The 72,089-nt window shown below is 37.7% G+C and overlaps 2 protein-coding genes and 1 pseudogene across 2 annotated transcripts; all 3 read right to left on the bottom strand.

Moving 5' to 3' along the window:
• Window positions 1-7,262: 7,262 nt before the first annotated feature.
• On the bottom strand, window positions 7,263-9,713 carry LOC121434662 (annotated as a pseudogene).
• A 4,966-nt stretch (window positions 9,714-14,679) lies between these two features.
• Window positions 14,680-20,877, bottom strand: LOC121434640 (zinc finger protein 431-like). The gene is made up of 3 exons (XM_041633581.1): window positions 20,844-20,877; window positions 20,586-20,646; window positions 14,680-16,714 (listed from the first exon to the last, which is right to left on the bottom strand). The coding sequence occupies exons 1-3, from the start codon at window positions 20,875-20,877 to the stop codon at window positions 14,680-14,682; spliced, it is 2,130 nt and encodes a 709-aa protein (XP_041489515.1).
• A 24,020-nt stretch (window positions 20,878-44,897) lies between these two features.
• LOC121434661 (40S ribosomal protein S26-like) lies at window positions 44,898-45,215 on the bottom strand. Its single transcript, XM_041633592.1, has one exon. It carries the CDS (start codon window positions 45,213-45,215, stop codon window positions 44,898-44,900), a length of 318 nt encoding a protein of 105 aa, XP_041489526.1.
• Window positions 45,216-72,089: the final 26,874 nt, after the last annotated feature.

The following is a 72,089-nucleotide window of genomic DNA, read 5'->3' as shown; positions in this document are numbered from 1 at the left end:
CCCCATTCAATTTAGCTTTCCAAACTAGCTATAGTCTGCCCTGCCATAAGCCAAAAAAGATTCTTTATTAAACAGTGGTAATAAAGCATGTTCTTACCATACAGAAGGGAATCCCAAATCAATAATGCCTACCATTGAGGCTTGTGTGCATGGGGAGTGCAGACCCTCAGTGTCTCTGAAGCTCCAACTGCTCATAAGGTCTCAGAAAGGGACCCTAGGGAGGTTGGGCAGCTACCTAGGATAGAGCACAATGATAACATGTTGACAGGTAGAGCAAGCCCCCTCAGATGAATCAGGAATACTGAAAGATGCAGTTGTTGGGTGGGGTTGAAGAGGAACCCCAGCTTAATGTTGTTCAGGGTGTTTGGTGTCCTCTGACCAGACAGGTCTGGGTTCTTGTGATTTTTGACAGACCTAACTTCAACCTCTGGCGACATCTCCCGGAGGTCTAAGTCTTGCCTAAACTGTAAGAAATTCATCCAGCTCTGTTCATACTCGGGGAGAACACCATGCTGCCATGAATGTGTCTACATAATCATGTTCATATATGTACTACATAAAGGTATAAAAGGACTGGAATTGAGCCAGACTAGATATTAGAAAAGTAGGATTATTGTTCCCTGATCTTGGTATAATATTACAAACCAATGGGTAGAACAGAGACAGCAAACTCCATTGGAACAGGTACAGGGGAGTAACTGAAGAGTGAGTGAACCAGGGCCAGAGCCCACTGAGGGTCCGGACATAAATCTGGGACCTTCAAGGGAGTAGACCTAAGCCAGACCAGGACCCCTGTTTGTCTGGGTGTGAGTCTATGACCTCCAAGGAAATGGTTCTGAGCCAGGACCTCTGCCACTCTGAGACTGAATCTGGGACCTCTGAGGGATTAAGCAGAACCAGAGATCTCTGCAGAGCCAAGTGTCAGTCATGGACCTTAGAGGGAAAAATGCTGATCCAGGACCTCTGTTGCTCAGGGCCTTGGTCAGGGACATCAAAGGGAATAGACAGGAAACTGAAACCTCTGCAGGTCCAAGTGTGAATCTGAGAACTCTGAGGGAGTAAGACTGAGCCAGGTCTTCTACTGTTCTGGGCGCACTTGAGCCTGGGAATTCTGAAGCAATAGACCAAAGGCAAAGATATTTGCAAGACCAACTCCAAGCCAGGGACTTCTGCAGGAGGAAATCCAGACCAAAATTTACAGAAACAGGTCAAAGCTGGTAACCTAGGCCAAAGTAGTCCTGAGACAGCAAACTCCAAGTGAGCAGAGCAAAGCCCAGGAATGTTGAGCTATCTCTAGGAACACAGGATAACCAATGGGGTAACTAGAACTATAGTACTGATAGTACCACAAAACAATCATCTGAGCTTTGGATTCATGGACACCTAGAATATTAATCAATAGAATCTCAGACAGCTGCAACATGCACCTAAGAGTGGAATAAAAGAGTACAAAAGGTAAAACCATATGCAACACCACAAAGAGCAATAAAACACCAGGAAAACCTAAAGAACCTTCAACAGCAAGACTTGAACAACAAAATATAGATGAAGCAGAGGAAAGTGACCTAAAAAATAAATTCAAGAGTTTGTAACTCATAAAGAGGAAATGAGAAATTCCCCCAAAGAATTGGAGGGAAAGGCAAAAAAAAATTGGAAGACATAATCAAATCCCTTAAAGAATCCAAGAAAAAGCAATCAACCATATGAAAGAAACTATTCAAGACTTGAAAACTAAAATAGAGACAATAAAAAAAAAACAGACTGAGGGGATTATAGAAAAAAAAATAATGAGAAAATGATCAGGAACCACAAACACAATCATGAATAACAGTATATAAGACATGGAAGAGAGAAGCTCAAGCACTGAAGATATAATACAGGAAAAAAACTCATCAGTTAAATAAAATATTAAATGTATCAAAAGCTTAACCCAAAATATCCAGGAAATATGAGACACCATGAAAAGGCCAAATCAAAGAATAATAAAAATAGAAAAAGAAGCTCAACTCAAAAACACACAAAATATATTTAACAAAATCATAGAAGAAAACTTTCTCAACTTAAAGAAATATATACCTATGAAGATAAAAGAAGTTTACAGAACACCAAATAGACTGGATCCATAAAAAGTCCCTTCAACACATAATAATCAAAACATTAACATATAGAGTCAAGAAGGAATATTAAGAGCTGCAAAAAAAATGGCCAAGTACCATATAATGGTAGACCTATCAGAATTATACCTGACTCCTCATTGGAGACAGTGAAAGCCAGAAGGTCATGATCAAACATTATACAGACATTAAGAGACCACAAATGCCAGCCCAGAATACTATACCTAATAAAACTTTCAATTACCATAGAAGGAAAAAAACAAGACATTCCATGAAAAAACTAGATTTAACCAGTACCTAGCTACAAACTCAGCCCTACAAAAAATACTAAAAGGAAAACTCCAACTGAAGAAAATTGGCTTAACCAACAAAAACATAGACAATTGATGGTCACATAGTAGCAAATTCCAAAGAAGGGGAAAATGCACAAGTTAACATCACCAACAATGAATACTAAATTAACAGGAGATAGCAATCACTGGTCATTAATATCCCTTAATGTAAATGGACTCACTCACCTATAAAAAGACACAGGCTAACAGATTGCATGTGAATACACAATCCATTTTTCTTCTGCATACAAAAAAAAAAACCACATCTCAACCTCAAAGACAGACACTGTCTCAGAGGAAAGGTTAGGAAAAAGGATTCCAATCAAATGGAAATAAGAAACATCAGGTGTAGCTATCCTAATATCTAACAAAATAGAATTCAAGCTAAAATCAATCAAAAGAGACAAAGAAGGTCATTTCATACTAGTCACAGGAAAAATCCATCAAGAGAAATCTCATTACTGAACATCTATGCCCCAAATGCAAGGGCACCCTGATATGTAAAAGAAACACTTCTAAAGCTTAAAACATACATTAAACTCCACACACTAATAGTGGAAAACTTCGATTTTCCCCTCTCATCACTGGCCTGGTCAATCAGACAAAAAATGAACAGAGAAATAAGAGAACTAACAGATATTATGACCCAAATGGACTTAACATACATCTACATAATATTCCATTCAAAACAAAAGAAAATACTTTCTTCTCAGCACCTGATGGAACCTATAGAAAAACTGACCACATACTCAAACCGAACCTCAACAAATACAAAAAAAAAATTGGAATACTACAATGTACTTTCTCATACTATCATGGTTTAAACTAGAAGTAAACAGCAATACTAATTTCAGATAACCTACAAACACAGGGAAATTAAGCAATGTTAACCTGAATCATCAATGAGTCAGGGAAATTAAAACTTCCTAAAATTCAATGAAAATGACCACACAACATACCCAAATTTATGGGACGCAATGAAAGCAGTGTTAACAGGAAAGTTCATAGAATTAAATGCCTACATAAAGAAGCTGGAAAAATCCCACACTAGTGAATTAACAGAAAATTTAAAGTTTTGGAACAAAAAGAAGCAAACTCACCTAAGAGATCTAGATGGCAGGACATAATCAAATTAAGAGCTGAAATCAACAAAATTGAAACAAAGAAAAAATACAAAGAATCAATGAAATAAAGAGTAGGTTCTTCAAGAAAAAAATAAAATAGACAAACCTTTATCCAAATTAACAAAAGGTAGAGAGAGAATATCTAATTAACAAAAACAGAAATGAAAGGGGGACATAGCTGCAGACACAGAGGAAATACAGAGAATCACCAGGTCATATTTTGAAAACTTGTACTCCACAAAATTGGAAAACTTAAAGAAAATGGGCAACTTTCTGGATACATATCACTTACCAAAATTAAATCAAGACCAGATAAGCAAATTAAACACACCTATAATTGCTGAATAAATAGATATAGTCAAATAAAGTCCCCCAACAAAAAAAACCCAGGACCAGAGGGTTTCAGCTTAGAATTCTACAAGTCTTTCAAAGAACTAATACCAATATTCCTCACATTATTCCACACAATAGAAAAGTAAGGAAAATTGCCAAACTCTTTTTATGAGGCTACAATTACACTGATACTCCAACTACAGAAAGACATTATAAAGAAAGAGAATTAAAGACCAATCTCACTAGTGAACATTGATGCAAAAACACCAAATAAAATACTGGCAAACCAAATCCAAGAACACATGAGAACCATTAGGCAGCATTCTCATGTTGGCTTCATAACAGAGATGCAAGGATGGTTCAACATATGAAAATCTGTCAAAATAATCCACCATATAAAAAAACTGAAAAATAAAAACCACATGATCATCTCATTAGATGTCAAAAAAAGGTTTAGACAAAATACAACATCTCTTAATGATAACAATCTTGGAGAGAACAGGGACACAAGGAATATGCTAAACATAATAAAGGCAATATACAGCAAGACAACAGCCAACAACACACTATAATGGAGAGAAACTCTCAGTGATTCCACAGAAATCAAGAATGAGAAAAGATTGTCCACTCTCTCCATATCTATTCATCATATTTCTTAAGGTCCTAGCCAGAACAATAAGATACAAATGGGAAATCAAGGGAATACAATTTAGAAAAGAAGAAGTCAAACTCTCACTGTTTGTTGATGACATGATAGTTTACATAAGCAATCCCAAAAATTATGCCAAGGAACTTCTACAACTCATAAAGACTTTCATTCAGTAATGTAGCAGGAAACAAGATCAACTAAAAAAAATAATCAGTATCCCTCCTATACACAGACAATAAAATGTCTGGGGAAGAAATCAGAGGAATAACACCCTTCAAAATAACCACAAGTAGCATAAAATATCAGAATAACTCTAACCAAACAAGTGGAAGACTTGTATGACAGGAACTTTGAATCCTTGATGAAAGCAATTGAAGAAGACACCAGAAAGTGGAAAGATCTCCTATACTCTTGGGTAGGCAGAATTAACATAGTAAAAATGGCAACTTTACTAAGAGCAATCTACAGATTCAATGAGATGCTCATCAAAGTCTCAGCAAAATTCTTCACAGACCTCAAAAGAATGGTACTCAACATCATATAGAAAAGCAAAAATCCCAGGACAGCCAAAATAATCCTGTACAATAAAAGAACTTCTGGAGGAATCACAATCCCTGACTTCAAACTTTACTAAGGAGCTACAGTACTGAAAACTGTCTGGCACTGGCATAAGAACAGATAGGAAGACCAATGGAACTGAATCGAAGACCCAGATATTAATCCACACATATTCAAACACCTGATTTTTGACAAAGAAACAAAAAATATCAAATGGAAAAAAGAAAGCATATTTAAGAAATGGTGCTAACATAACTGGATATCAACATGTAGAAGAAGGAAAATAGACCATATCTATCACCATGCACAAAACTCGAGTCCAAAATGGATCCAAGACCTCAACATAAAGCCAGCCATACTGAACCTTATAGAAAAGAGAGTGGGAAGTACACTTGAAAGCAATGGCACAGGAGACCAGTTTTTAAATATAACCCCAGCAGCACAGACAATGAGAGAAACAATTAATAAATTGGACCTCTTGAAACTGAAAATCTTCTGTAAATCAAAGAACATGGTTAATAAGACAAAATGACAGCCTGCAGAATGGGAAAATATCTTCGCTAATCCCACATCATACAGTCTCCAGAATATACAAAGAACTCAAGAAATTGCTCATCAAAAGAACAAATGATCCAATAAAAAACTGAGCACAGAACTAAACAGAGAACTCTCAGTAGAGGAATGTAAAGTGACTGAAAGACACTTAAGGAAATGGTCAACATCCTTAGTTGTCAGAGAAATGCAAATCAAAACAACTCTGAGATTCCATCTTACACCAGTAAGAATGGCCAAGATCAAAAACACTGATGACAACTTATGCTGGAGAAGTTGTGGGGTAAAGGCAACACTCCTGCATTGCTGGTGGGAATGCAAGATAGTACAGCCCCTTTGGATGTCAGTACAGTGGTTTCTCAAAAAATTAGGAAACAACCTTCCTCAAGACCCAGTAATACCACTTTTGGCTATATAACCAAGGGATCCTCAAACATGCACAAGGACAAGTGCTCAACTATGTTCATAGCAGCATTGTTGGTCATAGCCAGAACATGGAAAGAACCTAAATGCCCTTTGACCAATGAATAGATAAGGAAAATGTGGTACATTTACATAATGGAGTACTACACAGCAGAAAAATAATAATGACAGCTTAAATTTTGGAGGAAAATGGATAGAGCTGGAAAACATTATTTCGTGTGAGGTAAGCCAGACACAGAAAGACAATTATCACAGGGATTCACTCACAGGTAGTTTTTAAACATAAACCCAAGAAAACTAGCCTACAAACCACAATCCCAAAGAAATTACCCAAAAATGAGGACACTAAAAGAGACTTACACAGATCTAATCTACAGGAGAAGTAGAGAAAGACAGAATCTCCTGACCAAATTTAGATCAAGGTCCCATTGTGGACCTTGTGGGAAGGCTAAAGGGGGTAGGGAAGAGGCAGGGAGGAGAATAGAGAGAAATGTTGAATTCAATAAAAATCAATAAAAAATACATTCCTAAAAATGCCATCTGGCCATAAACAATATTAGAAACCAAGGATACAGGAGGGAGATAATGAGAGGAGAAAACAGCTTTGAGCCTAAAGGGAAAGAAAGTTCAAGTGTTCTTGAATGAGTGCTGATAATAACTGCCTCACAAGAAGAACACAAGAGTTTGTGGGGTAGGGAGTTTAGGGAAGATCGAAACTCACATTTGTCAATTGTGTGTGACTGAAAGTCTGGGAGAAGGCTAGGAACTAGGCAGGCAGTCAGGCAGGCAGCTGTGAGGTCCTGCTGATGAACATCTTTTTAAGAGCAGTGAGGAGCCCTTTGTGACTGTCAGTCAGGAAATGATGCACTCTTAAGTAGTACTTAAAATGGTACTCCCAGTGCCCACTGAGGACACATTAAGAAGGAAATACTAATGTCTAGTATCTATTTATTTTCTTGGTACTGGTCACACTATGTAGCACAGGATGACATTAATTTAACCATCAATCTGCTTTAGCCACACATGCTGGTATTATAGTTGTGAATGAAGGAACCTAGCGAAGGCTGAAGTCTTGAGATTAGATCACATTAAAATGCTGGACACTAGCTCAGACAAGTTCAGGACAGGAGAAAACTGGGGAGTCAGACTGACAGACTTAGTGAGACAGACTGTGTCTCTACAGTGGAGGTCCCCATAGTTCTATAATCTGCTCTGCATTGGTATTGGCATTTGATGACACAAACAGAAAGTCAAGATCCCTATCTTTGCAGATCACTTCCTGCTTGATGGGTGTGAAGTCCACAATGAAGAGGACTGTAAAGACCATGTTAGAGATATAACCATTTGTGTTCATAGGTTTCATGTACATGAAACATGATGATACTATAGAAAAATAGGACCACAGCAAGGTGCTCCAAGCAGGTGGAAAAGCATTTGCAGGGCCTGCTGGCTGAGAGCACCTTTAGGAAGGTGACCAGGATTGGCATGTCAGAAAGGCTAATGAGGTACTTGAGTAGAGGTAACAGAAGGATGGCATCCACAAGGACAAAGTCATTTTTAACTGATATGTCACCACAGGCCAGCTTCAGCACACCCAGGACCTTGCAGGTGAACTTTCTAAATACTTGGTGGCCATACAATGACAGTCTCATGGCAATGACTGTTTCTGTCAACTACCTGATGACATAGAATACCCAGACGGCTCTTGGAGGCATTGAGAAAAAGCTGTGGCTCATGTGCACAGGTACCTGAGTTGCTGACAAATAGCAAGGTAGTAATCACAGGCTGTGATGACAAGCAGCAGGCATTCTGTGGAGCCTGTGGAAAGTCTCAGATGCATCTGGATGTCACAGCCATCAGAGAGATGGTCTTCTGGGATGAGAGTAGGTGGAACAGCATCAGAGGCACAAAAGTAGATGTGTAGCAGATTGTCTAAATGGAAATATTACTCAGAAATTGTATATGGTGTGTGTAGGCAGGGATCAAACATACACACAGTCATGAAGGCAGTGTTCGGAGCAGGGTCACCAGGTTCATAACTGAGCACAGAGGAAAGAATAGATCTTCCAGGGATGAGTAGTCAGAAAATTCCTTCAAGATAAATGCAGAGACTTTTGTCCTGCTTCTGGTCTACATAATGCAGAGTTATGCCTGGATACACAGTAGAGTGGAAGGAGAGAGCATGCAGTGTTTTGAGAACACAAAAAATTTTAAGGTCTTTTCCAACATGGATACACATTCTGTGACTTGAAGACAGTCTCCTCATCTTCTGTAGGTTACATCGCATCCATGTGACTAGTGAGGATAACATCCCTAAGAGGGGGGCTGGAGAGATGGCTCAGCGGTTAAGAGCATTGCCTGCTCTTCCAAAGGTCCTGAGTTCAATTCCCAGCAACCACATGGTGGCTCACAACCATCTGGAATGAGGTCTGGTGCCCTCTTCTGGCCTGCAGGCATACACACAGACAGAATATTGGATACATAATAAATAAATAAATAAATTAAAAAAAAACATCCCTAAGAGGGTATTTATGGAAGTATCAATAGGCAGAATCACAGAGAGCCAAAGCTGAATGAGAAATAAAGGTCTTTACTGTAGGATTCTTAAAACGTTTCAATGGCTAATGTTTATTGGAAGCTCTCCAAAAGCAATGTAGACTATGCACTTCCAAACTTACCTGAAGTTACATCCACTTCACCTCTTATCCTATCACAGAGAAGTGACCTGAAAACAGCATTTGAGAGCTGGTAGCCTGGATAAGAGGTCCTAAAACTTACACACATACTGGAATTATTTGGAAGACTGTCAAAACACAGTGTGTGTTCCTTCCAGAGTTTCTGGCTTAGGGCAGATGTGTGCTGTTGCTGCTTTGATGGCATAGGAATGAATGTCTCTAAAGGTCCTGCTGACTTTGCTGCAGCCTCTAAGCCATGGCTTGCACTGTTCTCACTATCTGGAATATTTTCATTTTTTCCTCACCTGTAGTAGCTGATCTGTCTCTTCTGGTTCTGTTTGTCACACTGTATGCTTTATATCTCAGGAAGGGGGCAGATACTGACCTGTAAACCTGTGAGGAGGAACACCCCCAGAGAGATAATCTGTTAGGTGCTTTGTATGGGCTACAGCTTTATAAGATGTCCTTTTGTGTTTCCATCTCTACTTAAGAATCAGAAATGGTTTTAGAATTAGACAATGTCTATCCTTCTCTAAATCCAAGCATGATGTTAAAAGAAAAATTCAAAACTCTGTCTCATGTCAACAGTCTTCTGGTATGGAACAGAAAGAAGATCAATTTTGAAGGAATATTTTACTTTCCTTCATGCCCATTTTGTCTTTATCTTATCTTTCAATGAATATATGTCTACATGAATAATGCTTACATTTTCATCAAAGAACAGCTTCCAAGAAGAAGACATTGGGGACCCACAATGTCTCTACCTGGTTGATATGACGGCATGATGCTGATAGCACTACGAGACCAATTTATGGGTACAAGCTGCAGATATGGTGCACCTTCTTACATTGTTCTGGCCAGAATTCCAAATAAGAAATTCAGAAAAACCCTATCAAATACTCAGAAACCATTTGCAATTATCCAAAACAGCCATCTTGAAATTTAACCATCATTTTGCGTTTATAATATCCCATAGAAATAACATCGTCCCTGGAAGCAATTCTAGAAGATGCCATTCTCTCTCCCAACAAAGTTTGTCGTCACAGTCAGGAACAACATTTACGAGTTGATTATTACTAATATAGGATTGTCAGGAGCCATTTCAGGCTTCTCCTTTCTCACAGGGCATTGAAGTAAAAATCTTGAGACAGAAAACTTAAAGTTAGCCAAATCATTATGTGCTGATCGTGGAGACTCAAGCTCTGGAAAGTACCACAAAGTGTCTTCAGGGCTTGCTGCTATCACTAACAGCAGGTGTTCTAGCCACTGACCTTGCAACTGCCCTGCTTAGCTCTCAAACTGCCCCACTTAGTTGCCTAGCTACCAAGCCCCTCCTTCCCTTCCCCCTTTCCTGAGTTCCCCCTGCCCGAGTACCTTTCTGAGGAGTATTTAAGGCATGAAACTTGCTTCAATAAACGGATGCCTTGACAAAATACTGCTTGGCATCCGTTTCTCTTTCCTCCCAAGTCTTTCAGATAGTGCCTCTTCAAGACCCTGGAGTAACTTAGGACCTGCTGGGTGGGTCATAGGATTGGGTGAAATGATGTACACCCAGAGATCTCAAAATGAGCGAAAATGGAATTGGATAATAGGTAGATTACTTACTCCTACTAATAAGTTTGTAATAGAAGGAATACTTGTGAAATATTTTTTATGGATTTACATTGGTATACTTTTGTATATTGACACAAATTCGAATTATATTTATTATATAGACTGTTTTGATTTTTGTTTAGAATATTTGTAACAACTATATAAGGTTATTATGTCAGATTGTATAAATGTATGATTCTACCTGTTTAAAACATATTTTTATTGATGCAATTTTATGATATATTTATCATATTGCATTATATTACTCTACCTCTGATCAAGATTTTTATACATTGTTTACATTTTGAAGTCATTGTCCTGCTTTACTGCATAGTTCTTTAAAGATTGTTTTATATTCTGATATGAAGTCTTATTCTTCAACACTGTGATGAGACTTTGGTTGATTGGTCAGTCAGTTGTCTGTCAACTACTACACTTTTTGGAAGCTGCTAGACTGCACTACCTGCCTACTCAAGTAATATTATTGCTCTTCTCAGGTCTTTGATGGGGTTGAAGATGAGATAATCATACTTACCATCCTCTTATGATCTAGTTAAGCCATTTCTACTACAACCTGGACTCCTTAGGATAAAATGCTTATCAAACCATTAGGATGTATTCCTTCCTTAATATTGATTATGCTTATTGTAATTCTAACTTTAATTTTGACATCTTGTGTACAGAGTTTTGTATAGGGTTTGGAATTTCGTATTAAGTTAAATGGGTAGGTGCTGTGAGAGCTCCTTCAGTCAACAGCTTTAAAATATCAATGCACTTGGGCATGGTCTCTTACAGTATGAATGAATCTATAAAGGGTATAGTTGCTCTCTTGAATCCAGTTCTTGATTCTGGATGCTAGCTATATTGTATATGAGATCCATTGCTCTGTAGGTGCTCATCTGACCTATAAAAGCCCAAGGTATTCTTACACTCTAACTTGGTGTTTTCAGAAGTCAAAGATTCAATTAGTACTCACATAGTTCAGGGTCTGTCACTCTGACTTGTACAGCCTTCAAAATTCATCATTAAAACATGAACTCAGTGTTACATGATGAACTTAGAATGAATGCAGCTACATTAGGTAAAATCAAGCACTTCCGTCTCAAATGTTTCATGTGTGATTATTGGTTTGGGAAGATTGGGAGATATGGTATAAATCTTTAATTTTCTGTTGGAAAATGTGTGGATTGTTTTTAATTAAATATCATAAATCAGTCTGCCTTAGCAAGAGGAAGTATTTCATTCAGCTACAAAACTAAGAAAAGTTCCATATTTCAGCTATTCATTTTATACTATCACTTTGTTTAATTCACCCACAAACGGCTGTGAATCAAGGATTTTTTAAATTGTTTTTTATTCAACTATATTTATCCACTATTCACCCTTCCTCCCCCATCCCATTGTCCCATGATTCACATGTTCCAAATTTACTAAGATCTTGTCTTTCTCTATGTCCTATATAGAATAGATTTATGTATGTCTCTGTTTGTTTCCTCTTTGTTGTATATGTTCTGGGCATTGTGAATTGTAGGCTGACTGTCCCCTGTTTTATATTGAAAAGCCTCTTAGGAGTGAGTACATATATTTTTTCTTTCTGGTTCTGGGTTAACTCACTCTTTTATGATGTTTTCTAGGTCCATAAATTTGCACATAAATTTCAAGATGTAATTGTTTTTATCCACTCTGTAGTACTCTACTGTGTAAGTATACCACAATTTCTTTTTCCATTCTTCTGAGGAGGGGTTGTTTTCAGGTTCTGGCTCTGACAATATTGCTGTGAACACAGTTGAGCATTTGTCCTTGTGGTATGATTAAGCATCCATTGAGTACATATCCAAAGGGCATGACTGGGTTTTATGATAAGTTGTTTCCTAATTTTCTTTCATTTTTTTTTTTAATTTTTGGTTTTCTAAGACACGGTTTCTCTTGAGCTTTGGAGCCTGTCCTGGAACTAGCTCTTGTAGACCTGGTTGGCCTTGAAGTCACAGAGATCTATCTCTGGCTCCCAATGTGCAGGGATTAAAGCCATGCCTCACAACCCGGCAGGTGACTTTCTAATTTACGGAATAACCATACTGATATCCAAAGTAGCTGACTCAGTTTGTAACCCCATCAAAAATGCAGGAGTGTTCCCTTAACTCCACATCCTCTCCAGCTTAAGTTGTCATCAGTGTTTTGATCATGCCTATTGTTACAGATGTAAGAGGGAATCTCAAATTTGTTTAGATTTTCATTTCTCTAATGACTAAGGAGTATGGAAATTTCCTTAAGTGTCTCTCAGTCATTTTAGATTCATATGTTAAAAGATTTTTTTTTAGGTCTGTACTCCATTTTTATTGGAGTACTCCATTTTTTATTTGATGATCAATTATTTAAGTTCTTTGTATGTTCTAAAGATCAGTCTTCTATCCAATGTGGTTTAGGTGAATATCTTTTCCCATACTACAGGCTGCCTTTTTTTGTATTGTTGATCATGTCCTTTGTTTTACAGAAACTTTTGCTTCAGGAAATCTCATTTATAATTTTTCTCAGTGTCTGTGATGCCTGGGGTTATAATTTGAAAGTGGTCCTCTTTACCAATGTGTTCAAGTGTACTTCCAACATTCTGTTTTATGTAGTTCAGTGTGTTTGTCTTTATGTTGTAGTCTTTGATCCATTGGGACTTGAGTTTTGTTCATGAAGATAGATGTGGATCTACTTTCATTCTTCCCCACATTGATATTCAGTGATGCCATCACCATTTGTTAAATATGTTTTCTCCATTTTATATTTTTTGGTGTTTTGCCAAAAATCAGGTGTAGTAGGTGAGTGGAGTGATGTCTGGGTCCTAAAATCAGTTCCATTAGTCCTCCTATCTGTTTTTGTGCCAACACCAGGCTCTCTTCAGTACTGCAGCTCTGCAGTCATCTAAAGAAGTCAGGGAATGTGATGCCTGCAGAAATTATTTTTTATGTAGGATTGTTTTGGTTATCCCGCATTTTTTGGCTTTTATATATGAAGTTGGGTGTTTTTATTTTGAGATCTGTGAAGAATTTTTCTGATATTTACATGGGAATGGTAGTGAGCCTGTAGATTGCTATGTTGATTTCTACCTAACAAGGGCAAAGGACATCTTCCCATTTTCTGGTGTCTTCTTCAAAGATTTAATGTTCTTTTCCAACAGTTCTTTCACTTCTTTAGTTGGTAATTCCATAATATTTTATATTATTTGTGGCTACTGTTAAGAGTGATGTTTCCATCATTTATTACTTCAAACCATCTTTCCTTTTCAGAAAATATTCCTTGTAACCACCTTCTATCTACCTTCCTGATGACCACTCCCAATCTTCTGATAACTATAATTATATTCCCAACTTCTAAGGATACTTTTATACAAAACCTACAAGTAAGCGTATGAGTGATTTGACTCTTGATGCCTCTCATATTTCAGTTAATGATATCCTTTGTGCTTAAAAACATTGTTGAAACTTTTAGGATTTTATGGTTCTGGTTTGAGAGCCAAGTTGTGTTTCTTTCACTGGGCCTTTTAATGTTTTGGCTGTTCTCCGGGAGATGTTGTTTCATTATCTAGTTCTGGATTCAGAGACAAAGTTCTTTCCTTTGGCTCTGGTTTGAAGACCAAAGTTGGAATACCCTTCCTGTAACTGAAAAGGATTTATCCATTACTTTGCTGGTTCAAACTAAAATAAAGAGAGTTATAATGATGCATGAACAAATTGTTGACATTTTCAAACTTTTTTCTACACAATAACTGATTTTTGTTAACTGACTGTAAGTGGCTTGACAGCTAAAAGAACAATTTAAAAGAAGCACCCAGCTTTTTCATCAGGTCCAAAAGATTATGATAATATGCACAAGCTTTCTCAGATGACTACACACTAAGTCTTACTCTTATATAAAACACAAAACATTATGACACTGAATTCATTTATAGTTTCACTACAGTATGATTTTTTTCTCATATTTTTGAAAAGTATCCAAATTATCTTCAGGGTTTCTCTACAGAAGGGCTCATATTATGTATTTGGAGATAATTGTGAAAAAGAATTTACCACATTCCATTCACAGGTATCTCTAGAGTATGTTACATTTTAAGCCTTTGAAGAGTACAGGGGTCTGCAAAGGCCTTATCACACTGATATCATTCATAGGGTTTCTCTCCAGTATATGTCCTTCTATACATTTGAGAGCACCATGTTGAGCAAAGGCCTTAACACACTGATTACATTCATAGAGTTTCTATCCAGTATGTGCTCTTTTATGCCTTTGAAGATGACTGAGAAGGGCAAAGGCCTTACCACACTGGGTATATTCATAGGGTTCCTCTCAAGTATGTGTTCTTTTATGGCTTTGAAAATTACTGTGGTGTGCAAAGGCCTTACCACACTGATTACATTCATGAGGTTTCTCTCCAGTATGTGTTCTTTTATGCCTTTTAAGATCACTGTGACATGCAAAGGCCTTATAACAGTGATTACATTCATAGGGTTTCTCTCCAGTATGTGTTCTTTTATGCACTTGAAGATTACTGTGTCGTGCAAAGGCCTTACCACACTGATTACATTCATAGGGTTTCTCTCCAGTATGTGTTCTTTTATGCCTTTGAAGATGACTGAGACGTGCAAAGGCCTTACCACACTGATTACAATCATAGGGTTTCTCTCCAGTATGTGTTCTTTTATGTGTTTGAAGAACACTGTTTTGAGAAAAGGCCTTACTACACTGATTACATTCATAGGGTTTCTCTCCAGTATGTGTTCTTGTATGTGTTTGAAGAACACTGTTTTGAGAAAAGGCCTTACCACACTGATTACATTCATAGGGTTTCTCTCCAGTATGTGTTCTTTTATGCACTTGAAGATTACTGTGTCTTGTAAAGGCCTTACCACACTGATTACAATCATAAGGTTTCTCTCCAGTATGTGTTCTTTTATGTCTTTGAAGATCACTGTGCCATGCAAAGGCCTTACCACACTGATTACATTCATAGGGTTTCTCTCCAGTATGTGTTCTTTTATGGCTTTGAAGGTGACTGTGTTGTGCAAAGGCCTTACCACACTGGTTACATTCATAGCGTTTCTCTCCAGTATGTGTTCTTTTATGTGTTTGAAGAACACTGTTTTGAGAAAAGGCCTTACCACACTGATTACATTCATAGGGTTTCTCTCCAGTATGTGTTCTTTTATGGCTTTGAAGGTGACTGTGTTGTGCAAACGCCTTACCACACTGGTTACATTCATAGCGTTTCTCTCCAGTATGTGTTCTTTTATGGCTTTGAAGATTACTGTAGTGTGCAAAGGCCTTACCACACCGATTATATTCAAATGTTTTCTCTCCAGTTCGTGTTCTTCTACGCAATTGAAGATGAATATGACGTGCAAAGGCCTTACCACACTGAGTACATTCATAGGGCTTTTCACCAGTATGCATTCTTTGATGGTGTTGAAGAGTTCCCTGAAATGAAAAGGCCTTACCACACTGATTACATTCATAGGGTTTCTCTCCAGTATGTGTTCTTTTATGTGTTTGAAGAACACTGTTTTGAGAAAAGGCCTTACCACACTGATTACATTCATAGGGTTTCTCTCCAGTATGTGTTCTTTTATGGCTTTGAAGGTGACTGTGTTGTGCAAAGGCCTTACCACACTGATTACAATCATAGGGTTTCTCTCCAGTATGTGTTCTTTTATGCATTTGAAGATGATTATGTCGTGTAAAGGCCTTACCACACTGATTACAATCATAAGGTTTCTCTCCATTATGTGTTCTTTTATGTCTTTGAAGACCACTGTGCCATGCAAAGGCCTTACCACACTGATTACATTCATAGCGTTTCTCTCCAGTATGTGTTCTTTTATGGCTTTGAATATTACTGTAGTGTGCAAAGGCCTTACCACACCGATTATATTCAAATGTTTTCTCTCCAGTTCGTGTTCTTCTACGCAATTGAAGATGAATATGACGTGCAAAGGCCTTACCACACTGATTATATTCATATGGTTTTTCTCCAGTTTGTATTCTTTTATGTGTTTGAAAAACAGTACATTGAGTAATGTCTTTACCACACTGATTATATTCATAGGGTGTCTCTCTAGTATATATTCTTTTAATCTTTTGAAGATGGCTCTGATCAGCAAAGACCTTACCATGCAGATTACATTCATATGTTTTCTCTCCAGTATGTTTTTGTTTATGACTTTGATGAGTTACATACAGAAAGTCTTTATTATCTTGACCATATTCATAGGGTTTCTCTCCACTGTGTGTTCTCTTATGCATTTCACAATGATTGTGACAAGAAAAGACTTCATCACATTGCTTAATTTCACAGCATTTTTCTCCGCTATGTGTTTTTTCATTCCTTAGAAGATGAGTGTTATAAGACAAGACTTTACCACAGTGAGAATATACTGAAAACTTTTCTCCAGTTTGATTTCTTTCATTCCTGCAAGCAAAATTTACACATGTAAAAGCTTTACCACATTCAATGCAGTTGAACCTTATACCTATATGAATTAACTTCATATTTTTTTTCAAATTGTAAAAAGGAATCTAATATCAAGGTTTTATAGCTTTGTTTAAAATCATGTTTTGTTCTCTCATTGGGGGTCATTTTACATCTAGAAAAAATTTTTGTGATGATAAATTCCATTGTGTCATGGTTTATCTTTTCATCTATAACACTACCTATATTTTTTAGGGTATTTTTTACATTTTTGAAGAGAACTGCATATACTGAGTGCTTTACCTGTTGTAATAAGAGCGTCCTGCTATGTTCCTGGCACCCATGCACTCATATTATGACAGAGTGGCTCTCTAACGTGATGGACTACATCCACTTAAAAACCTGAGAGGTCTTTAGAAAAGGGAGAGAGTTTAATACAGCTTTGGCTTTTTGTGGGTGGCTTGCCACAAAGAAGTTTTCCTGACTCAGCAGCAGGAAAAAACTGGCTGTTTTAAAATGCCGGCTTTCTGGGCTGTGCCGCCATCACCATCTCTGTCTGGCTCCTGCTGGAGACAGAGCTTTTGAATGGAGCATTTGGAGTAAAGTGGTACATCTCACTTGATGGCGATGTGGACTGCCGTGTGCCTGGAACTGTGAGGGCTCAGGGGCACCAAATGGCTCTGAGGCAGGAGAGGCTCAGCTCAACCATGCTGAACTATGCTGGTCTCAGCAGGAACTACCGTAATTACCATAATAATAGCATGGTTAAGGTTTAGACTAGGCAGGACTCAGGTGGTACCATATTACCTGTACATGGTGCAACTTAAGTTTTTAAGAACTGCTTAACATTTTAAGAAATGCTCCTGGATAGTAAAAAAAATTACAGATTCACAATAAAACAGATTCAGACATAAAAGACCACTAAATGAGTCACAGTGTTGGATGAATGTACGTAGGCTTGGGAGAGAGAAGAAAAAGAATATAAAGAATAAAGTTAATGTCTTTAAAAAAAGGGTAAAGTCTTTAAAGAGACAGAATAAAGTAAACTGATAGAGTAAAAATAAGACACATAAAAATGGAAAATTCACAGCGAGTCTGGATTCTTTGTATTATTGTGCTTTCTTTAAAATTTTTGACTGTACAGGAGCTAAGTACAGAGAGACATTTTATTACATGGGCTACCAAGCTGAACCAGAATGGATTTCATAAGGGTATTATGACTTCAGAATTTTGGTTTAAGGATATGATGCTTTGGAATGGAGTTTCTTCTTTTGTTTTCACAGAGGATGAGACCCTGTGGATTGTGTCTATCCCAATATGGTATGATCATGCCCTCCTGAGAGGTTGCTGTGAACACCTTCAGAAAATTACTTCACTCAACTGCCGACTGAGATGAACCTAGCAGACAGGTTATCCCATTAAAGACCTGAATAACAGCACCCCCATTCAGCAGGAAGCAGTTTGGAGAGAAAAAAACTGTGCCCATGTTCCCAAATATTGTTTATAAATGTTCTTTTACATTTAAAGGGGGATATGATATAGGTATGAATAATTTGCATTGGTGTGGATTTTAAGGTCAATTTTGTTATACGTATATGTATTTCAGTATCTTGATTAAGGTATTGTGATTGTGTAGTTCATTTTTAAAATGTAATGTATAATTAGGAAATACAGGTTGTTGATGGATAATCATAAATATTAGTCAAGCTTGTAGTCATGTTAGTTAGATATTCAGGTTATATATAGAGATATATTTCAGTTAGATAGGTATTCTTTATATCTTTTAAAGACTGCAGAATAAGAATATGGCATTTAAATGTTTTAATCCCTTAGGGCTTTTCATGACAATGAGACACATCTGATCCTGGCAGCATCAAGCTACTTCAAGAGGAAGATGGGCATCGAAGAGGCTCCTTATGGAGTTTGATAGCCATTTGGGCAAGAAACTGCTCTTGCCTGGACTGTTGAATAAACTGGACACAGAGAACCTGCAGAGAAAGGACAGCTGAACTTGCCTAAAGGCAAGATGTTCTTTCGGGGTTCCTGATTCATGAAAGAGTCTGCAAGACATTCTGCAGGACACAGCAGAAAGTGACTGAACTGTCTTTGAAATTTCCTGCTTCATGGAAATGTCTGCTGAACACTATGGGTCTGAAGGCCGAAGACGGATGCCCCAACGATACAAAAGAACTTTGGGTGACTGTACAGGGAGCAAGATGTCTCTGTCATTTCTAGAGTTTTGGATTTCTTGTTTACTTAGGTAATATTATATCACTCTGGAGTCTTGATGGAGTTGAAGAATAAATAAATAGTTATAGTTTTCCTTAGTTATGATAAAAGATAAAATAGATATAAATATTGTAACTGTAATTCTTGCTTGATAACTGTTTTGCTATATGTAATTGTACTATGTTAAAGTTAAAGCCTTTCTTTTTTGTTTAAACAGAAAAAGGGGAAATGATGGAGGTGGGTCTTGTATCTTATCTGTTGCTTTCATTGGTTAATTAATAAAGAAACTGCCTAGGCCCATTTGATAGGCCAACCCTTAGGTGGGTGGAGTAAAGAAAACAGAATGCTGAGAGAAAGAAGCCCAGTCAGGGAGTCGCCATGATTCTCCCATCAGACATAAACACAGGTTAAGATCCTCCCTGGTAAGCCAGCAGCCCAAGGTGCTACACAGAATATTAGAAATGGGTTAGATCAATATGTATGAGTTAGCAAATAAGAGGCTGGAACTAATGGGCCAGACAGTGTTTAAAAGAATACAATTTCCCTGTAATTATTTCGGATAATGCTAGCCATGCGGGTGGCTGGGTGCCAGGAACGTAGCCCGCCACTCTTATTACAACATTTACAAACATTACTCCATTCATAATTTTACTATATTGTGAATCATTATACATTTGGTAAGTGAACTAAGACACCCAGAAGTATTTGCATAGACCTAGAGCTCATGTTTGTTTGTTTGTTTTTGTTGTAATGTGAGTTTGTATTTATGTATTAACCATGATGATAGAAAATAAATTAACTTTGTATTTGTGGATCAAATTAAACATGTATACTCTACATAGGAACTACAGTTTATCTTCTTAATTGTTCTTAAGGAGAGGTAAGCTAAATATTTCCATATTCCTATTCCATATTCCTATGCTCATACACTTGTGTCAAGAGTGACATATCATATATATATATATATATATATATATATATATATATATGAAAAAATCATATATATATATATATATATGAAAAAAAGAATAGTGTATAAAAGATTTCCAAAATGAATCCACAAGGTTCAACTTTCAGAGACTTGAGGTATAGATATTAAGGTTTTTCCACATCACTGCCCCTTGACCCTTGACTAATCTGATTTCACTAAACTTAGCACAGTCACAAAAAGTATATGAGTGATACAAGGCTTACCATGGGCTATTGAATTAGTAGAAAGTTTTGCAGCTATACTCATCATCACTGAAATATGTATACATTTTCTGTCATGAATAGCAAGAAGCAAATGAAGCAGCAGTTCTACAACATAGCTCTCATGATGCTATGAATCAAATGGTGATATCTGTTTAGGCATTGCTACCTAGACTTTTTCTTAAATGAAGGCTTTGCAGATGCAATTCATATACAAGAAATTGAGGTATATGGATTTGTGAGAACTTAAAAACCATCAATATATTTAAAGCTGTGCTTATTTACACTTTTGCTTTTGTTTTAAAGTTCCAGAACACATTACAAACTATTTAAGGGAAATTGTTATGAACTTGCACAAGAAAATTACCTTGCATGTCTTCTAGAACATTTACAATGCTCTTTGGTGTTAAGGTCTTCCCAAAAGTATCCTAAAATACAGTACCAGAATAGAAGTTATATTATTTAAGAATGTGCAACAATTAGCTTATTATCTTAAGTGCACCTAAAAACTGTGACTGTGTTATTCACCCCATTATTCTTTCTCTAAAACAAATTACAGAACAAAATTATAAACCAAGGAAAAGTTGTCTCCATATTTTGAAACATGAAAGAAATTCATTTTCACCTATAGTAGTTAGGTTCCAGTAGGTCTCCAGCATCACATCTTTGTAGAGATTCTTCTGGGAAGGATTCAGTAAATCCCACTCTTCCTTAGTGAAGTTGATGTGCACATCATCATAGGTCACTTCCTTCAAAAATATACCATACATGAGTACAGTGTAAGTATGAGAGTGAAATGCATACTTCTTTGACAGTATAGTTTTACAATTCTGGTGTTCCCCATTCTTGTTCCATGACATCGACAGTCACTTTAGAAGGAAATTGAAAAGGAGAATCAATTCTGTTATTTCTGTGTCATTTGTATAGGATACCTCCTTATATGAGCAGTATCTATTCATGGGGAAAGAAAAAGAGAAAAGATCAACAGTATGTTGTATGCATGAGAAAATTAATGCCTACAGAAAGGAAAAAAAAGATGGGCAAACTGGGCTTATTGGTGTATTTTGCCTTTACCACAATGCTCAGCAAACAGAGGTAGGTATATTTGTTTCTGAGATGAATGCCAGTCAAGATTTAACAGAACTGCTTATCCATTTTTGGATACCATGTATTTTGTCAGAGGTTGAGGCATGAGCATGTCTTTGACCAAAGGCCAGTTTTGACAACAAGAAAACAAGCTTTGAGTGTCTCCGGTGCTCAACATTCTCTGGAAATAGACAATGCTACCAGTAGTAATTGTGTCTCACTTCAACAGTACCCTAGGTTATGTAAAATCCATATTTTACAGCTGTTTGAAATGGCTGATTTACCTATCTATTCAACATTTATTCTTCATGTGTGTGAAAAACCTGATTATTCTAACTATAAGTAAGACAAACATAGATGACTATTGATCTATAATTCTAATACCTATATAACTTAAAGACTAAGACTTCATATTAGAATATTGTACAATAAACAACTGTACAACAAATGAGGACAATGGGCTCAAAATGTAACCAATGAATAGGTATCTTGATCAGTGGAAGAAATGTACATTGCAATTTGATAAATATATTTATTAATATATAAAATGTTTTAAGCATTGGTAGAGCATGAATGCATACAATATTCAATATTTAACATTATATCAACATACAAAAATCTATATCAAAGCAATTGCCTATAAATTATAACTCACAAGAATTCACTCTATTACTTACTTATTATTAATGTATGTAAACTCACACTATCTTATTCCATCCAATTTTCCCTTTTTTTTCAAAGAAATCCCTGAGCCCATAAAATTTCCCTTCCAACCCACAACCCTATACCAATTATAACCAACCCCTAAATGATGTCCCTAACCTTAGGACAAACTTTGTTGGGAGAGGGGATGTAGTCTTTTAGAATTACTTCCAGCTGTCATGGGGGCGATGTTCTTTCTATGGGATCCTGCGAAACTAAAATGATGGTTAAGTTCCAAGATTACTGTCTGGTATAACTGCAAATAGTCTCTGAGTATTATGTAAAGTTTTTCTGATCTTCTTCTTATAAGGTCTGTCCAGAACATTGTAAAAAGTGGACCATTTCAGCTAACCAGGTTGGAACCATCTTGAGCAGCTGGTATGTAAAACACGTCTGGTAGTAGCACTATCATCATCATGCCATTGTATCAACCAGGTTGAGTTGTTGTTGTGGGGCCCCAACTTCTTCCTGAAACTTCAGAAATTACTGCAGGAAAATTCATTGTGCATTGTGGAAAACTGAAACATTATTTATAGTCATATACAGACATATATATTCAATGACATGTACAATAGACTTGAAAGTAGAAATGTAGAAAAGTGAAAATTTTTCTAAATTCTTCTTTCTGTCCTATGATCCTGACATTGAGAGAGAAACTCTGAATTTTTATTTTAATGACATGCTTGGATTTATAGAGGGACAGAGCCAGTGTCCATCTCCAAAACCAGCTCTATATATTCATAAATATACATCCACTTACAAAAGGCACCCAATGAAATGATAGGATAAAAGTGTACATTACTGAATCTAAAAAAAAATAAAGAGGCATATATGTGTATGATGTAAAAGTATAGATCATTAAAATTAATTTAAAAAGGCAACTACTTATTTATATATTTTATATTGATATAGATATGGATGCTCCCTTTTGATATAAACTTGACATTTTTATCAAAACATACTGTCTATGATTTTTATATTCTTACTCAAACCATTTTATCTAATTTAACTCACTTAAACATGTAATGAAAATTTCTAGTCCTTGAAAGTTATTATTATAAACCAATTAGGATATAAAGTACTGGATGTTAGTACTTTGTTATTTATTACAATGGAAATTATACTCAAGTTAGGTATGTTTTCAACATTATATGGAATGTCATTAGCTGATTCAAATGTAAATAAATACTTTAGAGAAAATGGTTGGTGAAGTAAAGCAAACTTTGTCTCCTTGGGAATTACTTCTGAAAATATACAAAAAGGTGATTGTATTAATTATTCAGCATATAAAATAGTGTTATAAAAATTTGAGCCCAAAAGTTAAAAATTAGGAGAGGTTATATGTGGAATCTTAATAAATTTCAGAAATTGTTGCAAGACATTGACCATCTATATCCCATTATTGGAGTAAAAAATTGAAAATAGTAATTAGAACCAAACCATAAAAGGTGACAAGTCAAAGAGAATTATCATCTAAAGCAGAAAAAAATGGTTTAGTAGAAATAAAATTATAAAAGGTACTTATGGATTGTTTGGATCTGGAGTTTGGTTACATTCAAGACTTTTTTTTTTGATACAGGTTTCTATGTAGCTTTGGAATGTGTCCTGGAACTACCTCTTATAGTCCAGACTGGCCTTGACCTCCACCTGCCTCTGCCTCCCAAGTGCTGGGATTAAAGGCTTGAGCCACCACCTCCTGGCCGTCATTCTAGACATTTTATGCTCTATGCATTCCCTATAGGTATTTTACTGCAGAGGAAAGATATTATCTTATAATCGATATTTTAAACATATAAACATACTGAAAGACTAAAAAGTTATGTGGAAAAGAAACTGAGTTGTTTTTAAAAAGAAAACTGAAACTTCGTCTATTAGCAAGAATTTACCAAGGTTAAATTTTAGCATGTTTAGTCCAGTGCTCAAGTGTGGGTCTCTGTCTCTATCTCCATCCATCACCAGATGAAGATTCTATGATGATATGCAAGATATTCGTCATTATTGCACTGGAGCACTGGACTGAGCTCCCAAGGTCCCAATGAGGAGCAGAAGGAGGGAGAACATGAGCAAAGAAGTTGGGACCACAAGGGGTGCACCCACCCACTGAGACAGTGGAGCTGATCTATTGGGAGCTCACCAAGGCCAGCTGGACTGTGACTGAAAAAGCATGGGATAAAACTGGACTCTCTGAACATGGCGAACAATGAGGGCTGATGAGACGCAAAGGACAATGGCACGGGGTTTTGATCCTGCTAAATGTGCTGGCTTTGTGGGAGCATAGCCAGTTTGGATGTTCACCTCCTGGATATGGACGGAGGGGGGAGGACCTAGGACTTACCACAGGGCAGAAAACCCTGACTGCTCTTTGGACTGGACAGGGAGGGGGAAAGGAGTGGGGGGAGGGGGAAAAGGGTGGGAGGAGGGCGAGGGAAATGGGAGGCTGGGAGGAGGTGGAAACTTGTTTTTTTTTCCTCCTTTTCTCAATAAAAAAAATTTAGCATGTTTTACTAATGTTGAAATTGAATCATTATGGACAGGAAGTGAACATTGGCAAAGAGCTTACAGTAATTTCTTGGGAGAAATTAACAACAAATATCTCTTTAGCCATAATATTAGTGATCATATAGGGAAATAACTATTTCTAGGGAAAGGTTTCATCTAGCTTCCTGTATTTAATTTTGGGTTTGAGTCTCTCTCTGATATCTACACATACATAACAAATACTCATCTTTAACCTCTTACAGATCTGCTGCATATGACAATTAAAATGATTAAGTTTTTTTGCAATGAAATATGAGCATGCATTACAGTGACTCTGAAGTCTCCAAAAGAAGTGTGAGTCACACAAGGAAGATTTCAACTGCACTATGTAATTGTTTCACCATCTAAACACCAGGTTTGGACTACACACTGCTCGGGACAGTATCAAAATGGTACACTGAGATGATTGAGACACCTGGGAACATATGTTTTAATTAAGCAAACAGTTCATTTTGGAGGTTTGAGGAAGAGATGATGGGCAAAAACACAGACAGATTGAATGACAGAATTGAATCAAAGACCCAGATATTAATCCTCACACCTATGAACACCTGATTTTTGACAAATAAGCTAAAATTATACAATGAAAAAAGAAAGCATCTGCAACAAATGGTTATGGCATAACTGGATATCAACATGTAAGGAATGCAAATAGATCCATATCTATCACCATGCTCAAGTCCAAAGGGGATAAAGACATTAATATAAATCTGATCACACTGCAACTGAAAAGAGAGAAAGTGAGGGCTGGAGAGAAGGCTCAGCCGTTAAAGGCTAGGCTCACAACGATAAATATGAAGAGAAAGTGAAAAGTAGCTTAACAAGCATGGAACAGAAGACCACTTCCTAAATATAACACCTGAAACGCAGAGTCTGAGAGGAAAAATAAATAAATTGGACCTTCTGAAACTGAGAAACTTCTGCAAAGCAAAGGGCACAGTCAGTAACACAATAAGGCTGCTTATTGGATGGGAAAATAAATTTCCAATCCCATATAAGATAGAAGACTGATCTCCAAAATATATAAAGAACTCAAGAAATTAAACATCAAAATTTCAAATAATTCAATTAAAAATGGGGTACAGAACTAAACAGAGAATTTTCTATAGAATAATCTCAAATGGCCAAAAGACACTTAAGGAAATGTTCAACATCCTTAGCCATCAGGGAAATGCAAATCAAAATGACTCTGCAATACCACCTTACACCTGTCAGAATGGCTAAGAACAAAAACACCAGTGACTGCTTATGCTGGAGAGGATGTGGGAGTAAGGGGAAGACTCTTCCATTGCTGGTGGAAATGCAAATTGTACAACCACTCTGGAAAACAGTATGTCAGTTTCTCTGAAAATTAGGATTCAACGTAACTCAAGACCCAACAATACAAATGACAATAGTGTAAACTCCTTTATACATTAATATTGGTTTTCAAGTAGAGGATATTCATGCTATAATCCACAGACACAGCGTTAGTTAACAACAAAGGATCAAGGGAGGGATACATCAATCTCCCTGAAAGGGGCACTAGAATAGGTCTTCTGAATTGAATGGCGGTAGTTGGGTATGGAAATAGGAGAAATCAGGATCAGGGTGGTTGGATGTAGGGAGAATAAGGAAAGACTACAGGAATTGGGGAACATTTAGGAGTTGGTATGGTACCTAGTAGAGTAAATACTCATTAGGTTGTATAAAAATGCCACTAGCAAGGACTTTTAGGAAAGAGGGATAAAAAGCCTGTGGAGTCTTTTCTAACCAGGCGAAGTATTCAATGTTGGGACTGAAACACCAACCCAGCAACAGTCACATCTACATCTAGTCCTGATTGTAACATGTGTTGAGTTATTTGTTCCCCATAACTTGTAGGAGTAAACAGCAAATAACTTGTGAAACTTCAGGCCCATTCCATTAGAAGGAGACAATGCCCATCCTAATTGGATGTCCAAGAACTGAAGCTCACTTCACTACAGGTCTGTGATAGAACCAAACAAGATAGGAAAAAAGTCCAAGAAATGACTTCTCATGATATTCTGCTATTCTTATAGAATGGTGCCTCAGCCAATTGTTATCAAACTGGCCTAATCCAGGAACTCAAAGCAGCAGGAGCAGACACAGGCAGTCAAACAATAAGAGGAGATAAGAAGACCCTGCTGGCAATGGGGAGGAAGTACCATAGCAACTGCCTCCCACCTTGGTTGAGGACACTAGGTTAACACAACCCACAGAATCAACTAAGCAGGAGTTATTGGTGCTCACAGAGACTCTAAAGGTAAACAATGAAGAGAGATTTGGGGGAAATATGAGACTGAGATGAATGGTGGAAGGAAGCACTGCAGTCAAGGTAAAAAAGAAGAAGAAACAAAAGACTAATGAAAGAGAGGAATGAGGACAAATGAGGGAAGATTGTGTCAAGGAAAGATGAAAATTCAGCAGAGTAAATGCCAAACCCCGTGGTTCTCTCTCAGGTACATGGGGCTACATATTTTGTTTGACTGGTTTTTTTTTTTTTTTGGTTTTTTCGAGTCAGGGTTTCTGGTTTTGTGTTTTTGTTTTGTGTTTCTTGAGACAGGGTTTCTCTGTAGCTTTGGAGCCTTTCTTGGAACTAGCTCTTGTAGACCAGACTGGCCTTGAACTCACAGAAATGCACCACCAGTGACTGGTGAGGCTTCACTTTCCAAGGGCTTACTTAATTAGCTCTATCCCTACTGAAGCAGTAATCTAATTGATATTTAAAATTAAAACTGCCTTGACCAGGCAGTTGTGGCACACACCTTTAATTCCAGCACTCAAGAGGCAGACACAGGCAGATCTCTGTGTGTACAAGACCAGTCTGGTCTACAAAATGAGTTCTAGGACAGGCTCCAAAGCTACAGATAAACTCTGTCTCAGAAAAACTAAACCAAACTAAACTAAACTAAAATGAAATAAAACTCAGGAGTCAGATAGCAGGGTAAGAACTTGAAAGATCAGAAAATCAATTGATCAGCCACTGGTGACTACTACCTCTTCAATTTATCCATGCAAGAAAAGAGCCCATATCTTCTCTCAAGCCTGCCTTAATAATCCTGATTCCTACCTGGTCAACAACATCCAAACCTCTAGGGTAATTTACAGTGAGGTTGTTGTTAGCTCTGTCCTGACTCCAAGCAAACTGTATTATGAGAACATCATCAAAATGTCATAATTTCCCCTTTCTTACTAAATAAAAAGTGAAGGATTCAACCAACACAGTAAAGCTATATACAAAATATACAACAACTATGTACAAATATATATAGGAAACAGTGACCAATTCATTTGTATTTGGTAAATTTAGATGTAGAGAGCTGTGTGGAGCCGCACCTGATGGTGCTGGCTTCTGCCCTCCGTGATCCCGAAAGTGAGTGCTCTCTGTGATAATCAACTTCTAATATGGCTAAGGCCTGACTCATGCTATTATCACACAATTATTGTCAGCTGCTTGCATATGTGTGGACCTATGGGCACTGCCCATGTGGCAATCCAGGGTTGGCAGCTTGTGCCTTTTTAAGGGCTAGGAGAGGTTTGCCCGGGGTGAGAGAGAGAGAGAAAGAGAGAGAGATCACGATTCTGTAAGAAAGTCCTGAATAAAACTGCCTGCAAGAAGAGTTCGGGTGTTGTGTCTTCCTTGATGGTCAAGGTGGGCGTGACATTTAGAGAAAATACTATATTATCTATCCTATCTAGGTAAGTCCAAAGTGTTGTACCTAAATCATTATTTATCCCATCCTAAAATAAACTTTTTATATCTCTTAACCTTATATATTTCATTCTAGTTTCTGAGGTGTTTCAATTTGGTAACAGAGAAAGCTACAATTATCTAGTATTTAAGTCCTTTAGAGACCTGTGAAGGTTATAGTACTCCCTGAGTAAACAGAAAATATAGTGTTTATTTATCTCCATGCAGAAATCTCAAGTCCAAATAGATCAAAACAGAAAACCAACCACATTGAACTTCATAGAAGTGAAAGTGGGAAATACACTTGAACACATTGGTACAGGAGACCACTTTTTAAATATAACCCCAGCAGCACGAACACTAATAGCAATATTTAATAGATGGGACCACCTAAAACTGAGAACTTTCTGAAAAGCAGAGGAAATGTTCAATAAAACGGCAGCCTACAGGATGGAAAAGGTCTTCTTCAACCCCACATCATACAGAGGGATGATATCCAAAATATATAAAGAGCTCAAGTAACTGGTCATCAGAAGAACAAATAAGCCAATAGAAAAATAATTGTACAGAATTAAACACAGAACTCTCAAGAGATGACTATAAAATGACTGAAAGACACTTCAGGAACATCCTTAGCCATTAAGAAATGTAAAAACAACTCTGAGATCCCACCTTACACCTGTAAGAATAGCCAAGATCAAAAACACTGAAGATAGTTTATGCTGGAGAGGATGTAGGGTGATGGGAAAACTTCTCCATTGCTGGTGGGCATGCAAACTGGCACAATCACTTTAGAAATCAGGAAGGGAGGATGGCAGAGAAAAATATATACCTCAATGAAAACAATTTTAAAAATCCAAGAAATGACATAAACTACTGACTGCCTGGACAGTCACCCAAGATTCCACTGTACTGTTGGAATTTTAACTTTAGCCTATACACCTAGAAAATCTGACCAAGTTTCTGTGAAGCAGGAATTTTGAAGGATTGTCCTTCTTTGCCATGGCAATGCTCAGCTGTCACTTTCTTTCATGTCCTGCCTATCTAATTTAGACAGTATACTGTCAGTAGTCAACTCAAAGGGCAGTTTCTTGCCAGTGCCTAAGTCTTGACAGCAAGAAAGTTAACTACATTTAGTCATTTCTATGATATCCATAATTTCTCTGAAGTAGATTGGTGTTGTCAGAAACAGACATGCCTTATATAATCATAACATCTTAAGTGCCATATTTTGAATAGGAAATATTTGATGACTTATTGAAAATGTATTTTTGGCCAGAGAGTGATGGGGCATGTCTTTAATCCCAGTACTTGTGTGGCAAAAGCAGGTTGATCTCAGTGTGCTCAAGGCCAGTATGTTCTACAAAGTGATTTCCAGAACAACCAGAGTAATTCAAAGGAATCCTATCATGAAAAAAATGAAAATGAAATATCTTTTGGCTTCACCTTGAAAGTCTACCTAACAGGACTATAAGTATGATTATAACATGTAACATTAACTTGTAATTTTATTAATTTAAATAGCTTGTAATAGTAATTTTCAGGACTAGAGATTTATTTTATATCATAAAGTTCGGCAGAAAACCTTACATAAGAGTAGATATGTATGTACAGTATCTTTTATCAAAAATAACCTTAAATTTCCATGAATATACAAAAATATGTTAAATAAGATTAGAAACATCTACAATATAACAAAAATAATCTCAAATATGTATTAATATAAAAAATCCATACTAATATAAAATATTTAATAAAAATAGTTTTTTATTTAAGGTCAAATTAGTAATCTATCATTTATCCTATGATTTCTATATCTTCCCTGTTTCTTTTCAGAACAAGATAACTAAGTATTTTCTCCTTTGTTTATATATTTTACCATTACCCATAGTAACTTGTTACCTCCTCCACCTCAATGATGGCATAATTCATGACCTAATGAATGACCAAACCCCAACTCTTAGGAATATGGGAACCATGCTTTTGAAATTATATTTTGATGTCTGTGAGCAACGGCATCTATAAGGGTCCCTGAAATAAACCTAAGAAAATTTCAATTTATGGGAGAATTACCTGTATTATTTCTTGTCCAGTCTTTGTGTAATGGGAAAGTATAGGAATTATCTCAAGTTCTGTCTAGTGTAGTGCATGAGGACCATATTAGATAGTAATCTTGGAATCATCCTGAATAATTTATAGCCCAAAGCTGACCTTTGGAGGAGGGTAGTCAGTTTAGTGGCATTACCACACTCTAGGAGGAATCAATGTAAAATCATTAAGATTTTAATGGTCACTGCTAAGAATGATCGTGGTTTACTGTAGAAAACCTTTTAAGTGCTATATGTAGTAAAGCTCAAAGAGGTTAAAGGAGCATAGTTTTTTATTTATATACAGAATCGAAAAACTTACTTTTAAGTTACTTGATAGAGATTTAGACCCAAAATCATGAACAGGAATTAAAAAGAAGCCTTTTATTTAAATTAGATTTTAGATGTAGTGCAAACTGATGTTGTTCATAAATCCTGTAATCAGTTAGTAGGGCGGGAAGCTGAAAGATCAATGAAGCACAGCATCCATCCACTAGATCTTAGCTCTATAAAGTTCCCAGTCCAATGTGGGAGCCCACATGTGACTCAGTTTCCATCTGGAGTCATTTCAGACTTAAAGATTCTATTTGAGTCCAAGCATACCTGCTGTTCTAGTAACCTTGAGGGCTGTGAATAACATCTGCGTTAGCCAACAGAAAAAGCATTTTGCCCAGCTATAAGAGTCCATTTTTTTCTATTAATATTTGGGCTAGTGGAGGCCAGCCAGGGGCACCCCTAGTTAATGATTAGAAGCTGCTTAGCTGAATCAGATAATGCACAGGTTTGAGCTGCCTCCAAGCACAGTGCAGGAAGGTGGAGAGCTGACTGTACTGCTTTTTGATCTGCATTTTGACTGTGTTTAGTACATATGCTGGCTGAGAAATAAACTCAGGCTGTTTTCTATTGACCTTTCATCCTTTCAGTCTAACCTATGTTTCTGTCTTCATTTCTCTTAATCTAACTTTTCCTTAGCCTCAGCATTCCCTCCAAGGGAAGCCCTAGATAAATGTTGTTAAGACTCACCAAATGGGGTATCCCGTCTCTATAAATCCTCAAAGTGAATGCTGTTTCTACAAAACACTCAATCCTCAGCTCTTCTCTCATACCACCTTATATTCCTCTCTCTTCCCAAGCATGCCACTTCCTATCTGCAACTCCTTAGTGATAGGATTAAAGATATGAGACACCAGCATTGACTCTACAACAAACTAGTGTGACTACTGGGATTAAAGGTGTGTGTCAGTATTGCCTGGGGTGTAAGGCGGGCCATGGCATCTGTTTTACTTTATGATCTTCAGGCAAGCTTTATTATTAAAATATAAATGAAAAAATAAAATAAAATACTTAGAAGCAAGCATCTGAGATCAAGAAGAGAAAAGTAAAACTGTTTATCACCAAAAAATATAAAAAATATTCTGAGTACAAACTGGGGAAGGTCCATCGTTTTCACAAACAATGAATGATATAATTAAATTATGGTTCACAAAATCAACAATATGGATGACACCATTGACAAAACAAGGCACAAACACAAATCTACATACACACACATGCACAAACACACACACACACACACATACACACACACACACATATATATATAATTGTTTCTTAAAGAAGAACAACAAGGTTCTAATCTAATTCACTGAATCACTGGCCATCACACATGCTGTACACTCCTGTTCTCTCCTTTACCAATAATAGAAAATGGGTTCGGTGAGAAGGGCTCTTTCACCAAAATTTACAATATTCACTTGAAGTCTTCTGATGTTTTTCCTTTACAGAAAATAGATTTGACTACTGAAAGCATCTCATTCTCTTGTGATAAAGAAAATTATGTCTGTTAGGATCACTTACCATGTTTCCTACAATTGGTGATGGAATCCAAGTCTGCATCACAGTGAGGAAATGAAATCTTTTTAAATGGAATTTCAAGAGAACAGATTTTTAAAGAATCAGTTTACATGTAAATCAACTTGATTTACTCTAACTACTTGGAGTTCCAACCACTTCTGAAATTAAGGTTACTGCTATTTTTTGTGTATGTTTGTATATATTTTTGTGTATGATACTCTCTATATGATTGCTAGAAGTGATCAAAGCTTCACCCAACGCTCACCACGATATAGCTTGTGATCTTCCTGCCTACACCTACTGCAGAGGCAGAATAGAATCATGGAAAGAACCCACAAACTGTCTGCTACTTGTATTCCCAATTGCTAACTCTTCCCGTAATTCCACATTGGCTAGGGCTCACAATATTAGCAGTTCCTCTATAGGAGGATCAGAGATTAAATGACTCAGACTGCACAGTCCTTCCAGTTCTGCCCTCCCAGCCCAGCAGACAGGGCCCCTGTTTAAAAAGATTGTATTTAGTATACATTATTCCACTACCCTAGAGCACATCCTGTTCCACATCCAAAGTACAGGGTCCTCTGTGTGCACATTGCATTGCACACTCACTTTCCGGTGCAGCCATCCCATTGCCTCAGAGAAGGAAAATCCTGAAGACAAACACAGGTCACATTCATAAAGGAATCACTGTTCCTGTGTAACTGTGGTTACTTTGTAACTGTTGTTAAACAAAAACAGACCATGAATTAGAAAACAATCAGGATCATGTTATGGCTCGGAGGGAGCAAAGACAATGAGAATATGATGCAGTTTTAAGCTCAAAAATTATTTTGAAAACTTGAAATAGACTTTATGGCCATGTGCTCGAGAGACTAAGGATTTTTATTAGAGCACAATAAATATTTCTCATGTATTTTCCCTAAAGATGAACACCTTATTCCAGAAAAGTAACAGTCCTGTTAAGCAGGGCCACAACATTTTACCCAGATTATCTGTTTTTGATGAACTATTGTAAATATCACAACTAGATTTCAAGATAAGGTAAGTGCCATACCTAGATTACCATTGTCTGTGGACTGCAAACAATGGTCAATCAGGATAATCATACAGCATCACAATTGACCTCCTGATTCCACATAAGTAATCTCAGTTGAAGGAGGAAAGCTCTTACCCTCAGGCCAACCTCTCAATTCCTGCACTGTGTCTCCACCAGCTTCAAAGTTGGTCAATAAGTTCAATTCTTATACCAATCCCTCTTCATTTCTAAGTCCCCAATAAAAGCCAGAATGATTAGCAGACACTCATTAACTGCTCTATTTTTCTTTCTCACTGACTAGAGAAGGACAAACCTGGAAGGAGTTGCAGGACTGTCTTCCCAGAACTGGCAACAGAGGCAGGATTAGGCGTGTAAAATAATTCTCAATTATGTAGCATGAGGCAAGCCTAAAGTATAGGAGACATTGCTCTACATAGAAATCAACATAACTTGAAAGAAATGAAATGAAACTATCAATGACTTAGAAACCTTGGAAAACAGAAACAAATAGAGATAACAGCAGCAATTCACTTAAAGAAAGTATTTGAAACTGATACCAAAAAGTGATTTTTAAAGTGATGATAATAATGCACTTTTAACTGTGCAGTAGTGGCTCAGGCCTTTATTCCCAGCACTCAGGAGGCAGAAGAAAGTGGATCTTTGTGAGTTTGAGGCCAGCCTGGTCTACAAGAGCTTGTTCCAGGGCAGGCTCCAAAGCTACAGAGAAGCCTTGTCTCAACACACCAAAAAAAAATGCACTTTTAAGATTAAATAAAATTTTCTATATTGATTTTAAAAAGGAGTAGGCCATTCCCTAGGAGAAAGAATGTCATTAACAAGAGGTAGATTGATGGTACAAATATACATATGTTCACGCTGAGATTTGTAACCGAATACATAGATTTAGTCCATGGACTGTTTTTCAAATCTCTGAGCCGACATAACTCTGTCAAGCAAGATCGATCATATTTCTTACCAAAAGCAATCTACAGATTGAATACAATGCCCATCAAAATCCCAGCAAAATTCTTCAAAGATTCCAAAAGAACAGCACTCAAATTCATTTGAAAAACAAAAAACTCAGGATAGCCAAACAATCCTATACAATAAAAGAACTTCTGGAAGCATCACAATCCCTGTCTTCAATCTTTACTACAGAGATACATTACTGAAAACAGCCTGGTATTGTCATTAGAACAGACAGGAGGACCAATTGAGCTAAATAGAAGACCCAGATATCAACTCACATATCTTTAAACACCTGATATTTGAGAAGGAATGAAAAAATATCAAATGGAAAAAAGAAAACACATTTAACTAGTGGCGCTGGCATAACTGGATATCAACATGTAGAAAAATTAAAATAGACCCATATCTATCAGCATGCACAAAACTCAAGTCCAAATGGATCAAAGACCTCAACATAAAGCCAGCCACACTGAAAATTACAGAAGAAAAATTGGGAAGTACACTTGAATGCATTGGCACAGGGAACCAATTCCTAAACATAACCGCAGTAGCACAGACACTAAAAGAAAAATTAAATGGGACATCCTGAAACTAAAAAGCTTCTGTAAAGCAAAGGACAGGTTAACAAGGCAAAATGACAGCCTACAGAATGGGAAAAGATCAAAATCCCACATCAGACAGAGGTCCGATCTTCAAAATATACAAAGAACTTAAGATATTGGACACCAGAAGAACTCATAATCCAATAAAAAATAGAGTACAGACCTAAACAGAGAACTCTCAACAGAGCAATCTAAAATAGCTGAAAGACAATTAAGGAAATGTTCAATATCATTAATCAGAGAAATGCAAATCAAAACATCTCTGACATTCCATCTAACACCTGAAAGAATGTCCAGGATTAAAAACACTGATGACAACTTATGCTGGAGAGCTTTTGGGGAAATAGAAACACTTTTGCATTGCTTGTGGGAATGCAAGCTGATACAGTCCCTTTGGATGTCAGTGTGGCAATTTCTCAGAAAATTAGGAAATGACCTTTCTCAAGACCCAGTAATACCACTTTTGGGTATATAATCAAAAGATGCTTAATCGTGCCTCAAGGACATGTGCTCAACTATGTTCATAGCAACTTTGTTTGTCATAGCCAGAATGTGGAAACAACCTAAATGCTCCTCCATAGAAGAATGAATAAGAAAAGTGTGGTACATTTACACTATGGAGTTCTACACAGCAGAAAAAAAATAACAACATCTTGAATTTTGCAGGAAAATTGATGGATCTAGAAAACATTATTTTGAGTGAGGTAACCCAGACACAGAAAGACAATTATCACATGTACTAACTTATAGGTGGTTTTTAAGCATAAAGCAAAGAAAGCCAGCCTACAAACCACAATCCCAGAACTTAGACAAAAATGAGGATGCTAAGAGAGACTGACAAACATCTAATCTACATGGGAAGAATAAAGGATAAAGAGACAAGATTTCCTGAGTAAATTGGGTGCATGGGGACCTTGGGAGAGTGTTGAAGCGGGAGTGGAGAGGCGGGGAATGAAGCAAAGAAATTGTAGAGCTCAGTAAATATCAATAAACAAAGATCAATCATATCTGCAGAGGATAGTTGCCTAATTGCAAATTAAATGTTACTTGACTCAAGATAACCTTCCTAATCTGGACACCCACACAATCACACAACATTAATTTACACATGCTGGGCAATTACAAACCTCTCCTGCTACCACAATCAGGCCCTTTCTCATAGTGGTGGCTGCAACAGCTGATTGCCTATGCTGTGCCCCCTGCAGTGCACACAATAATCTATTCTTCCTCTTGTGGTCTGAGGACAGAAGAAATGCTCCATGTGCAAATCCTTTTCCTGTGACTGTGTTGGACAGTCAACTACATGGCTCAAATGCATTTTTATTTTATTTTATTGGTTTTGTTTGAGACATGGTATCTCTGAGCTTTGGTGCCTGTCCAGGAACTAGTTCTTGTAGACTACACTGGATTCAAACTCACAGAGACCTGCATGCTTCTGCCTCCCGAGTGCACCATCACTGCCAGGCAAATACATAATTTTAAAACTGTGAATGGGTACAGTCACTTAAGAACTTTGAGGGTGTAATATAGAGGACACTCAAGATTGTCCAGGAAAGCAACAGACAGGGACCAAAGCCATCTGAGTCAAAATAACAGAAGTTGTCTCAGAAACAATATTTTTATCTGGACAGAAATGCAGCTCTTCTACAATTAATATGCCTTTCTACAGAGAAATCACAATACACACTTAGAAGATTAATAAAGAAAAATTTCTTAAATGATGTTATGCATTGATCTCTGTCCAATGCTCAAGGGGAGCTAGGATAGACAGATTTTGCATTCAATATATGCTGTTATCCATAAGCATCCCTTATGATAATGGTCCAGATTAAACTTTGAACAATTGAAATAGAAACAGGAAACTTGCCAGTCTAAATATTTAGGCAAAAGTATTCTCAGAATATTCTCTTAAGTATGCCAGTTACCAGTTACAGACAGGGTTCTAAGGTGACGATCACAAGGGAAAAGAAAGACTGGACTGGACAAGTAAAAGATAAAAAAGATAAGGTGAGGAGGTGTTGCAGAAGATCCAGGCAAGTCTAGTAAGCTTCTTAAGAATAACATCTTAGGCGGGCAGTGGTGCAGCACGCCTTTAATCCCTGTACTCGGGGATTTTTCGAGGTGTTTCTCAGTAGCTTTGGAGCCTGTCCTGGAACTCTTGTAGATCAGGTTTGCCTTGAACTCAAAGAAATCCATCAGATTCTGCCTCCAGAGTGTGGGAATTAAAGGCACGCACCACTACTACCTGGCAGTGAGTTTTTATTTTTAAATCAGTGATGGCTTCTTTGAAATGGTTTGGAGTCAAATATCTGCACAATCCTGGTAAACAATGTGTACCAGGGCATTCTAATCTCTTCCAGTTCTGATTAGCATATATTTAAAGTCTGGGTGTTTTACATGAAGTTCTCCCTCTGCTAAATTCTACTTTGTGAGACTAATTATTTTTTAAGCATTGGTCAATCTATTGTATCACCAATTCTACTCTTCAACATTATGGTACAGTAGTGGAAAGCTACACAACACATGAGATGCCTTTGATAACCTCTACAAATTTAAATCTCAATTCAGATCATATTTAAAGCTTAAATGCAAAGTGCTCGATACCGAGAAGATATTGGAGAATCTAGGCTTCTCTGAGTTTGGCAACTTGTTTCCATGAGTGCAAGAACACTGTTGAAGTTGACTAGGAAAGTGTTTTTACACACAACTTCCTGCTCCCAGTACTCTAAGGAGATGAAGCCACAGAACAAAGTTATTCAGAGGCCTGCTCCTAGGTTCAGGAGATAGCAGGGACCATGAGGGACTTCACATACAGGGAGAATGATGGCAGGTTCCCACCCAGACCCATGGAGGTAACACCATAGTGTTTTCTGCACCTCACCCTCTGCTCCTCCCCATCAGGAGACAGCATTTCCTCACTTACCATGTTGGGCTTCTCCATTTTGCAAAAATTCTCAGTGCATCGTCTCCCTGCAACAGCAACTGCACCGGAGAACAGGAATTCTCTGGCGCCAGCTCCACTTCAAAGCCAAGACTGAAGATGGCTTCCCAGGAAGAGACCTGCACTGCTTCTGACTGGCAGGTCACCTGGAGTGCATGATTGGCTACTGAGTCCTGAGTGACAAGAGCACCTCCCATAGGGATACAGTGTGCTTAAAGACACAGAATACTGATTCCTGTGCAATCCATTGCCCCTAATAGAGAACTTCTCCAGATCTGAGAATATATACATTTCAATAGCACTTGCCCCTGGCTACAAAAGCAATCAATGTCATCTTCTTGCACGCCTAGGAACTTTCCCTTTTTCTTCCAGCACACTATATGACTTGTAGGGTGCACTGTGCTAGGTGGATCAAGCATTTTCCTGTCCCATGGGGTAAGGATGCCTAGAATACTAACAATTAAAGAGAGTTTTAAAGTTACTAAATGAAATATTTGTTCTGTGGCTTCATTTCTGAGGTCAGATGAACTGAAGGTACTTTTTATATGGTTTTCACAGGGATTTTATACAACAGGAAAGAGAAAAGCAGGAAACAGATCTCAATCAAGATGATCAGTCTTTCCCCCATCAGAAAGGTGGATAATGGCTCATTGCTTTATGGGTTTTGTTCCTTAAATTTGAAGCAAATTCCAGGTAAATGAATAATAATAAAAAGAATAGTGTTCATGGAAATTTGAATATGTAGAGAATAATGGAGCTAGAAAGAATGAGCACTATTGTTAGCCAGCACATCTCACTCCATAGTCAGGTGAATAAAATATACAACTGCAGTATTTAAGATTCTCTTAAGAACAGGATTTGTAGAATGAATCTCACCATGTATGTAAAAAGTAGGCTTATTAAAATGTCTCACAAGCTATTGTCCAGGTAACTTAAGAATAGCTGCCTACCAATGGCAATTGAAGAATCCAATAGCTTGCTTCTCAGCCTTTTGTCTAAGGTCAGGTGAAGATTCTAGTAGTTGTTCTGCCCCCAAGGCTCTGTGACTCAGCTGGTTTTAAGTATTCATCAAAATTACAATGCAGTAGGCTCTAATGCTAGTAAAGGAATGAGCTTGGTAGCCAGAGCTAGAGCACGGAGGCAAAACAGAGACTTTTCTTCTTCTTCAAAATACTTTATATGTGACTGCTGCTACCAGAATGGGAGATGCTGATTAAAGTTGGGTCATAGTCTTTGTTGGATTCAGGTTCGTTTTTATTTTTTTGGTGATTTCAAGACAGGATTTTTCTGTGTAGTTGTAGAACTCATTCTGTAGGCCAGACTGGTCTCAAATTTAGAAAATCCCACTGCTCATGAGTGATGGTGTTAAAACTGCACACAGACATGAGTGAGAGAGATAGCTCACTGGTTAAGTGTGCACAAACACCAAGCAGCTTAATGTGGATCCTATCATCTCAAACTATACACATTAAAGGAATATTTTCCCATTTCAAACCTTTAAGTAAAATCTCCTCAGGTATAATCAATTCTTTGTGTAGTCAATTTTAACTGCCAAAAATAGCCAGACATTTCAACAGCCAAGACAGATGAAATGAGAAAAAATTCTTGCCTGTAGGAGGCATAAAGAATGTTTATAAAGTTGTTTTCAAAATTGTTTTTCCTCAACGAATGAAGCATGGAGATTTTACGTAGGGAGTCTGAACATGCTCATGCAATGTTCTCCCTTTCCTTAAGCATGCTCAATTAACAAATCCACTTTAATGATAATCACAATGTAAAAGCAAAGACATTTAGTGACATTCTTTCCTCAAAATCATGTAGGAACAATTGTAAATTAAACAAATGATGGAAGGAAATGCCTCTGGCATGTTCATACTGTACCATAAGGTTTTAGTTGAAATTCAAGTGGATGACACTGTGAAAAGTCAATTATCAATTTTGATTCTTATTCTAAAAGATAACTTTACCAACACCATAAAAAGTACCTTCAGTTCATCTGATCTCAGCATGAAGCCACAGCACAAACTTCTCCATTTATTACCTTAAAATTCTCTTTAGCTGTTAATAATATTCTGAGCATTCTTTCCACCATGGGACAGGAAATCACTGCACCCACCTAGCACAGCACAGTACACTGTACAAGCTAGCTAGCCACATTGTGTCCTGGAAGAAAAAGGGAAAGTTCCTATGGAGTGCAAGATTATGACAGTGTCTACTTTTGGAAGCCAGGGATAAGTGTTATGAAATACATATCTTGGCCCTTCTAGAAAAGATGTTTGACTGGGGTGGGAGCAATGGCCAGGAACCACTGTGCTGTGTCTTTAAGCACACTATAGCCCTGTGGACAGTGTTTTTTTTCATTCAGACCGAATTATCTAATCAGGCCCTTTAAGTCATGCCGGCCTCTTCTGGGCAGCCATGTTCAGACTCAGCTTTGCAGAGGAGCTGCCTTCAGTGGTTTTTTATGCTGCAGTGTAATTGTTGCTGCTGGGAGTTGAAGAACTGAGAGCTTTGACCAGCTGGGAAACAGCAACATTGTGAGCAAGGCAATGTTGTCTCCAGATGGGGAGGAACAGAGGATGAAGTGAGGGAGACAGCATGGTACATCCTCCTGGGATTGGTGTGGAAACCTGCTGCCATATTCCCTGTATTGTGAAGTCCCATGTGGTCTTTGTTAATTCATAGACCTAGGGTCAGGTCTCTGAATAACTTTGCACTGTGGCCTAAATCTGCTTAGAGAATTGGAAGTAGGGTGCTGTGTGTACAAACATTTTTCTTGTCAACTTCATATGCCATACTCAGAGAAGCCTTGTTTCTCCAGTATCTTCTCAAAATTGAGCACTTTGCATTTAACCTTACATACAATCTCCATTTATATTTAACTATGTGGACAGTATCAAGGCATCTCACCTCTTGTGTAGCACTGCACTTCTAAGCTGCAATATAGAAGAGAAGAATTGCTGATATAAAGGATTTGCCAATGCCTTGGACATAGTTCAATATCACAAAGTACAATTAGCTGAGAGAGGACTGCCCCTAAATTACCCAAAAGTTAAATGTATTTTAATTAGGGCTGTTAGAGATTAGAATGCTAGGGTACACATTGTTTAACTGGATTGTCCAGATATTTTCCTCTAAATTATTACAAAGAAGCCACCACTGACTTAAAACCAGACACCAGGCACATCACCATATCAAAACACAACCTCTAACAAGCTTTTCAAGGAGGCCTACTTTAAGGCCTGATGTGGTATAAAGTTCCAGTTTTCTATTTGAGAAAAGCACAGTTCTTTCAAATGGGCAATATGACACCAGGTGACATATAATTGAAATGCAAAACATTGTTGTCTGGAGGAGTTACCTGATCAATCAAGGCTTTTTTTTATGCCCTCTTGAGGAAGGAAGAACAATCTTGGGAGACCTAGTAATAGACTGGTGCCTAAGCCTTTTGAGTTTCCCTAGGGATCTGATCTACTGATAATAAAACAAAGCTCCTTCTCTAAAACCAGAAATATGCTTAGGGGAGCTGGTAATGGTCTGGTGACAAGGCCTTTGTGGAGGGGTTGCTTCAGATTCTAAGAACCCACTCTTCCCACCATATGGAGATTTAGTTATCAGTCCCATGGCCACTCTGCTCATAGTAAAGTTCTTGAGATACCCTGTGTTCTCATTGTATAGATTTGTTTGAGTAGTCTCCTCCTAAATTCATGTGATAATTTGTACTTATAATTCTCTAATATCTTTCATTTCTCCCTTGGAAGTATACAAGATGCTATTCTCCTTTTAAAAAATTTTTTGAGACAAGGTTTGTCTCTAGGAGTGTCCTGACTATTCTGGAACTCACTGGGTAAATCAGGCTGTCCTTGAACTCAAAGAGATCACTTGGCGCAGCAAGGGTGTGTGCCATCAATGCCCAGCAAGATGCAGTTTTTCCTAGGAAGTTTACTAGGCATCTGCAAGACTTCCCTACCCTAGGATTTTATCTTTTTTACATTTTAGTTTTCCCATCCTTCTCACCCCTGTGACCTTCACCTCAGGACCCTGTTACTGAAGCATGACCTGCTCATTCCTGTTACCAATGTAATGAAGAAAGTATCCTGAGAATATCTTTGCTCTGTAAGACTCCTATCAGCCTAAATGTGTAGCCTGGCAAGTTCCCTGTTTCTATTTCAATGTTCAAAGTGTAACCTAGAGCCTAAACCTAAAGGACACTTAAGGACAACAGCAAATGTGGAATCTGTCTAGCTGGCTCCTCTTTGATATTTAGCTAGAGATTGTTGTCTACCATCATTAAAGACGTTTTTCTTTATTAATCTCCTAGGTGTGTAGAGTTATTTCTCAATGGAAAGGCATATTAATTCTAGAACAGCTTCATTTCCATCCTGTTAGAAAAATAGTTCCTGAGACAAGTTCTCTTATGTTGTCTCAGGTGCCCTAAGTCTGCTGCTATCCAGGGCAATTACCTTGCTGTCCTGTATATTAGATTTTCAAAATTCCTTTAAAAATACTGTACCACCTCACAGTTTTAAAATTATGCATTTGAGTCATGTAGTTGACTATGCATTGCAGTTGCAGGAAAAGGATTTGCATATGGAGCATTCCTTATGTCTTCAGACCACAATAGGATAAATAGTTTATTGTGTACACTGCAGGGGAAACAGTGGAGGCAATCAATTATTGGAGTCACCATTATGAAAATGTTCCTGGCTGAGCAGAGTTGGCATAGGCCTTTAATCCCAGCACTAGGGAGGCAAAGGCTGGCTGTAAGTTCAAGGCCAGCCTGGTCTACAGGAGCTAGTTCCAGGAAAGGCAATTAGGCAACAATTCTATGCAGACATGGTTGATCTTGCTTGACACAGTTATGTCAGCTCAGAGATTTGAGAAACAGGCCATTGACTAACTTTATGTGTCAGGTTACAGATCTCAGTAGCCAACATATGTATATAGAAACCATTAATCTATCTCTTATTAGTGACATTCCCTCTCCTATAGAAAGGCCAACTCTGTTTCAAAGCCAATATAGAAAGTTTTATTTAATCTCAAGAGTGCAATATTTTTATCATTTTAAAATCTTATTAGAGTAATTTTCAGATATTTTTTTAAGTGTATTGCTCCTCTTGTCTCTGTTTCTGTCCTCCAATGTTTCAAGTCATTAATAGTTGCATTTTATTTCTCTCAAGTGATGTTAATTATTGATTTCTTTGTCTCTTATAGTTTAGGCTTGCCTCATACTATATAATTGAGAATCATTTTGAACACCTAATCCTGCCTCTGCTGCCCAGTGCTGGGAAAACAGTCCTGCAACTTCTTACAGGTTTGGCATTGACTTGTCAATGAAGAAGAAATGTAGAGTAGTTACTTAGTGTCTGCTGATCTTTCTGGCCTTTATTGGGGACTTAGAAGAAGAGAGACCTGTGCAAGAGTTGAGGTCATTGACCAACATGAAGCTGGTGGAGACACAGTTCAGAAAGGGAGAAGTTGTACTGAGGGCGAAAGCTTTCCTCCTTCAACAGTAGTTGAAATTAGCATTGTGGAATCAGGTAGTCAATTGTAGATGTTTCATGAATGTCCAGATTGACCATTGTTTGCAGTCCACAGATCAAGGCAATCAAGAATCTGGGAAAGAAACTGACCTTATCTTTAAACCTAATTGCTATAGTTAAAGTAGCTCATCTAAAATACAAAATCTGGGGAAAATGTTGTGGCCCTGCTTAACAGGACTGTTACCTTTCTGCATTAAGTTGTTCATCTTTAGAGAAAATACATGAGAAATATTTAATGTGCTCTAATACAAATCCCTAGTCTCTGGAGCACATGGCCATAAAGTCTATTTCAAGTTTTCAAAATAATTTTAGAGATGAAATCCACATTATATTTACATTCTCCTTGTTGCCTCCAAACCCAAATATGCCTGAATTGTTTTCTAATTTATGGTGTGTTTTTCTTTAACAACAGTTACAAAGTAACCACAGATGCACAATAACAATAGTTACTTTATGAATGTGACCTGTGTTTGTCTTCAGGATTTCCCATCTCTGAGCCAATGGGATGGCTACACTGGGAAGTAAGTGTACAATGGAATGTGCACACAAAGGACCCTGTACTTTGGATGTGGGATAGGATGTGATCTAGGGGAGTAGAATAATGTGTACTAAATACAAAGTTTTTAAACTGGGGCCCTGTCTGCTGGGCTGGGAGGGAAGAACTGGATGGATTGTGCTGTCTGAGTCATTTGGTCTCTGATCCTCCAGTAGAGAAGCTGTTAATATTGCGAGTCCCAGCTGGGTGGCCCTAGCCAATGAGGGATTCTGGGAAGTCTTAGCAATCAAGAGTACTAATGGGAGAAAATGGTTAATTTGGCTTATATTGCCATATTGTCGTTCACTACTAAAGGATGTCAGGAAAGGAACTTAAAGAGGGCAGGATTCTTAATAAATTTTTGTATGTTGAACCATTCTTGCATCTCTGAGATGAATCTGACTTCATCATGGTAGATGATTTTTTGATGTGTTCTTAGATTTTAGCTAGTATTTTATTGAGTATTTTTGCATCTATGCTCATCAGGGAGATGGGTCTGTAATTTTCTTTTTTGGTTGAATCTTTGCATGGTTTTAGTAGAGGTGTAACTGTACCATCATTAAAGGGGTTTGGCAATGTTCCTTCTCTTTCTATTATGTGGAACCCTTTGAGGAGTATTGTTATTGGGTCTTAGTTCTGATGGAATTCTGCCCTGACACTCTCTGGCCCTGGGTTTTTTTTTTTTTTGTTGGAAAGACTTCCCTTTCCTTGCAGGTTATAGGTTGATTTAAATTATTCACCTGATCTTGATTTAATTATGGTATGTGATACCTATTCAGAAAATTGTTCATTTCTTTTTTTCTCAAAACCATTGATTTACTATAACACAAATAAGGAAATCTTAACATTGATATACAAAGATTACAATTTGACCAAAGAATTTCTTCTTTACTACACAAAACATGATCCAGCAGTAAAAACAAACCATTTTCCTTGTTCCAGTAAAACAAATGATATAGTTTTGGTAATAAAATAATTTTGAATATAGCCCAACTATATTTACCTATTATCCAGTCAGAAAGTTTTATCATCATTTAGTGGATTGGTTGTATCTCCACTAACAAAATATTTAACCCCTAAAGCAGCAGTCATTTATAGCAACTCTGGTACCAACATCAAAGGTGTTCGGTCCTTCCGAGCTTCCCGGGATCGATTCCTGACTACCTTGCTATGAATAGCACAGCTCACACAATAATGCAGCTTGACATAGAGTTTGGGGAGCACATAGGCATCGAAGACACTTGCTTCAGACATGTCCCTGATGGCAGCCACCTCTACGATGTTCTGAATGATGAACTTCTTAATGGCCTTGTCCTTGGGCACACAGCGGGAGCAGTTAGTACAGCGAACTGGCTGCACATGGCTGCGGCCCTTTTTGGCACGACCGTTGTTTCTCCTTTTATTGGTCATCTTGGAGCCAAGTCCCGAAAGAGGCTAAAATGGCTCTCTTAATGAGGATATCTTCTTCCCTGCCCCTATATCCACCCTTCCTTCATCTCAACCCTCCCACTCCACCAAGCTCTCCTCAAACCTTCCCTTCTCCCTTCTCTCTCCCACTCTTCCTTTCCCCCATCCCACCCTCACCCCCACCCCCATGCTCCCAACTTTTGCCTGGCAATTTTGTCTGCTTCCGATTTCCAGGAGGATCTACGTATGATTTTCTTTGGGTTCAAGTTATTATTTTGCTTCTCTAAGCTTGTAAACTATAGGCTCAATGTCCTTTGTTGATGGCTAGAGTCTACTAATGAGTGAGTACATACCATATTCATCCTTTTGGGTCTGGGTTATCTCACTCGGGATAGTATTTTTTTTTTTTTTGGTTTTTTTGAGACAGGGTTTCTCTGTGGCTTTGGAGCCTGTTCTGGAACTAGCTATGTAGACCAGGCTGGTCTCGAATTCACAGAGATCGGCCTGCCTCTGCCTCCCGAGTGCTGGGATTAAAGGTGTGCGCCCCCATCGCCCAGCGGGATAGTATTTTCTATTTCCATCCATTTGCATGCAGAATTCAAGGTGTTATTTTTTTTTTTACCACTGAGTAGTACTCTAATGTGTATATGTTCCACACTGTCTTCATCCATTCTTCCATTGAGGGGCATCTAGGTTGTTTCCAGGTTCTGGCTAATACAAATAATGCTGCTATGAACATAGTTGAACAAATGTTTTTGTAGTATGCTTGGGTATATTTCCAAGAGTAGTATTGCTGGATCCTGAGGTAGGTTGACTCACAATTTCCTGAGAAACTGCCACACTTATTTCCGAAGTGGTTTCACAAGTTTGCATTCTTAGCAGCAATGGATGAGTGTTCCCCTTACTCCACATCCTCTCCAGCATAGGCTATCATTGGTGATTTTGATTTTAGCCTTTCTGACAGTTGTAAGATGGTATCTCAAAGTTGTTTTGATTTGCATTTTCCTGATTGCCAAAGAAGTTGAATATGACCTTAAGTATCTTTTGATCATTTGAGCTTCTTTTGTTGAAAATTCTGTGTCTGTTCAGTACTCCATTTTTTAATTGGGTTATTTAGAATTTTAAAGTCTAGTTTCTTGAGTTCTTTATATATTTTGGAGATCAGACCTTTGTCTGATGTGGGGTTGGTGAAGATCTTCTCCCATTCATCAAGATTCCTTTTTGATTTAATGACAGTGTCCTTTGCTTTACAGAAGCTTCTCAGTTTCAGGAAGTCCTATTTATTCATCATTGCTCTTGTTGTCTGTGCTATTGGGGTTTTACATAGGAAGTGGTCTCCTGTGCCCATATGTTGCAGTCTACGTCCCACTTTCTCTTCTATAAGTTTCAGTGTGGTAAGGTTTATATTTATGTCTTTAATCCATTTGGACTTGAGATTTCTACATGGTGATAGATATGAATCTATTTTCATTATTCTACAGGTTGAAATCCAGTTATGCCTGTACCATTTGTTAAAGGTGATTTCTTTCTTCCATTGTATACTTTTAGCTCCTTTGTCAAAAATCAGGTGTTCATAGGTTTGTGGGTTAATATCCAGGTCTTTGATTTGACTCCATTGTTCAACATCTCTGTTCCTATGCCAATACCAAGCTGTTTTCTTTACTTTAGCTCTGTGATAGATTTTGAAGTCAGGGATGGTAATGCCTCCAGAAGGACCTTTATTGTGCAGGATTGTTTTGTCTATCCTGGGTTTTTTGTATTTCTATATAAAGTTGATTATTTTTCTCTCAAGGTCTGTGAAGAATTTTGTTGGGATTTTGATGGGGATTGCATTGAATCTATAGAGTGCTTTTGTTAGAATTGCCATTTTTATTATGTTGATTCTTCCAATTTAAGAGCATGGAAGATCCTTCCATTTTCTGGTGGCCTCTTCAATTTCTTTTTTCAAAGCCTTAACCTTCTTGTCAAATAGATCTTTCACTTCCTTGGTTAGTGTTACCCCAAGATATTTAATGCTATTTGTGGCTATTGTGAAAGGTGAAGTTTTTCTGATTTCCCTCTCTGCTTCTCTATCCTTTGTGTATAGGAGGGCTACTGATTTTCTGGAGTTGATCTCGTATCCTTCCAAATCATTGAAGGTGTTCATCAGCTGTATTAGTTCTTTGGTAGAGTTTTTGGGTCATTGATGTACACTATCATATCATCTGCAAATAATGAAAATTTGACTTCTTTTTTCCAATTTGAATCCCCTTGATGTCCCTATGTTATCTTATTGCTATTGCTAGATCTTCAAACATTACATTGAAGAGATATTGAGAGAGTGGTCAGCCTTGTCTTGTTCCTGATTTTAATGGAATGGCTTTGAGTTTCTCTCCATTTAATTTGAATTTAGCGGTCGGCTTGCTGTGTATTGCTTTTATTATATTTTGGTATGTTCGTTGTATCCCTATCTGCTCTAAGACATTTATCATAAAGGAGTTTTTTATTTTATCAAATAATTTTTCAGGATCTAATGAAATGATCGTATGGTTTTTTTCTTTCAGTTTATTTATATGATGGATTACATTGATAGATTTTTGTGTGTTGATCCAGCCCTGCATATCTGGGATAAAGCCTACTTGATCATAATGGATAATTATTTTGATGTGTTCTTGGATTCAGTTTGCCAGTATTTTATTGATAATTTTTGCATCGATGTTCATGAGTGAGATTGGTCTGTAATTCTCTTTCTTGGTTGAGTCTCTGTGTGGTTTTGGTATCAGGGTAACTGTAGTTTCATAAAAAGAGTTTGGCAATTACTCTTCTGTTTCTATTATATGAAACATATTAAGAAGTATAGGTATCAGCTCTTCTTGGAAATTCTGGTAAAATTCTGCATTAAAACCACGTGGTTTTGGGCTTTTTTTGGGTAGGGAGGTTTTTTTATGACATCTATTTCCTTACAACTTATAGGTCTATTTAAATTGTTCACCTGGTCTTCATTTAATTTTGGTATGTAGTACTTATCTTTAAAGGGTCCATTTCTTTTACATTTTCCAACTTTGTGGCATACAGGCTTTTGTAGTATGACCTAATATTCTCTGAATTTCCTCAGTGTCTGTTGTTATGTTCCATTTTTCATTTTTGATTTTGTTAATTTGTTTGTTCTCTGTCTGCCTTTCTATTAGTTTGGACAAGGGCTTGTCAATTTGTTGATTTTTTCAAAGAACCAGCTGTTTGTTTTTTTAAAAGCAATTACGAGTTTCAATTTTTAAATTTCAATTCTTTTAAATTCATCCTTACCCTATTTCTGTTTCCCATTGTTTCCAGGTCAATAAGAATTTCTTTCTTCTTTTCTCAAGTATGTTGATTGTTTATTTCTGTTTCGAGCAATGTCTTCTGTAGATTAGGCTTGCCTTACACTATGTAGTTAATAATTCCATTGAACTCATAATCCTGCTTCTTCTGCCCAGTGCCAGAAAAAAAATCTTGCTACTGCTTCAAGGCTAGGCCTTAGCTGGGCAGTGAGAAGAAATAATAGACCAGTAGATCCTGTGTAAGAATTGAGTTCAATGGTCAAATTTAAAGCATATGTTGTCCCAGTTTAAAAGGGCATAGACATGAAGGAGCATAAAAACTCCCCTGTTTTGAAAGTAGTGCATATTAGAAATATGTAGTTACATTGATTGAAGTGTGATCATAATTAGTATTATTAATAAATTTCCAGATTCAGATATTGGGGTAAAACTGACAGAACACAGATGAAACCAAGCAGCTACATTAAAATTATGCAGTTAACTTGTTTGATTGAAGCATGATCCTAATTAGTATTATTAATAAAATTCCTGAGTCAGATATTGGGGAAAAGCTGTCAGAACAGAGAAGCAATCCAACAGCCACATTCACTTTTTAGATCTCTAAACTTTTGGATCTAATGAGGGAAGAGATCCCGTCCTCACCCATCTTAAATTCTTGTCCTCATCTCCCAAATGCTGGAATTAAAGGCATGAGCCACTTACTGCCTAAACCTCTGGTTCACTAGTGGTTACCCCCCACTTCTTATCTCCAGAGAAGCTTTATTTGTTGGAATAAACATGAAATATCATGGAGTAATTGATAAATGTCCTGACTGGTCACTTCTCACATCCACAGACCAGGAAATCTAGAATCTGGATTAAGAAGGGAACTTAATATGGAAAACAATTACAGATAATACACTAGTTTGAACAAAATATAACTGGATAAAATGGTATGGCAGTGCCTAAAAGAACTGGTATTTTACAGGTTTAAGATGAACATTCTGAGAGAAAATGACTGAAACTTGGTGTGCTCTATTATAAATGTTTTGACTCTGGACTATATGGCCATAAAGTCTATTTCAACTTTTTAAAATAATTTTTGAGGATAACAATTCCTTAATTTCCTTCTTTATTCTTCTTCTAAGCCTTTCCATAGACTCTTCATTGTTTTCAAATTCATGGCTTCTTTTTGCTTTAACAGCAGTTAATGTTGTAGGGATAAGTCCCGCCCCTTAAGGGGCGTGTTCGCCTCGGGCTAATGTCTGCCTATAAATTTGGCCAGCAAGCTCCAAGCTCTCGCTTCTGCATTCCTAGTCTCCGCGGGAACCGTGGTTCTGTAAGTCTATTTCTACATTAAAGCTATATATATATTTTTACACTCTGTCTGCATTCGTTTACGCCGCTACATTTTGGCGTCCAATGTCAGGCTATTTTGCCCCCGACTCAAGCGGGTAGCCCGCTAGCTAACACAGCACCCTCCCGGGTGCTGTTTTTCAGTTCGTGACTCCGGCCCCAGTGCTGAGTCCCAGACACACTCGGCGACACAGGCCCATTCTGCCTGCCTTGGCTAAGTTTTGCAGCGGAACCCCACTGCCTGAATTAGCAGAAGCTCAAGTACTTGCGGTTTTGCAACAAAAGCTGCCACAGTGTCAGATTTGGTCTGTTACAAAGTGACTTGGCCGGGCGGTGGTGGCGCATGCCTTTAATCCCAGCACTCGGGAGGCAGAGGCAGGCGGATCTCTGTGAGTTCGAGACCAGCCTGGTCTACAAGAGCTAGTTCTAGGACAGGCTCCAAAAACACAGAGACCACCACTGGCAGGAACCGATCATTGCAGGTAAAAAATTTTCTTTTATAAATAAAATGTCTGAACACATTACTGTTCAAGAATTTAATGATTTTTTTAATTGTACCATGTGGGAGATTTTACAAGAGGTGTCTATCACCCCACATATATGGATCCTTCTGGGATTCATAGTTTTCATTGGCACCAAATGGTTTGATAATAGAAATATGATAAAGTCTTTACGAGACGAATCCAGGATTCTTAAGGTAGAGATTGAACGCTTAAAAACAATTGAGAATGACAACAATCTTCTCAAGAATCAGTTTGAAGTTCTCCAGGCTGATAACAATCTTCTCAAGAATCAGTGTGAAGTTCTCCAGGCTGATAACAATCTTCTCAAGAATCAGGTTGAAGTTCTCCAGGCTGATAACAATCTTCTCGAGAATCAGGTTGAAGTTCTTCAGGCTGATGTTAAGGAGAAATTCATTACTATGGAAGAGGGAACAGCTGATCTGGACCATAAGATTCAGTACCTTTCTGTAGGAAATGAAACATTAACTGAGAGAATCAAAACTGCTGAATGTGACAATCGGATTTTGTCTAAAGCTTATGACAGATTGACGGAAAGATTGTTATTACAAGAAGGCACGGTTTATGTCATAAAAATTATGTCCAAAGATGAGATGTTATCTCTAACGGACAAACTTCATACTTTAGAATCCTCAATGAAGGCTTTGGAACATAATTCTGGACAGGAGATTCAGACATTGCAGAAGGCAATGGTGAATAGAATTGAAAAGATTGAGGAATTTCTAAATTCTGATGAGGAAGAGCAAAGGGTAGAAAGGCAAATTTTAACTACATCTGTGGGTAAGTCTCTCCGGGACAATTTCCACAAAGCTCTACCTACAGCTCTACCTGCCTTTCCAGTAATAACAACAGAGAAGGTGATTGGTTCCAAAAACCCTAGGGTCATCAAGGAGGATACATGGGAGCCTGTGCGTATGAATGATCTCAAGGAAATAAAACAGGCTGTCATGACTTTTGGGATGCAAGCCTCTTTTGTTAAAGAGATGCTAAGATCTTGGGCCACGACAAGCAGAGCAACCCCCTCAGACTGGCTCCAGCTGAGCTCTGCGGTACTCGAGAGTGGACCGCAATTGAAATGGAAATGCTTATTCAGGCAAGAGGCTAGACTCTTAGAACAACAGGAAAAAGTGAAGGGAATTGACATTTCCCTAGATCAAATTCTAGGTGAAGGGCTCTTTTCCGATCCTCAGGAACAAGCTAATTTGGATGAAATCACACTCTCCATGTGTACTACAGCAGCCTTAAGGGCTTGGGACAGGGTACAAGACCCAGGACAGAGAATGGAATCATTTGTCAGAGTTAAACAGGGTCAGAGAGAACCCTTTAGTGACTTTTTACAAAGATTAACTAAGGCTGTACAAATAGGAATATCTGACCCAGAAGCAAGACGTATAATGATTGAGTCTTTGGCTTATGAAAATGCAAATGTGGAATGCAAAAGGATTTTGGGTCCTTTAAAGCTCAGATCAGCGCCGTTGGAAGAATGGGTCTTGCATACACTCAATGTTGATACATTTGATTATGGCACTGAAGCATGGGTAGAAGAAGCAATTTCCAATGGTAAAAGGAGACACCAGAATACCAAATGTTTTAATTGTGGAAAAATGGGTCATATGAAAAAGAATTGTAGACAACGGATTTTCAGAAATAATAATAATAATAATAATAATAATAATAATAATGCATCTTTCAGAAATAATAATAATAATGCATCTTCTAGAAATAACAGAAATAGGAGGACTCAGCATTCAGGTTTATGTAGAAGATGTGGAAAGGGCAGACATTGGACGAATGAATGCAGGTCTACAAGAGATAAACAAGGCAACCTGATACAGCCGGGAAACGTGAGAGGGGGCGCCTCACAGGCCCCCATGGAAAACATGGTTCAGTCATATCCAGTTTCTGCAGAGAACGTGCCTCATCAGGACAATTAGGAAGCCCCATGCCTACTGTTACAAGCAATAATGATCAGAAAGATAAGTTACGTGTGTTTTGGCAAACTTCTATAAATGATCAAAGACCTAAACTGAGAGTGTGTGTAAATGGCATTTTTATTACTGGCCTGCTGGACACAGGTGCTGATGTAAGTATCATTACCCCAGAATCTTGGCCTCTTCAGAATGTAAATGTTCAGCTCCTGGGAATTGGAACCCTATCTCGAGTAAGGCAGAGCACGAGATGGGTTGAATGTATAGGGCCAGAGGGACAAATAGGAAAATTAAAGCCATATGTAGCCAATATCACAATGAATTTATGGGGTCGTGACCTATTACAACAATGGAATACTGAAATTAACATTCCTGCTAAATCTAGAGCCTATATTTCTGAGAATAATATTAAAAGATATTACAAACTGAGAAAACCGGCCATTTGGGCTGTGCAAGAACAAGCAATTGATGTCCCTTCAGAGATACCAACAGCCTTGCCTCTAAAATGGTTGACTGAGAAACCAATATGGACAAAGCAATGGCCTTTAGCTGAGGAAAAGTTACAGGCTTTAGAACAGCTGGTACAAGAACAATTAGATGCTGGACATATAGAAGAATCTACCAGCCATTGGAATTCTCCTGTATTTGTGGTTAAGAAAAAAATCAGGTAAATGGAGAATGGTGACAGATCTTAGGGCCATCAACAAGGTTATTCAACCTATGGGCCCTCTGCAATCTGGAATTCCTTTGCCCTCTTTATTACCAAAAGGATGGCCTCTCATAGTTATTGATTTAAAGGATTGTTTTTTCACTATACCTTTGCAAAGAGAAGATAGAGAAAAATTTGCCTTCACATTGCCTACTTATAACAATTCTCAACCTTCGAGGAGGTACCACTGGACCGTTCTCCCCCAGGGTACGTTAAATAGCCCCTCCCTGTGCCAATATTTTGTGAACCAACCATTGCAAATAATACGCAAGAAATTTCCCAAATCTATAGTATACCATTACATGGACGACATCTTGTTATCCGATTCAAACATGGATACCTTGAATAGACTGTTTGAAGAAATAAAGATACTTTTACCTAAATGGGGATTGCAATTAGCTCCTGAAAAGATTCAGAAGGGAGATTCTGTTAATTATTTAGGTTATAAAATAGGTTTGCAAAAATTAAGACACAAAAAGCACAAATTAGGAGAGATTGCCTACGGACTCTTAATGACTTTCAAAGGCTGTTAGGAGATATTTCCAGTCTACGACCAGCTATTGGAATAACACCTGATTTAATAATTCATTTGAACAAAACCTTGGATGGTGATAAAGATTTAAACAGTCCCAGAGAATTAACAGCTGAAGCAGAAAAGGAACTGACAATGATTGAGGAAAAATTACAACAGGCACATGTGGACAGGGTGAATCCAGAGCTCGATTGTATTCTTGTCATACTACCATCAAAAATTTCTCCTACAGGAATTTTAATGCAGAGAGATGATATTATTTTGGAATGGATCTTTTTACCACATAAACCAAGTAAGAAACTGAAAACTTATGTGGAAAAAGTCTCTGAGTTAATTATAAAAGGCAAGCTGAGACTTCGTCAACTAGCAGGCATAGACCCAGCAGAAATTATAGTGCCTTTCACTGCTGATGAACTAAAGAAATTATGGGAAGATAATGAACCATGGCAAAGAGCTTGTGCTAATTTTTTGGGAGACATTAATAACAACTATCCAAAAAGCAAGAGGCTTAACTTCATAAAGAGAACCTCTTGGATTCTTCCTCGAATCGTCCGTGATGCTCCAATAACTGGAGCCCGTACATTCTATACTGATGCCAATAAATCAGGGAAGGCAGGTTACAAATCAGAAGACTTGGATAAGGTGGAACAAAGTCCGTATAATTCTGTCCAGAAGGCGGAATTATATGCCATTCTTATGGTGCTAAGGGATTTTAAAGAACCTATTAATATAGTTACAGATTCACAATACGCAGAAAGAGTTATTTTACATATTGAAACTGCTGAATTTATACCTGATGATACTGAACTAACCTCATTGTTCCTCCAGGTTCAAGATTTGATCAGGAACAGGCTTTGCCCTATGTACATAACACACATCCGATCCCATACGGGTCTGCCAGGTCCTCTAGCACAAGGTAATGCAGAAATTGATCAATTATTGATTGGAAGTGTGCTACAAGCCTCTGAATTTCATAAAAAACATCATGTTAATAGCAAAGGTTTGAAGAAAGAGTTTTCAATTACATGGCAACAAGCTAAGGAGATTGTAAAGAAATGCCCTACTTGCTCTTTCTATAACCAAACGCCACTGCCTGCAGGGGCTAATCCAAAGGGCACCCAAAGGAATGAAATCTGGCAGATGGATGTGTTCCACTTTATGGAATTTGGTAAATTAAAATATGTACACCACACCATAGACACATATTCAGGTTTTCATTGGGCTACTGCCCTGAGCTCAGAAAAGGCTGATTCAGTAATCACACATTTATTGGAAGTTATGGCCATCATGGGTATACCTGCGCAAATAAAGACAGATAATGTTCCAGCATATGTATCTAAGAAAATGAAACGCTTTTTTGATTATTATAATATAAAACACATTACAGGTATACCAAATAATCCTACAGGTCAGGCAGTTATAGAAAGATCAAATCGTACTATAAAGGATATGCTGAAGAAACAGAAAGGGACTGAAAATACCCCCAGAAATAGATTACATAATGCTTTATTAACCTTGAATTTTCTTAACGCTAATGAGAAAGGAACGACAGCAGCAGAAAGACATTGGATAATGGAAAAGTCTGCTGAACTAAATCAACCAATTTATTTCAAAGATGTGCTGACCTCTCAGTGGAAGCCAGGAGATGTGCTACGTTGGGGAAGGGGTTTTGCTCTTGTTTCCACAGGAGAAGAAAAATTGTGGATACCATCAAAATTAATAAAGTTTCGATTTGAAGAGGAGAAACCACTTGGAAAGGAGAAATGATAACTCATCCACAACGATGATATTCATACAGGTGGTAAGAAAAACATATAGAATGGGGGCAGGGTTCTGTTCTTATCTCCACAGGAAAACACTCATCTTTGAGAAATTCAAGGGACCCTGGATGTTTGGATACTGACAGATGGAAAAATACCTGCCCAATAGGAAATATCAAGAAAACTGAATGGGTTGTGTAAGTAATATTAAACCATATTTCTAAATTTATAAAGCTGGTTTTGAAGTTGGACTCTGGCTCAGTCCCTCTCCAATTCCAAGCCTGTTAGTAAGAGAAAAACCCAGAGTTTCTGGAGTTTCTGTCTCATGTCAAGAGCCATGATATGGGACAGAAAGAAATATGAGTTTAGAAAACATCTTTGCTTTTCTTCATATCTATCATACTTTTCATTGAATATATCTATCATGTCTTTCATTGAATATATATATATATGTCTATATATGTCTATATGATTAATGTTTAAGTTTTTCATAATGAACAATGAGTTTTTCCTGAAGTGACATTTGAAGTTTCCAGGAAGAAGATGGGGCCCCATAACAACAACTCCACCTGGTTGATATGACGTCATGATACTGATAGCGCTACTACAAGACCTGCTTTGGGTACCAGCTGCACAAGACAGTTCCAACTTGGTTAGCTGAAATGGTGCACATCTTATACAACATTTTGGCCAGACCTGCACGAAAATACTCAGAGGCTATTTGCAATTTTAAAAGACATTATCTTGAAATTTAACCATCATTTTACTTTCACAGGATCCCCCAGAAAGAACATCGCCCCTATGACAGCTGGAAGTAATTCTAGAGAACGATGTCCCCTCTCCCAGTAAAGTTTGCCCTTGGGTTTAGGGACATCATTTAGGGGTTGATTATAATTAGTATATGATTGAGGGTTGGGGGAGGAATTTTACAAGCTCAGGGATCATTTTGAAAAAAAAAAGAGGGATGATGGTATAATAGACAAATATATTGGTATAGATTCTTGTATATTGATACAAAGTTAAATTATATTGACTATTGTACGCATGCATGTTTCTACCTCTGTTTAAAACATTTTTATGTATTGACATATATTGTATTGATATATATATATATATATATTGTATATATTTACCATATTGCAGTGTACATTTCTACCTCTGATTAAGATACTTATATAATATTTGTGTATTGATATATATTTACCTACTGCAATGTATATTTGTACATTGTTTATATTTGGAGGTCATTGTCCTCATTTGTTTCACAGTCGTTTATTGTCTTAGTCTTTAAGTTAGATAGATATTGAGAATTATATAGACTAATTGTCATCTAAGTTTGTCAGTTATAATTAGACTAATCAGGTTCTTTAGATATATAGAGATTATACTCAGTATAGATAGATAATCTTCAACCTCTTCAAAGAGCTGTAGAAAATGGCCTTTAATCTAACTCAGAGTTTCGTGATAGTGAGACACAATTGCTCCTGGCAACACCGCTCTATTCCCGAGAGAATGTTGAGCACCAAAAACACTCCATTTGGAGCCTTTCTATTTGGCAGAACTGGCCTTTGGGCAAAGAAATGCCCATACCTCAACCACTGACACAGATACAGAGCGTGCATCAATGGATAAAACAGGACTGTCATATCTTGCCAAGACAGGGTAAGATAGTTTTGAAAAGTTCCTTGCCTTTAATAATGGTATGTCAGTTATGTTAGGCCTTAGCCAAAATTGGTTGACTCAACGTTGCAAACGAGACTTTGGGTGATTGCCCAGGTAGTCAGTTGTCTCTGTCAATTGTTGCACATTTTGGATATATCTCGTTTGTTGAGTAGTGTTTATTCCCTTTTCAGATCTTTGACTGAGTTGAAGATTATATAATTGTAGTTACTCTTTACATTATTTGGACTTCTTGAGATAGAATGTTTAGCAAAGCTTTTGTTCTCAATATTGCTTGTTGTATTTATTATTTGTTGTTATTGTATGTAGTTGTATTTGGTTTAGTTCTGTCTTATTTAGACAAAAAGGGGAGATGTAGGGATAAGTCCCACCCCTTAAGGGGCGTGTTCGCCTCGGGCTAATGTCTGCCTATAAATTTGGAGAGCAAGCTCCGAGCTCTCGCTTCTGCTTTCCTGGTCTCCGCGGGAACCGTGGTTCTGTAAGTCTATTTCTACATTAAAGCTATATATATATTTTTACACTCTGTCTGCATTCGTTTACGCCGCTACAAATGTGACCTTTGTTTGGCAGCAGAATTTATAAGTTGTGATACCTCTACCTGTCTTCAAAGGACATCAAGTCTGTAATGAAAAATGCACACAAGGAAAACTGTATCTTGGAGGAGGAACAGGAAGTGCACTGAGAGACTGGAAGAGTTCCTCCTAAAATACATATTTTATTGATGAGAGTCTTTCCCTAGGGTGGAAGGTCATAGCTGCGAAGGCCTATACAATCTAATCTTTAATCTCTGCTCATCTAGTAGGGGAGCTGCTATTATCCCGAGGCCCAGCTGGGTGATTCTACAGGGCAACATTGGGAGGTAGATTTTTGAATTTTTCTTGATTTCTTCTCTTATGATGCTCTGGGCAAAAGTGAAGGAGACCATAAGTCATGCCATGAGAAGTGGTGGTACATTGCCTTCTGAATAGGATGAGCAGGTTTGCTGTGCTGTCAGATCTTCTGGGAGTTTGATGGACCATATGGTAGACTGTGCTTCTGTTCATTCATGTGTTGACCTAGGCCATGTACCCAGGACTCTAAACATTCTTGAGTGTTCATTTGGAAAATAATGTACAGAGACATTGAAGACTGCAGTATAGAATGGTATAGTGACAAAGAATACATTGTTATTTTCACCTAAAAGATCCAACTCTTAGTATGATTTAAATGAGAAGACAAACAGTGAAAATAATGCGTGTTCCAGGATTTAATAATGAATCTAAATATGACATGAGATTGTGTAGTATCATGGGAAATAAACTCTGATAGCAGTAGGTCAACTAAAATTAAGTAACAGCATGCTGCATTGTTATAGTTGATGTAAAATTACACATATTTAGTGTATGAATTCAGGTTCATTTGGACATAATACTCCCATGGGCCAGCACCATTACCATAGGGGACACAGTAAAGTGTCATGCCCAGACATTCTCTTTATATCCATGTGTTGATGTGTCTTCATTATATACAGAGTAGTACTCATAAAATGACATAAATTACTATAAATCCCAGCAATCTCCTCAGTATATTTTCCATATTAATGGAATTAGAATTTAGAAAAAAAAAGAATTTAGAAGTATTGGATTCTCATGCTTATGGCAGCTATATTCATGGTGTTCTAAATATAAAATCAACCTAAATGTTCACTTATGGAGAAAAAGTTTTGTGTCTCATGAGGCCAGTGTGCTAACAAATGAATGAGGATGATAACAATGGTCAAAAGCTCATGAACTCATAAAGGACTGTCACAGTCAGTACTGTGTCCATCATAAAAAAAATGTAATTACAGCTTAGGGTATGTCAACCCACCTATTTCTCTCATTTGTTTCTAATCACTATTGTGCTCTCATAAATCACGTGGAAGTGAGAGCTTCAGCAATAAAAAATGAGAATCTAACTAAGGTAGCAATGTAAAATGAAAGACAAAGAATGAATCTAGTTGAGGCAATCACTGGTAAATGGTTTTTCTAATGTTCATTTAGTTGGTATGTGGAGAGGAAAAATATCAAGCTTTTTAAAGCAAGGATTATTATGGAGATTAGATGCAAATGTGCTACTATGGCATAAAATGCAGAAAAATGCTTTATTTGGTTAGTGTGAGAACTTTTTCAATGAGTCATACTACACAAAAAGTAAAATTAAAGTGAAGAAATAGGTTGCCTTGTTTTGTATGAATTTAAATTATGACAATAAATTGTATTTTGACAAAAATGTGATAATCTTAGACAATTGAGTGTTTTCTTTTGTTGAAATAACCAACCTTAGAAAGTAACACTTTCATTTTTGCTTTGCATACTGCTTAAAGAATTAATATTTTAATATATCTCTTAATATATGATTAATACATAATTAGCATAGCAAAACATTATAACATTACTTATATTTTCATGTTATTAAATAATTACTCAAAAGGTATTTCTCCTTAAAGAGAAACAAGAGCATTCTTTTGGAATTAAATGAACACGGACCTCTGTAATATTCCACAGTTCAAACTAGTGGAAGAGAACACAAGAAAATGGCCTGGGTTTGTTTTCTGTATAATTTAACTTTTACATTGCTGAATTGTACAGAGATATAACATTCCCCATGTTTAATAAACAAACATGTTTCAGCTGATTGCATTTCCACCTGCATTTAAAACTTTTGCGGTACTCCACTTGAAGCTTTCTTATGCAGTCATTTCAGACTACCAGCTGACTTGCAAGCCTTTGCAAGTTCTTGCTGTCTTTCTTCAATCCCTTGTTTACCAGAGTGCTTCAAATTCCTTAATGTCTTTATAAGCAAAACTACATTTTATGTTACATTTTAGGATTAGTGAAATCATTTCTTTCATGTGCACACGTTCTTGGATATATGCACTTGTTCATTCATGTACCACAAAGGCTGTGGGTGGTTCTTGATTGGTCAGCAAGAACAACCACGTAGTTTTCATTTATTGTTGGCACCACCTAGTGGCCACAGTAAAACTAAAAATAAATAAATAAAATCACTTTTGTATGCTTACACATCATAAATTTCTCTTATGCCTACTTTTCTTTATAGACCACAATTAACCATCATGCATTTAACTAATTCATCATTTTGAACTTTCAATAAATTTGAAACAATTAAAAATGGGTAAAAGATATTCCACAGTATAAGTCAGTAATCATATTTGGCCCCATAACTTCATGGTAAATTTCTATAGGATATAGTACATGGTAACCAAGTATCAGTGTACTGACTAAGAAAGGACATTTCCGGGAAAAAGTAGGAGGTAATTCCCAGTAATGCTTCCCAGAAACTATTCAAGAGGCAGCCATGTTGAATAACAGACCACAGGTAGGCTGTAGCCACAAACAAATGCATGACCTTGACAACTGTGGGTGTCTGTCCTAGATAATCAAATCTAGGCTCCACACATTCTTTGATTTACAGAAATATAGGGAAAGCAGCCAGAAGGTGTCTGACCTGTGCTCTAGGGTCAGATAGAGAAAGAAGACACACAAACAGTAAACTTAGGATCTCTTAAGAGAGCGGCTTATTTGTTGCTAATGTTGAGTCATGAAGTCCTTGGTTGAAGGAGGCAAGCCTCTGGTCACTGCTAGAAAACATAGCCCACCAAAGAAAAGGCTCTCTTTATTTTATTATTGAAAAAAAAATTTCTGCCTCCTCCCAGCCTCCCATTTCCCTCCCCCTCTTCCCGCCCCTCTCCCCCTCCCCCCACTTTTCTTCTCCTCCCTCTCCAGTCCGAAGAGCAGTCATGGTTCCCTGCCCTGTGGAAAATCCAAGGTCCTCCCCCCCCTCCATCCAGGTCTAGGAAGGTGAACATCCAAACTGGTTAGGCTCCCACAAAGCCAGAACATGAAGTAGGAACAAAACCCCGTGCCATTGTCCTTAGCTTCTCATCAGACCTCATTGTCTGCCATGTTCAGAGAGTCCGGTTTTATCCCTTGCTTTTTCAGTCACAGACCAGCTGGCCTTGGTGAGCTCCCAATAGATCAGCCCCACTGTCTCAGTGGGTGGGTGTACCCCTCATGGTCCTGACTTCTTTGCTCATGTTCCTCCTCCTTCTGCTCCTCATTGGGACCTTGGGAGCTCAGTCCGGTGCTCCAGTGTGGGTCTCTGTCTCTATTTCCATCCATCGCCAGATGAAGGTTCTATGGTGATATGCAAGATATTCATCAGTATGGCTATAGGATCGGGTCATTTCAGGTTCCCTATCCTCAGCTGCCCAAGGGACTAACTGGGGACATCGCCCGGGGCACCTGGGAGCCACTCTAGGTTCAAGACTCTTGCCAACCCTAAGATGGCCCCCTTAACTAAGATATGTGCTTCCCTGCTCCCCTATCCAACCCTCCTATATCCCAATCATCCCGTTTCCCCAAGTTCCCCACATCCTCCCCTTCTCACTTTTCTCTCCCCCTCTCCCCTAGGTTCTCTTAAGAGAGCTGCTTGATTGATTTGTTGCTAATGTCATAAAGCCCTTGGTTGAAGGAGGCAAGCCTCTGGTCACTGCTAGAAAACATAGCCCGCCAAAGAAAAGGCATTACAAAGATGCTGCATTTGACTATGTTTTTGGGCGTTCAGAATTTTTTCCAAGTTATTTCAGATTTTATGTGGAAATCTGGCTACACATTGGAATGCCATTTGTGAACAGACATTTTTTCTTTAACTGTCAGCTCAAAATTACCACACAGAGGCTTTTAAGATTTTAAGAATTGAAAATGCTTACCCAAAAGGTCATAGTTATTACTAACCTGCTCTTACATTTTAGTTAACCCATATTCCCCATTTATTATCTTCCACTGGTAGAACATTTATCAGCATGGCACATTCATGTCTTCCTCCCTCTGCCTCATGCCCAGCTTCTGGCCAGTCAGTGTTTTATTCAACCAATTTGAGTGACAAATCTTTAGAGTATACAATAAAATTACTAGGAAATGGGATTTGGCTTACCAAATATTCAAAACCTGGCTACTCATGAAACTATGACTTCATTTTTATGTAAAACCTACCCAATAGCTGGGAATGTTTATATTACAAATATAAAATAGAATAAATAAACATTTGGAAAGCTACACAAGCAAAGTTAGTAATGATTTGTATGTATATGTATGTGCCAGTGTATATACTTTGTGTGTATATTTGTGCATGAGTGTGTATACATATTTGTGGAGATGTATGGATGTGTGCAATTGTGTATACATGTGTATGTGTGGAAGACAGAGGAGAAACTCTGGTGTTATTTCTCTGATTTTCCCAAACTTATTTGTTATTTTTTTTTTGAGATGGGGTCTGTGATTGCTTTATAACTTTCCAAGTAGACTAGGCTAGCTGCCAAACAAGCCCTAGATACCCATTATTCTCCATGTCACAGAACTGTGTCAAAAGTCCTTGTGGCCATACTTTTTTTCTCTTCAGCATGAATTCTGGGCCTCAAATTGAGTTCCCTAAGCTCACAAGACAAGCTCACCTGTCTTCTCAGCCCCACTCAATTCCAGGACTTTGTCCTCACTGTTTGGTTTTGGTTTAGTTTTTGATACAATTCCATGTAACCTAGAGTCTGGGTCCCCAAGTGCTGTGTAATAGGTGTATGTGAAGTCCAGAAGTTGATATGAAGGGGCTTCCTCAATCTGTCTCTTTCTCTATCTCCATCTCTCTTTCTCTGTCTCTCTCTTTATCTATATCCCATTTTGAGACAGGATCTAACAATGGAGTTCTCTGATTCTCCTACTCTAGCTAATCAACAAATCCCAGGGATCTTCTTTTCTACATCTTACCTTAGCTGGGATCACAGGCATAGCCATCCACAACTTGACATTTTATATGGGTACAGGGATACAAAATCAAACACCCAATTCTTACACACAGTTCTTTAACACCCAAAGCTCCATAGATATTTCCTAAAAAGCATGGTATAAAAACAATATGAACAGATGGTTAGATATTAGATAAACAGATTGATATATGAGAAGACAAACATTAAATACCTATCAATTATGAAGTCTAAATGTGGAGTTTAGGAGTGTATTGCTATTGTTGCGGTTTGAACATGAAATTTCCTCATAATTTAATGACTGGTTTTCCTAGATGGTGGCACCATTTGGGGATTGTGGGATCATTTTATTCTAGGTGGAGGAATAGCCACTGGACATGTGACTTGAAAGTTATATATTTTCCTTGTACTTTCAGTATTCCTTTTGTTTTCTGGTCTCCATGTCATAAAGAAATTCCTCAACAACCTGATCCAGGCACTGTGATTTTTGCCCAAGGGCACAGGACTAAGCAACTGTGAACAACTGAACCCAGAAGAAATCTACACCTCTACTGGGCCTTCCACAAGTCTAATTAACTGATTAGCACTTCAGTGACTGTAAAGCCATTTGAATGATATGGGATCAGAGCATAATTCTACTTTACAGTTGATTGTCTTTTACATTTGATTATTTGATTATGTTTAGCACCTTTAATAGCCATTTGTCTTTGTGATCTATTTTGTGTAGAGACACAAGATCCATGGGAACTCTTTTATAAAATTTTATAAAAGAACATTTAATTGTGAGTTGTTTACAGTTTCAGACGTTTAGTCTATTATTTTCATTGTGGGAAAAATGGAAGCATACAGTTAGTCAGGGTGCTACAGAAGAAGTTGAGATTTCTATGTCCAGCTCTGCAGCTATCAGGAAAATAGAGACCCTGGGCCTAGGTGGGGCTCTTAAAACTCAAAGCCAGCCACTAGTGACAAACTTCCTCTAACAAGGCCACACCCACTCTAACAACATCACACCTATTGCCTCCCATTCACTGCCAATCCTTGGTAGAACTAAGTATTCAAATATATAAACCAATTGAGAAATTCTTATTTAAACAAACCATGATATTGTTTACCCACCATTATGTCTTACTTAACATCCTTTAATTGTAAATAGAAATCTTTGGAATGTACTAGTTTACAAACCCTTATTTCTACCAATCCAATGGCCTAGAACAGAGGTCTCCAAAGTATTATCTAAGATACATGACTCATAGCCACAGTTTCACCAAAGTATTTTAAAAGTATCTTAATGTCCTTTATTCTGTTTCTAAAAAACTTCATAAAACTTACATTTTTGCAGAAGGGAAGGTGGTGAACCTGTACCTGGGAAACTGATCATATTTTTCTCTAGAATGAACCATCTCTTATCTTTTTCATGGTGGGGTTGTGTTTCTGCATTGACATGATCAATGACTGGCCCTAATGAACCACTGGTCACTTTCTGTCCTTGAGTTGTTCTCATGGATATCTTAGTCACAGGCACTGTAAATGAACCAACACAGCTATTTATTTTAGATTTATCTTAAGGTTTAATTTTATATTTGAAAAGATTCATGCATACACAAAAAAGAAAGAAATGAAAGAATGAAAAAGAAAGAAAGCAAAGGGAAAACTAGAAGAAATGTATATAATTGCTGAAAAGTGGATAGGCAAGGAAAAACTTCTTATATTCTCCAATATTGCACTACATGATCATTAAGGAGACAGCTTGATTCAGTTGAGATCCTTTAAGTACTGTGTGCCCTCTTTACTCCAAAGTTTAGTAATCAAAGTTAATACACTTAGCAAGCAAAATATAAATTCAACATTGAAGTTATTCATATTTCTTCTCTCTGAATATCTGTTATGGCTGCCAAATTGCTTGAAATGTGAGTCTGATCTCACTTCTACCCATGCCAGTTTGTTTTCTATTATTGTGATACAGCCACAATGTTTGGAGCAGCTTGAGTAGGAAAGGCCTTATTTGACTTCAATTTCCCTATCACAGTCCATCCTTGAGGAAATCCCAGCAAAAACTAAGGTATAGAAATGTTGCTTAGTGCCTTGCTCTGCTGTCTTGCTTAGCCTGCTCGACAGTGTCATAACTCACAGTGGTCTGTGTGCTCCCACTTATATCACTAATCATAAGATGTCCCTTATAAGTGAGATCTACTGGAGACTTTTTTTTGTTGAAATTCTTTATTTCCAGATGTCAGTAAATTATATCACAGAGGTGAAAAAGTAAATGGCACATTATTGGGCAGAAGCACACTTCATTCCTACTGCTCCAAACTGTCTTATGTCTTGGAGAAATGAAAGATCAATCTAACATTCACTGATGTCAGCTTAAAATCCTAGACCAAGCCAAAGTGGAGAAGAGAACACCAGATGATTTGTGCTGCTGTGAATCACAGTGACTGCCTAGCTGAGGATATGGTTTGATTTCTTTAGATCAGAAATATTCACTTTGTTGGACAACACTTTGAAATATCAGTACATTTGAACTTGTTAGTATGATAGAGCACACACTGAGTGTTCAAGAATCACATATAGCTGAGTATCCTACAAAGTTATGTCTGTCCCAAAGAAGGTAGACTGGTCTTCTCCAAAGTATCACAGGTGCAGCTGCAGAGAAACTAGAAGGTTCAGAAAAGCCAATACACATCTGCCTCCTACTTAAGGACTCTGAATCCTATTCTACATTCTATACTGAGCAACATGTTTTTGTTTATTTATGATAAGATCAGGATATTCCCTGGAATTTAGTCACATTCGCCACCCAATTGGTATGAGAAACTCTGATGGCAGTCAGGTGAAAGTTTGCTTCTTAACAAGACATTTGTAAGATTATCATAAACACAAAAAGCAATGTTCAATTATCACAGTCTACTGACCTTGGAAGTTGTCCCTGGAACTCAGCCTGATTTTCCATAGCAGCATAACTGTTCCAGGGTGAGAACCCAATGAAAATGACTAAGAATGCTCTGGGTTTGAGACTGTGCGAGCTGAGAAGTATGAGCAGATGAACCTTAAAACTTTGATTTATGTATTTGGAGTTCCCCAAGCTCACCAGACTATAAGAAGATTTGGCTAAAGCACTGGTAAGGGTGTGAGCACTGAGAGGTGCAGGATGGGTCAGAGACTACAGAAGGAACCCGAGTCTCTTCCATAACACATAGAGGTGCAGGATGGGTCAGAGACTACAGAAAAAACCCGAGTCTCTTCCATAACACATAGAGGTGCAGGATGGGTCAGAGACTACAGAAGGAACCCGAGTCTCTTCCATAACACATAGAGGTGGATCTAGGAACTCAAGTCATGTTGATGTCAGGATATAGAGTTGGAGCTGAGGTGATCTAAAATCTAGAGATAGGGAATTCCTGAGGTATTTTTAATTTCTTGTTATGTAAAAGCAAGGCAGTGCTAAAAAAAAACCCACCTCTGTTCCTGGCCTAACCTGCCTTGCCCTGTTCTACAATAGCAAGGAAGAAGAAAGGAGCAGAAACAAACAATATAACACAGAAAAATAATAAAGAAATCAATAAGACCATAATATTATTCTTTTGAAAACCATGATCAGATTGTAAATCTTTAGAAGAAAAATACTTATGTTCTTAAAATCAGAAAATAAATGGAAGACACCATTCCCAATGTTGCAGAATAAGGATCATAGAGTAATATCTGTAACATCTTGTAGAAGATGAAAATGTACAATGTTCAACAGTGTATTTGAGACTAATGGATACCATAAAGTCAAACATGTCAGGCATGAAGAGACAAAATTCACATGAGTTCACTTGTACTTAACAGTTCCCTTAGTAGTTGGGGACATAATTATGGGAAAGGTCGTCAGGAAGACAGATAGAAAAAAAAAACATACTGAACCTCATAGAATACAAAGTAGGAAGTACATTTGAATGCTTTGCACAAGAGACCACTTCCTAAATATAAGCCCAGTAGGACAGACACTGAGAGAAACAATTAATAAATGGACCTCATGAAACTGAGAAGCTTCTTTAAAGCAAAGAGCACATCATCAAGAGAAAATGGCAGCCTATAGAATTGGTAAAGATCTTCACCAACTGCACATTGGACGGAGGATTGATCTCCAAAACTTAAAAACAACTCAAGAAATTGGTCATCAAAAATTCCAGTAACAACTGGAGTACAGACCTAAAGAGGGAACTCTCAACAAATGTATCTAAAATGACTAAGCGACACTTAGGGAAATGCCCAACATCTTTAGTCATTAGAGAAATGCAAATCAAAACAATTCTGAGATTCCATCTTACATCTTTAAGTATAGCCAATATCAAAACACTGATGATAATTTAAGCTGGAGAGGTTATGGGATAAAGGGAATACTCCTCTATTTCTGATAGGAGTGGAAACTGGTACTGTGGCTTTGTATATCAATATGGGGATTTCTCAGAAAATTAGGCAGCAAACTGGGAGGTGGTGGTGCATGTATTTAATCCTAGCACCTTTTAGGCAAAGACAGGTGGATCACTGTAATTTTGAAACCAGCTTGCTATACAAGAGATAGTTTCAGGAAAGGCTCCAAAGCTACGAGAACCTCTGCCTTGAAAAATCAAAAAAGATAAAAAAAGAAAAGGAAAAGAAAAAAATATGAAGAAACAACCTGGAAATAACACTTTTTTTTATATATACCCAAAGGATGCTCGATCTTACCACAAGGGCAAGTGCTCATCTGTATCTACAGCAGCATTATTTGTCATAGTCAGAACCTGGAAACATCCCCTCAACTGAAGAATGGATAGAGAAATTGTTGTACATTTATACAATGGAGTAGTACACAGTGGAAAAAAATAATGACCTCTTGAAATTTCCATCAAATGGCAGGATCTATAAAATATTTTATAAAATAAATTAACAGACCAAGAAAAACAAATAATGTACTTACTCCTAAATGACTTTTAGATATAAAGCAATGGACAACCAGCTTACAAGGCACAATCCCAGAGAACATAGACAACAAAGAAGACCCTAACAGAGTCATTCATGGATCTAATGTCTGTGGTGTGTAGCAAAAGACAAAATCTCATGAGTAAATTGGGAGCACACAGATCATGAGAGAAGGTAGAAGGGGAGGGGAGAGCTGATTCAGAGAAAGAAACACACCCTAACCATGAAAGCAAAGCAAAAGGAACACAACCTGACATAAAACCGGAGCCAAAGAATACACTTTGGTCCTGGAACCAAAACCAAATTGCCTCTGACCAACTGAACATAAAACTAAACAATCCCTGTGCAGGAAAACCAACCAACAGTTGAATATAAAACCATCTAATTCCCAATCATGAAATCTAACCAATCTGAGGTTGTCTAAGCTCAAGGAGATTGAAACCTGACCAATTTCCTCCCTAAAAATCTTCTCCCTGGAAAAATCCCTTCCTAAGGAGCTCCAGAAAAGCCCCTGCTCATGTTCAGTTGGGAACTGCCATTCTCCACTCTTCCTGAGTCAGCCACTTTCCTGGATTCCTCCTTCGCTGATGAATCTTGAAGGAATTTTGTGTCAAGATCTTTTGCTGACAAAGATCAGAGTCTATTCTTGGAAGCTCCAACAGGGTAGCATAACCAAATAATAACTTATTTTCATAAGCAGCAGATTGGTCCATTTCTGCAGGGTTTCTCCTTAGCAGAGTGAAGCAGAAATAATAACTACTTGGGGAGTAGTTGAGATTAAAAGGATATTTCTGCTGTGAATCTTTCTGAGAAGCATAGAGGAAATTAGCTCTAATGGCTCTCTCTCGGAGAAAAGCAGGGTTGTCTTATTTTGTGAATGACCATCCCATACAGGACCCCAGATTCAGATATAGCCTGACATCTCATGAATTCAGGACACTTTTTTTCTTGTGACTGTATGTAACCAGGTTACATTACCTTCAAAACTGTAGGTATAGCCTGAGTTCCTGAGAAGTTAAAATACCTTTACCTCTATTGCTATAACAATTTTAGGTATATCTGAACTCCCCCCAAATTGAGGATACTCCTGCCAGAGTTGTAACACTTTGAAGTATAGCCTGACTTCCTGACAAGTCATGATACCCTTCCCTCTGGAGCTGTAACAATTGCAGTGCACATACACCAGCATTCACAATCACACTTATGCACATGCATGTAAGCTTTCTGTACACACTCAAACTCACCCAGAGAAAATAGAAATTCTGAGAAGAATTTTGTTCTGATTATTTGTCCATCCACTTGACCCAAGCTAGAATTATCTGGGAAGAGAAACCTAATTGAGAAAACACCTGCACCAGATGAACTGTAGACAATTCCATAGGGCATTTTCTTGAATAAGACTCATGAGGGCCCAGGCCATTGTGAGTGCTTTCATTGCTGGTCTGGTGTCCCTGGGTGCTTTAAGAAATCAGATTGAACAAGCCCTGAGGAGCAACCCAGTAAGCAGCACTCCCATGGCCTCTGCATCTTCTCCTGCTTCTAAGACTTAGAATAAGTTCTTTCTTCCCCATGTACTTTGTGGGCATGTTGTTTCACAGCAGTGGGGAGCAAACCAGGCTAACTTATCCTCAATAAAAAGGGTGACTTGACAATAGAAAAAGGAGGCCAGTCACTTTTCTAGTCAGTTTACTCAACAATTAAACAATACCAATCCCTCATAATATTAGGAAGAAAGGTTCCAGGGGATATTTAAAGACATCTTTAAAAGTAAAATGGCAGCTCAGAACAACATGAAGGATGGAAGAAGGTGCTTTCAAAGAACCTATCTGACAAGGCCTTCCACTTGCAAAGCTCTTGCAGAAAGATAGGTAGTATAATTTTCACACGAGGATTTAGGATGATTTTTTTTTTTTTTTTGGTTTTTCGAGACAGGGTTTCTCTGTGGTTTTGGAGCCTGTCCTGGAACTAGCTCTTGTAGACCAGGCTAGTCTCAAACTCACAGAGATCCACCTGCCTCTGCCTCCCAAGTGCTGGGATTAAAGGTGTGCGCCACCACCGCCTAGCTAGGACAATTTTTCAAAGACAAAAATTATCGATAAGTACTTGAAGAAATGTCCAATGTCCTTACTCATTGGGAAGAAAGGAAATTCAGGAGATATTCATTAATCCTTTATTTTAGCACTGCTATAATTAAAAAAAGAGCAGATCTTGCTTTGAATTCCAGGGTACCAAAACATTTATGCACAGCTTCTGTGTTGGAAAATTAGGCAGCTGCTTTGCAAAAGAGCCTAGTAGTTCTCCAATACATAAACCAAAGAGATACCATAGTTTCTGCACCCCTTTTTCTAGAAGAAAGGCCAAAAAAGGGAAACATGATTAAACACATCAAGCAGAAATATTGGTAGTTTTTGTTGTTGTTTATTGGTTTTTGGCAATGTTTTTCATAATGACTCAAAGACAGGCACTGTGCAAACTAATGTCCAATCAGTCAAACAGAGCATATCCTAAAATTCTTCTCTACAGTTTAGCCAAGAATAATACAACTTGTATTATGTGGGAAGGTTAGAGCACAACCTAAACTTTGTCCACAATGTGGGTGTCAGCAATGGAAATCAGCATTTGCCTACAGCAAACAGCTTACCTGCTGAACAAATACCCCCTCTCTATCTCTGTCTCTTTCTTTTCTTCCTTTTTTTTATCTTTCTGCCTATGTGTCTTCCTTCCTTTCCAGTTCTCCTCTCATTTTCTTTTCTTTTCTTTTCTTTTTGAGACAGGGTTTCTCCATAGCTTTTGGTTCCTGTCCTGGAACTAGCTTTTCTAGACCAGGCTGGCCTCGACCTCTCATTTTCTTTTATCATCCTTCTTTATTTCCTTCTTAACTACTTTCCTCCATCTCACTTCCCTGTCACTCCTCCTTTCTCTTTATTTTATGTGCCCATGTTTGGCCTAGTTCACCTGGCCCTCTTCTTGCCTGACATCCCAAGGGCTGAGTTTACAGGCCCAGTCATTACAGTCCTTTTCATTTGGGAGTATTCCTCAACTGTGCCTTCTGATTTGGTCAACTGCTCTTTATATGTGTCTCTACACATGCACCCAATCCATTGTAGGATTTTGGATTTTCCCCTGTTATACCTTTATTGTAGCAATCAGCTGAAAACATTTCTTTCTTCCTTTTCTTTTTTTTTTTTTTGACACGTTGTCTCTCTATGTAGACTTAACTGTCCCAGACCTTTCTGAGTAGAAAAGACTGACCACAAACTCACAGAAATTAATCTAAGTCTACCTCCAAAGTAGCAAAACTAAAGGTGTGTACCACCATATCATGATTTAGATTCTTTCCTTTCCTTTTCTTTCATGCTGATTTATTAGTAGGTTGTGGATGAGTGATCTAGTGTAATCACTGTGATATGCCAATCGCACATGTTTCAATGTCTTCAGTTTGTTTAATGTTTTCAGTGCTAATTCTTTCTTTGGTCTTATTTTCTTCCTCTTTGGTGCTTATATTTTCGAAGTGTGTTTTTTCTTATTGGTAAGGTATCTTTTTATCTTATCTATGAGGTGCATGTATTTTGACCAGAAATCATGAGGGGGGACTTGAGGAATTATCTGGTGCTGAGGTATCATCTGCACTCTCCAATATTCCAGAGATTCTCTGAGTCTAAGAAAGTTTTGACAATGTCCAACCTGCCTCAGGAGTCTGCATTCCTTGGAGTACCTGGCAAGTTAGTTACCTTCTAGCAACTGAGGCACTTCCTGTTCCTAATGTCCTAGACTTAGTAGAGTGAGAACCACCTGCTTGATTAGCACAGTGGCTTCCACCTTCCCACAGTGGTTTTTCCCAACAATCCCATTTCATCTGATTGTCATTTCTGAGGAGATCTTCAGTCTTTCTTGCTGGCTGGTAGCACTTTCTTTTGCTTTTCAGTTGTGTTGGCAATCTCACTTTGTATCAACATGTACAAAATCTACTTTCTGAATCTCTTCAGAAAAGCTCTCAACAGTGTGAGGTCAGCAGACCAGTGCTGGCAATACAAGAGCTTATTTTCTTTTATATATATATATATATATATTTTCGAGACAGGGTTTCTCCTTAGCTTTTTTGGTTCCAGTCCTGGAACTAGCTCTTGTAGATCAGGCTGGCCTCGAACTCACAGAGATCCGCCTGCCTCTGCCTCCCAAGTGCTGGGATTAAAGGCGTGCGCCACCACTGCCCGGCAAGAGCTTATTTTCTGAACCAAATTTGGGACAAAGTTTTCTAATTTGTGAGTTTACTGCTAGGAAAAGCCATCCTAGTTCATAAAAGTGAAATTATATCTCAGGGTTTACATTATTGTATATGACTTCTGCCACAGCTGGCTGTTTAACTCAGTGCTGG

Source organism: Microtus oregoni, unplaced genomic scaffold (assembly GCF_018167655.1).
Source record: "Microtus oregoni isolate MIOR12 unplaced genomic scaffold, Mior012 000044F_ref0000062, whole genome shotgun sequence".
Taxonomy (NCBI): domain Eukaryota; kingdom Metazoa; phylum Chordata; class Mammalia; order Rodentia; family Cricetidae; genus Microtus; species Microtus oregoni.
Note: the sequence above shows the minus strand (reverse complement) of the source record. Positions and strands in the feature narration are given on the sequence as shown.

Excerpts from the sequence above, each read along its gene's own strand:
- LOC121434640 (XM_041633581.1), bottom strand. The coding sequence starts at position 20,877 with ATGCTGGAGACCTACTGGAACCTAACTACTATAG. Across the intron at positions 20,647-20,843 it reads CTGGAACCTAACTACTATAG|GATACTTTTGGGAAGACCTT; the intron begins GTGAAAATGAAT and ends ACTGTATTTTAG. Across the intron at positions 16,715-20,585 it reads TGTTCTAGAAGACATGCAAG|GAATGAAAAAACACATAGCG; the intron begins GTAATTTTCTTG and ends TCATCTTCTAAG.
- LOC121434661 (XM_041633592.1), bottom strand. The coding sequence starts at position 45,215 with ATGACCAATAAAAGGAGAAACAACGGTCGTGCCAAAAAGGGCCGCAGC.